General features: G+C 37.5%; 9 protein-coding genes across 11 annotated transcripts; 8 read left to right on the forward strand and 1 right to left on the reverse strand.

Annotated features, from left to right (window-relative positions):
• Positions 1-2,035: 2,035 nt before the first annotated feature.
• On the forward strand, positions 2,036-2,978 carry LOC126799517 (ethylene-responsive transcription factor WIN1). The gene is made up of 2 exons (XM_050526732.1): positions 2,036-2,115; positions 2,465-2,978. The coding sequence occupies exons 1-2, from the start codon at positions 2,036-2,038 to the stop codon at positions 2,976-2,978; spliced, it is 594 nt and encodes a 197-aa protein (XP_050382689.1).
• Positions 2,979-9,564: 6,586 nt separating this feature from the next.
• On the forward strand, positions 9,565-12,292 carry LOC126799395 (uncharacterized). Its single transcript, XM_050526593.1, has 5 exons — positions 9,565-9,770; positions 10,353-10,466; positions 10,831-10,910; positions 11,328-11,452; positions 11,916-12,292. The coding sequence occupies exons 1-5, from the start codon at positions 9,718-9,720 to the stop codon at positions 11,985-11,987; spliced, it is 444 nt and encodes a 147-aa protein (XP_050382550.1). The 5' UTR covers positions 9,565-9,717; the 3' UTR covers positions 11,988-12,292.
• Positions 12,293-12,545: 253 nt separating this feature from the next.
• On the forward strand, positions 12,546-16,097 carry LOC126798684 (uncharacterized). 2 transcript variants are annotated; one of them, XM_050525713.1, is made up of 2 exons: positions 12,546-12,814; positions 15,151-16,097. In XM_050525713.1, exon 2 carries the CDS (start codon positions 15,153-15,155, stop codon positions 15,861-15,863), a length of 711 nt encoding a protein of 236 aa, XP_050381670.1. In that variant the 5' UTR covers positions 12,546-12,814; positions 15,151-15,152; the 3' UTR covers positions 15,864-16,097. The 2 variants fall into 2 exon arrangements, with proteins under 2 accessions (XP_050381670.1, XP_050381671.1); XM_050525714.1 differs by lacking the exon at positions 12,546-12,814 and adding an exon at positions 13,679-13,975.
• A 528-nt stretch (positions 16,098-16,625) lies between these two features.
• On the forward strand, positions 16,626-17,944 carry LOC126799628 (embryo-specific protein ATS3B-like). Its single transcript, XM_050526865.1, has 3 exons — positions 16,626-16,786; positions 17,186-17,293; positions 17,534-17,944. The coding sequence occupies exons 1-3, from the start codon at positions 16,676-16,678 to the stop codon at positions 17,804-17,806; spliced, it is 492 nt and encodes a 163-aa protein (XP_050382822.1). The 5' UTR covers positions 16,626-16,675; the 3' UTR covers positions 17,807-17,944.
• Positions 17,945-19,073: 1,129 nt separating this feature from the next.
• On the forward strand, positions 19,074-20,270 carry LOC126797095 (uncharacterized). Its single transcript, XM_050523774.1, has one exon. It carries the CDS (start codon positions 19,074-19,076, stop codon positions 20,268-20,270), a length of 1,197 nt encoding a protein of 398 aa, XP_050379731.1.
• Positions 20,271-22,042: 1,772 nt separating this feature from the next.
• Positions 22,043-28,793, forward strand: LOC126798785 (DEAD-box ATP-dependent RNA helicase 15-like). Its single transcript, XM_050525840.1, is given in 12 exon segments — positions 22,043-22,142; positions 22,230-22,346; positions 22,875-22,975; positions 23,614-23,786; positions 25,451-25,682; positions 25,790-25,908; positions 26,138-26,194; positions 26,274-26,458; positions 27,860-28,004; positions 28,108-28,191; positions 28,290-28,353; positions 28,534-28,793. Coding segments are annotated over 11 exon segments (1,287 nt in total). The 5' UTR covers positions 22,043-22,142; position 22,230; the 3' UTR covers positions 28,545-28,793.
• A 1,178-nt stretch (positions 28,794-29,971) lies between these two features.
• LOC126800374 (RHOMBOID-like protein 5) lies at positions 29,972-32,279 on the forward strand. Its single transcript, XM_050527742.1, has 5 exons — positions 29,972-30,375; positions 31,144-31,304; positions 31,404-31,582; positions 31,815-32,071; positions 32,201-32,279. The coding sequence occupies exons 1-5, from the start codon at positions 30,089-30,091 to the stop codon at positions 32,277-32,279; spliced, it is 963 nt and encodes a 320-aa protein (XP_050383699.1). The 5' UTR covers positions 29,972-30,088.
• Positions 32,280-47,816: 15,537 nt separating this feature from the next.
• On the forward strand, positions 47,817-51,157 carry LOC126800367 (RHOMBOID-like protein 5). 2 transcript variants are annotated; one of them, XR_007672706.1, is made up of 6 exons: positions 47,817-48,533; positions 49,064-49,227; positions 49,316-49,491; positions 49,807-50,063; positions 50,183-50,297; positions 50,473-51,157. XR_007672706.1 is itself a non-coding variant. In XM_050527736.1 (5 exons), the coding sequence occupies exons 1-5, from the start codon at positions 48,232-48,234 to the stop codon at positions 50,238-50,240; spliced, it is 957 nt and encodes a 318-aa protein (XP_050383693.1). In that variant the 5' UTR covers positions 47,817-48,231; the 3' UTR covers positions 50,241-51,157. The 2 variants fall into 2 exon arrangements, 1 of the variants encoding a protein (XP_050383693.1); XM_050527736.1 differs by having other exon boundaries at positions 50,183-51,157.
• Positions 51,158-54,924: 3,767 nt separating this feature from the next.
• LOC126800369 (DCC family protein At1g52590, chloroplastic) lies at positions 54,925-56,721 on the reverse strand. The gene is made up of 6 exons (XM_050527738.1): positions 56,453-56,721; positions 56,300-56,357; positions 55,874-55,981; positions 55,592-55,684; positions 55,369-55,484; positions 54,925-55,112 (listed from the first exon to the last, which is right to left on the reverse strand). Exons 1-5 carry the CDS (start codon positions 56,643-56,645, stop codon positions 55,403-55,405), a joined length of 534 nt encoding a protein of 177 aa, XP_050383695.1. The 5' UTR covers positions 56,646-56,721; the 3' UTR covers positions 54,925-55,112; positions 55,369-55,402.
• Between the last annotated feature and the right edge of the window lie 11,796 nt (positions 56,722-68,517).

A 68,517-nucleotide genomic window follows, 5' to 3' on the forward strand; every position in this document is an offset into this window, starting at 1 on the left:
GTCCGAATTGAATGAAATTTTTACATGACCACTAAATATATATACCTATGACATCGGCTGGTGTCGATCGATCCCGAGAAGTTTTCTTCATATAGTCACTTCATAATGCAATAGTTTTATTCTAAACCTAATATAAAGGTTATGATATATTAGTAGACACTTAGGTGATCGACAACTCCTATTTGAAATATGGTCGATCGACACCACCAGATATGATCAGTATATATATTTAGGGACCCCGTAAAAATTTCGTCCATTTTGGACATGGTTTGACCGTTTGTACCTACGGTCATAAAAAAATGACGTTTTAACATATTGAAACCCCATTGACCGGGGTTTTGCCAAATGGATTTCCTCAATGCGACCGCATACGATAGGTATAAAAATTAGGTGATTTCAGATATGTAAACGTCTTTCGGCGTTAGCATTTTTGCAATGAGTCATCCCTTAGGGCATATTACTGGTGTTTTCGGTTTATCAGAAATTTCGACGGTCAAACGAGGTGCGAATTGGATGAAATTTTTATAGGGTCACTAAATACATATACCGATTACATCGGCTGGGGTCGATCGATCCCAAGAAATTTCCTTCATATAGTCGCTTCATAATGCAATAGTTTTATTCTAAACCTAATATAAAAGTTATAATACATTAGTACACACTTAGGCGATCGACAACTCCAATTAAAAATATGGTCGATCGACACCAGTAGATGTGATCGGTATATATATTTAGGGACCCCGTAAAAATTTCGTCCGTTTTGGACATTATTTGACCGTCCGTACCTACGGTCAACTATAAAAGAGGCGTTTTAACATATTAAAATCCTCATTGACCAGAGCTTTTACAAATGAGTTTCCTTGGTGCGACTGCACACGATCAGTGAAAAACATTAGGTGATTTGAGATATGCAAACGGCTTTCGGTGTTCGCATTTTGGTAATTGGTTTTTTTATGACATATTAGTGTTATTTTCGGTTTACTGGAAATTTTGACGGTTAAACGAAGTCCGAATTGGATGAAATTTTTATAGGGCCACTAAATATATATACCGATCATATCGGCTAGTGTCGATCGATCCCGAGAAGTTTCCTTCATATAGTTGCTTCATAATGCGATAATTTTATTTTAAACCTAATAAAATATGTATGTATAATATTTTATTATTTGACGGGCTTTTCGGGCCGGGTTGGGTTTTACACCTCTAATCTAAGCCCAGCCCTCTACCCACGGAAGCGGGTTTTGACGAGTTTTTTCGGGGGCTTGATAAAAGCCCATTGTGTTTACAGGTCTCTACGAGCTTTTCAGATCTGCGGGCTAAATGACGAGGCCTAGTTGCAATTGCCCATTTTTGTTGTAGTGTAGATAGCTTTGTACAGAGAGAGACATCTACGATGTAACCAATGATGAGATCTTCATATGGGATCAATTCCTACTAAGAGATTCACCGGAAGATCTCTTAATTGACACAAACGCAAACCTAGCTTTGCTTGCAAAACGCAAACCTAGGAATAAGGGACTGAGAGGCTCTAAAATCACGCCTGTATCAAATAATGATTACATTTACATGCATATCCATGCAGCGCCGAAGTTTTTTTTTTTTATAAAAACAGGAGCTGGATGATAAAGGGAGCTTCTGAATAAAGACATTAGATAGATGAAAGTCATGAAACTTTGTCTTAAACTCTATCTTGATGACATGATAGATGAAACTTGTTGGGTTATAAAAGAATCAACATTACACAATGAGTTTTTTTTTATGTGAATATTGATTACACAATGAGTTGAAACTAGTGAATTTAACTTGCTAGATTCTTCAGAATTGTTGGGTAAACAAAACAAAAATGCAAGAAAAGAAAAAGGAGTTATTAATATGTAGCTGTCCTTGGACCCATCTTCAGTTCAGTGTTGCATTAGAAGCTCACAACTCGCACATTTTATGAGGCACGTACACTCCTCTCTCCTCTACTTAACAAAATTCTATCTTCCTCACTGCCGACTAGCTCACTCAGTTTTCTCTTCCACTCTGACAAAATATGGTAAAACCAAAGAAGTTCAGAGGGGTCAGGCAACGCCACTGGGGTTCCTGGGTTTCTGAGATTCGTCATCCATTACTGTAACTCTCTCTCTCTCTCTCTCTCTCTCTCTCCGTAGCTATCTGTTCTTCTCCTCCTCTACCATTCATAAATTCATGCCGTATTTATATTAGACTCGACAGATATTCCCACTCATTTACTGAGTTTCAAGAGTACTTGTTACAATCCCTACGTATATGATATGCATACATACATACATACATACATACATACATACATACATATATTATTGTTTATATGGTAAAACAGTAGCAATGTCGAACAAGGATTTTGTTTGTGATTAGCTTGATGTTGCGTACGTACTGATTAACTGTATGTGATATTTCATCCTTATGTGTACTGTTCATAACGTACCATCTTGTGTTACAGGAAAAGGAGGGTGTGGCTTGGGACATTTGAGAGTGCAGAAGAGGCAGCACGAGCCTACGACGAGGCTGCGATTCTGATGAGCGGTCGAAATGCCAAAACAAACTTTCCGGTCACTACAAATGAAACAGCAGCTGCTAATACCGATCCTATCAACAACAAGAGCAACTCCGTCAATAGTGCTACTTCTAGTTCACTTTCTGCAATCCTAAGCGCCAAGCTTCGCAAGTGCTGCAAGTCTCCCTCTCCTTCCCTCACTTGCCTTAGGCTCGACACTGAGAATTCCCACATCGGCGTTTGGCAAAAGCGAGCTGGGCCACGTTCAGATTCAAACTGGTTGATGATGGTGGAGCTGGGACAGAAGAGTGGTTCAAAACCGGAGAAGGAGGAGAGTACTAGCGCCCTTGAAGTGACTGATGACCATGAAATGGAAAAATTAGACAAAGGGGATGATAGATTGCACGAGGAGGAAAGGATTGCATTACAGATGATAGAGGAACTTCTCAATAGAAATTAATCCCTTGGTAATTTATTTTTTGATTCCTGATCGATATAGATATGAAGGTAAATGTCTTCTGTCACACATGCTACAAGTCTCCCGTAATCTTTAGACTTTGGTAATTAGTACTATAGGAGTCTTAGTCAAGTATCAACATCACATGCAGGTTGTTCATACCATCGATCAAATTGTATGAGGAATTTCCATGTGATTGGTCTTATTAATGTATTGTCCAAATAAGTTTGGTTGAAGTAAGGATTTGTTTCTTTGTGTGTATAAGGAGGGAGGATCTCTATACGTCTCAATCAAGCACACCCTCCATGTAATGTGTCACTTACTAAACTATTTGGTTAGTTAGAGGAAAAAAAACTAAAAAAATGAAGAAGAAGAAGAAGAAGAAGAAGAAGAAGATGAAGGGGGTTAGTGTCTTATATATGTAGTTCTAAGTTACTTAACTTTTACCGTAGCTAACTAGCTATCTTCATGTTCTTCATCTGATTAACATATTGCTTAGTTACGCATCAATGAAGAAAGGACTGCTCCAACGACATATATATGGAAATGCGATAAGTGATCAAAGGCATATACTAAAACTGCCTCTGGTTCGTGATGAAAGAATGATATTAAAAGATGAATCATTAACTGCAATGCCTCGCATGCGTTATTGATTTAATTTAAGGGATAGTACTGAATGAAAGCAACATCAGATAATTTATGAACTGGGTCAAATTATTGTGATAAAATTCAACAGTTAGTTATAAAATTAGTTCACATATTCATGTCCATATAGTAGTCTCACTCGGAAACAAATTTTTCAGTCCTCCGGACAACCACGTGGCAATGTCCAGTGGTACTTCATTCTAATTACCATTTGACACTTAAGATTGAATTTTAAAAAATCATATTTAAGTTATTTTACCAAAAACTATTTTGAGTTTCTTTCTAAAACCCTGCACTCTACATTCTAATACCTTAAATTCTAAAACCCTAGACCCTAAACCATATACTCTAAAACCCTATACCATAAATCCTAAACTCTAAACCCGAAATTCTAGTTCAAAATTATCAATATCCATGAAAGTCATTTCACAAATAATAAAAATATGTAAAATTATAATTTTTGTGTAATAAATCCATGTGTCAAAATATAACAGGTGAAGAGGACTACTAGACATTCTCACTTGGTTCTCCGGGAGCACTGAAATTTGTTTCCACCTCATGCCACCTCACAAATTAATGTTAAATACCATTTTCTCAATAAATTATAACAATGGTTATTATAAAAGACACTTAACATTTATTTGTGATGTGTGCATAATAAGGATGAGCGACAAATTTACTTCCATCTTACTCCATCATTTGCTTAGTTTTCTTCACATGGAAGCTCTAGCTAGTTTTAGTTAATTAGCTCCTGATTTAACAACTCATATATTTACTATATATTATTTGTTGATCCACTATTCATAAGACTTATGAACAGTTCTGATTACAACGCTTGGCTCAACTTGGCTCGGCTCGGTTCTTGTTCTTTTTTCACTTATTTACTCAATTACCACTGGGTATAAAAAAATTTAATATCTTATTTCTCTCATGTTCTTCTACTTCGATTGCTTTATCTCTCTATATTTCGTTTTCTTTGTTATTCTCTCAAGTTAAACCAAATTTTAAAACTCTAATTTGCTTAAAACTAGGCTCTAAATTTGATGATGCACTATTCAACGACTTATGAACATTGTCGGTTCGGCTCATGTCCTATTTTTTCGCTTATTTACTCGACTGCTATTGGGTATAAATTTTTTTGCCTCATTTTTTCCTCTTCTTCCCCTTCGATTGCTCTCTCTCACTCTGTATCTCGCTTTTTTCGCTATTTTCTCCACTTAAACCAGTTTAAAAAAAACTCTAGTTTGCTTACAATTAGACCCTAAACTAATAGACTACTGTTAAGAAATAGTACAACCGGCAGCTCGGCTTATGTCATGTTTTTCTGCTTATTTACTCGATTGTCACTGGGTATAAAAATGTTTTTTTTGCCTTATTCTCTCTTCTTCTTCTCCTTCTATTGTTTCTCTCTCTCTCTCTCTCTCTTTGTATCTCGTTTTTTTCGCTATTCTTTCCACTTAAGCTAGTTTTAAAAACTCTTAGTTGTTTACAATTAGACTCTAAACTAATAGACTGTAGTCAAGAAATAGTGTAACCCGCGACGGCTCGACTCATCTTAGCTTATTCCCTTTTTTTACTTACTTACTTGACTGCTACTGGGTATTTATTTTTTTCCTCTTTCTCTTATTTTCTTCTAACTTGATTGCGTTTTCTCTCTCTTTTTTTGTAACTCACTTTTTTCGCTATTTTTTCCACTTAAACCAATTCTAAAAATTCTAATTCTCTTACGATCAAATCTTAAACTAATAAACTATTGTAAAAAAAAATAGTGAAATCTACCGCAGCGCATGGGTATCATAACATGGTCTTGAACATTTGACGTCAAAACATATATTCTATTGTCTCCATTAAAATAAGAAATTATTCTTTTGTAGGAGCAAGTTAATTAAGTGAAGCGCGCAATGTCAGATCACAGCCAAAATTGGTAATAATCATTAATGTATCAAATTAAATTAAATCTGTCAAATATGAACCGTTTAAGTTTATGATTGATAAATCACACTTATGAATGTCTTCACGATTCTTAATTTGGTTGGAAATTTGTATAAATGATCTACTCATAAAATATATGTAAATTGAATAGTTAAGATGAAAAGATAAGATAAAAAGGTGGATAATCCGAAAAGTCCTCAATTTAAGAGTCCTCATTAGAAGGGTCTCCTAATTAAGGTTAAGTCGCATTCTTACTTGATTTTAAGAAATTATAAGAATTGCCATATTCTCATACTTTGAATATTATAACTCTGAATATCCTAATTAAACAAAAGGTTTGGCCAAACCAAATGTGATGCTGGGGTGTTTTTATAGCCATGTGAGTTGTGTGCGCACTTAATTTTACTCCCACAAGTACTCATCAAGCAAGTGAAGCCTTCAATCCTGTTGGCACTAGTGGCTCTATGTTATGGAGCTTTCAGCATATTACTGAAATTTACTGGTTTTTGGAGTATCAGAAGCATGTGCTTAGAGACCATTAGGCATTTAGGCTTATACATATCCATCTTTCATAACATCATGGATGTTCAGTTCAATTAGGGCAGGGACAGCCAAACAAATAGTTAGCTGGCTCTTGTTCAATCTTTGGCTATCAGTTCATTTAATTATGCTGAATACTTTGATATATTGTTTTTTTTTTGGCAAGGAGATGTAAGTGATTGTACATATTTTTATTTCAGAGAGATAACAATAGGGTTATATTCACATTTCATCTATGGGAACCCCGGTGACAAGTAAACTTAAAGAGGTACTGTGATATAGGCGTGCTAATAACAAAACAGTGACACGATCCGCCTTAAAATATACCATAATATCGAGACAGATCGTGTGGGGACCATTATCAAATGAGATATATCAAAACTTTCGGCATAGTCTACCCTGAAAGTAGCCAATCCTACATGCATAAAAAGACACTCCCAATATCTCAAATCCAACCTCAACACATGGAGCCTCCGTGCTCCCTATAATTTCACAACCTCCACAAACACAAATCATGAATATAATTTAAAATGCCTGACGAAGAATGCAATGTTCGTTACCTAATCTCATTGGACCCCTGAAGCTCATAGCTTGTTTTATTCTGCAACCGCCCAATCCATTAAGACAACGGGTCAAAACAATCATACAACATTCTATAAACACCGAATTGTGTAAAATTATACTTATAACGATGTCCACTCGGGAAGTAAACACGAAACCATACGACACTCGGCGAGTCACTAGTCATCTACTTTCTAATCTCTATCGGGAGTTTGCTAGTACATCCCCTCTCTTCAGTTCTGCTGGTTCATCCCATTTCTTCCGGTTCCCCGGTTCATCCCTCTCTTCTGGTTCTCCTCACTCAACTCAAAATATCAGACACCAGCCCCAAAACATAACCTCGAGTCTCACTCGTAAACAATATACAGTCACCGTCCCAGACATAACATCAACCAAACACAAAAGCATCAACATATTCATAATTAATTAACTAAACGTTTAAACACACCATTCCCCTAGTACGCTGTGGATACTACTATGATCACTCAACTTGAGTTTACGCTCTGAAACCTAAGTTAGATCATTAAAGAACGATAGATATTTTATCATAAAGGTGGCTCCACCTAAACTTTGTTCGGGCTGCCTACGTAGCATTTTGAAATGGATCAAGCCACTCGTAGTTCAACTATTCATCATAACAACGCAACCTTATAACCATTCTGATTCGTATCACAAACAAAGCATCACAACCGACACACACACAATTAATATCATAACCATCACCCATCAAACACACTACACTACATCCACTATCGATCACGACAATCACATCACAGCCAACAATAAATGAAACCCAAAACCTACGGCAGTAACACATTATTCTTTATAACGATAATCTAAATCCAAAACCTCATACGATTACCAAATTCAACAGCTAAGACATCGATAAGTTCGTATCAACATATATTACATGATGGAGTGACTCACTAACTCATAAATGGTAGCACGCACCACCATAGTGGCTGTGCGTGGGACCCACGTGCCACCACTCTCCAACCTCTCCAAATCAACTCGACTCCAACATGAAAGTTATAAATCACAAGAAAACAAACATTTTTCTTAACGACGTCGAAGCCAGATCGGCCCGGAAGTGACCGGAAAACATTGTTCAATCTCAAAACAGTGCACCGATTGCAAAATCACGATCTAGCTCGATTCGTCGCCCAACTCCAATCATGCCCAGAATGAAGAATCACGTAGATTGGTAGTAATCCAGAGCTCCGAAGTGGCCGGAAAACGCCGACTGCAGCGTTGACCTTCGGCTGAAACCTTGCGACGGTGACTACGCCATTGTACGACGGTCGGCGCAGTGTGAGCCAGGTATGAATCGACGGGAAAATGACGAGACGGTTCGAATGAAACTGGTGGCGCGTCGATCGGTGGCCGGACGACGGAGATCAGCACCGGAGACGAAAACGAGGTCAGGATGAACAATACCCACCCGATTTCAAATTTTTGAATTTCCCATTTTTCTGTCTTTAAACCCACTATTTATATTATTTAAAAAAAAAACCTAAAACACTTCTTGATTCGTACGTTTTCATACGAACTCCGATTTAAGTGTGCCACGTGTCCACGAATTCTTATCGACGAAGTTTTCTAGAAAAACTTAGGTATCAAAAAGTCAACTTTTAGAGTTGTTACATTTAACGACGCTCTATTTACAAAAAGGTTCGGGCGTATCAAAAAGGGTGTGAGAGTGTGAATTACACGACCCCAAAACTAAAAAGTTGTTTTATTATGTAACTAATTCATATATGCATATAACAGTATGGTCCAGTCCAAAGCTCAATCATTTTTTCGAAACGAAAAGGGAAATTATAAGGAGAGATTTTTAGAGAAATTAACTTCAAAGAGGTCAAAATTAATAGTTACCGTCACACTATAAGGAAGGAAAAGATGATTTTTTAGAAGGGAGTAGACGCTTGTTGACCAAAGATTGTGAGAGCATTTGCCACAAAATTAGCGTCACAAAAAACATGAGCAAATAGTGGATCTCCTCAAACTCCTAAGTAATTCTTTTGTTAATTCAAGCATCATGTGTTGGTTACTTCTATCCAAGGTTCTAAAAATCCTCGCCTAGGCCCGATTAGTCTCCGCTTAGGCGCTAGGCGGTCGCACATCGCCCGATTATGTCATAATCCCCAAAGCTAGGAGGGAAATTGAAAGTTGGCCGACTAGTCCACCTAATCGATCGACTAAGTTGCTTAATCAGCACTTAGACGGCTTGAGTTTGAATTTTTTCAGGCATACGCTTGGAAAATCAAAATCACAATGCTTTTTAATTTCTAAAATCTCACAGTACTATTGTTGTGGAATATTATACATTTTGAGTATTTTCACTATATTTGAATATTATAATACTAGTTATATTCATAGTTAAAAATAAAAAACCGTATAGTCCCCGCCTAGTTCTCTAGGTGGAGTAGGCGCTAGTCCCCAACTTTTCGCCCGACTAGCGTCAAGTGTTTTTTAGAACCATGTTTCTATCTGGATCAAATCCTTATATAGTCTTCCCGATTTGCAGCTAAGTACATCTCTGGAGCTCGGTCGATCATAAAAGTTTGGGTCATTTGACACTTTGGAGTCTTATATTAAAAAACCATTACATTAGTTCCTCGTGAATCGTGATTAATCTCCGACTGATTCTTAGTACCATAGTCTATAACATCTTTTACTCCTCTGTTATAGCAACGAAACATTAGTGATTGGTTACTCATTTATTTTATTTTATTTTTCAAAACAAGACTGGTGCGACTGCTATTAGTCCTGATTGAAGAATCCCATATTACTCGATAGACATAAAAAAAATTAGAAAAGATTTTTTAAAATCTAAATAATACCAAAAGTGCCTCAACTTTATTTACTTTGACATAGGGTGATATACCGGAAAAATAACTTTTTTTACCGATCGGCTCTGGGCTGCAGCGTTATCGACGCCCAATGCTGATAAGTCATAAGTCATAACTCTAACAAAAGCCAGCAGAAACGCGCAAGGTATACAAAGACACAGGAATTGAAGACATCTCTATTGGAGTTCCATTCTGCGAGTAGGCATCTAGCTATGATACTCGCAGTTCTATTCGCCAACTCTGAAGGGAACATCCTTGTTGAACGGTATGTGCAGATCCCCCCAACTCCTTTCTTTCTTCACTTCGGTTTCATTTGCCTTAGCTCGATCAGCTCGATGGTTTTTGCTTCTGTTTTCGGCTGCAATTTGCTGATCTTCGTATGACCTTATATGATTTGCCTAAGTTTTCGTAAATTGTTTTTTTAGCTTGGATCTGAAATGAGTTTTGGGTTACTTAGTTTTGCACTTTTGCATGACTTGTAATTTTGTGTGTGTATATGTTGAATTCGAATTGGGTTAGAATTAGTTTTGCCAAGTCTGTTGATAATTTTGGAATGGGTTTCCGAGGGAATCAATACAACCATAAAGGGAAAAACTTTTTCTATGATGCATGATCTTGTCAGAAGTGTAAAGATTAGTGAACAATATACAACTAATGAAGATCAGAGATTGCATATGTGGAAGACCTCATCTTTATGCATCAATGTATAATGTGTATGCAATTGCTATGTAATCTGCTGAAAAGGCAAATGCTAGGGCTATTTGGAGTTGATTGCTTTGGCAATGTTATGCACTTGATTTGCTACTTTTGGAAGCTTTCAGCTCAAGGTTCTTGATCCATATTGCAGATTCAATGGAGTTCCAGCTGAGGAAAGGCTGCATTGGCGATCTTTCTTAGTCAAACTAGGAGCTGAAAATCTTAAAGGTGTGAAGAATGAAGAACTCCTTGTTGCTTGCCACAAGTATGTATACTTGTTTCAGTTCGTGTCATGAGATCTATTTCTATTGTTAGATTGCCACAATTACTTTGTAATGTGCAGCTTCCTATAAAAGTATTTCCAAAACTCAGCTGAATCTGAATTCAGATTATGGTAGAATTGTTGTCTCTAGCTGGAGTCATTTTGGTTGTATTGCACGAGGTCCCCAATAACGTTCTGGAATATAATTAAGCATATTTTCTACAGATTGTAACTTTCTCTATAAATGGTTCCACCATGGCATAAAAATCTTCTGCAAGTTGTAATCTTTCACAGAAAATGTTTTATTTTGCAAGTGAATGTGAGTGGTATCATTTGCATTTCTCATCTGAAATTATCCGAATTTCAGGTCAGTTTACATTGTTTACACTGTGCTTGGGGATGTCAGCATCTATGTTGTGGGCAAGGACGAATATGATGAACTAGCCTGTAAGTATTTGTCAGCCAATTGAGAATGTTAGTTACATATTGAATATGTTCAAGTGAAAATAAAAAATGCATTGCACCCTTGTTTGAGATTAAGTGGTTTGCTAGCAATATTCACTTCCGTCCAATGGTTTTTCATGAGCAGTGTAATTAATTTAGTTGCAACTATCGGCATAAAATTTCCCATCATACTTGAACAGTGAGTGCCTTTTCTTGCCATGTATTAGCCCCTCTCTCTCCCTTCCTTTTCTTTTTCTTTAAACGGAAAGCTGACGCTCACTCAGTTAAGAAATACCAAATGATACTATTCTGCTGTGGTCTCTCTGTATTTGGTCTCACAGTAATTATTACTTTTTATAAGGAGATTCTGTGCCTCATTTCTTTGTTCTGTCATTTTAATTCTGGATGGTTTCTTGCTAGTGTCAGAGGTGATCTTCGTCATAACCTCCGCTGTAAAGGACGTAATCGGGAAACCTCCCACTGAGCGCCTTTTCCTGGACAAGTATGGAAAAATATGCTTGTGTCTGGATGAAATTGTTTGGAAGGTGAGGTGATGAATCAATTTTAAAGTCATTTAAACCATCAACAAAAAGTTCATGGAAATTGAAGTCCCTTTTTGTTTGTTCCTGGCTGACCATTATACTTGAAAGGACTGCCTTTGATGGTTTCTCCCCTACGGTGACTCTTAAAATGTCGTAAATGCCTTTGCTGGAGACATACGATTGTCAAACAAGAGATTTTTAACAGAAGGGAAACTCCCATTCTGGAAGTTCTACTTATTATTTCTTGTATTATCTTCATTTTTCTGGACTTCAGTTACTCCACAACAGTTCTGCCTTGCTGCTTGACATCTTGCAGATGTACAAGTTCCATGCCTTTTTCTTTGGGGCAACTAGTAGACTATTAAGTGTTCCATTTTTTGTTTCTTACATCTTGCTTTGTAGTATCGAGGTATAGTTTTCTTTTTGATGCTTATGTTGTTGACATTTGTTTTCCCATTGTTTTAAGGGATACCTGGAGAACACAGAAAAGGAGAGAATCAAGAGAATGATAAGGCTAAGGCCTCCAACTGAATTTTGATCAGATACTTTTGGCTGTAACCAGCGATTGGAGAATGGAAAAGAATCACATGGTCTGACGGACCAGAATGTATCACAGGAGTGTGTAGTATGTTTTTCAAGCTTTGGGAAGGCTTAGTTTTATCAGTTTAATGGAGAGATTTCGTGATTTTGTGTGAGACAGAAGCAATGTAGTAGTTTCCCGATTTCTATATTTCGAACAATGCCAATCTCATGTATTCTATGCCTGCTACAATGTCTGAAGCAACAGCCTTTTGTGGAGCATTACATATTACATTATTACATAACATTACCATACTTCTCTTATTTCATAAATCAGAATGGCCTTCCTAATTATCGCCTTCTCATAGAAGCGATGACCCTGAGAATGGTAAAGGATCCATGCATCATGTGAATCTCTTCCGTATTTCCTAGGGTTTTAAATAATTTAATGAGTTCACTAAATACTCTTTTACATAAAAAAGTATTTTTTGTAAGTAATACTGTATTAGGCTAAAAATGTAGTATATATTTCGAAATCCACACAAAACCCCAGGACAGTATTTCTGAAGCCAAAGCAGTTCTCCTCCTAGTTTCCTTCTCTTGTTCTTAAATCCTCGTATGAAACCCAGAACATCAACAACAGTTCTGAAACACATGATTCTATAGTCTAGTCTACGATTCTAAATAGTAATCAAATCAAAAGGCTTCGTCTTTGTTTGTCTTCAAATAGATCGCAGACTTGAAAACTCAGATTGCCCTCTTGTCTATTTATCAAACCCGCAGGAAAGAGGAAGCTGTTCGTTGCCGGTTTCTATTTATCAAACCCAATATCATTTTATTCCAAAGGTACTTTCTTTTTTCCCTTTCCCTTTTGTTTGGTTTCGGGTTGTTCTTAGGACTCTGATTATAATTTGTTTCAGCTTCAACACTATGAATCGTAACAGAGTTAGACATGATCACGTTTATACTGGTGTTTGAACTACTGAAGTGCAATCCACAGCACATTTTTGTATTTGTTAATCAGTTCTGAAGTCCCATTTTGTCATTTAGATATACGAGTTTCTTGGTTGTGATTATGCTTCTTATTTGTATAGTTTGTGCTTTGTAGATTTACTCTTTCTGCTCAGTTGTTTTAGATATCATCAATTATTTACACCCTCTTCGGAGTCTTAGGTGTTAGAAATGTATATGATTCTGAGTAAGTTATGACCTTATGATATTTTTGTTGATTCATCTGTATATCAGTAATATCACTTCCTCAAATAAATTCGCATAAAAGAGAATCAGGAGCTAGAGTTGGAAATGTGTAGTCGAACATCATAATTTTCTATATATTAATTTCGAACGTTTCTAATTTTCTATTCAGTCAAGACATCTAGATAGTCTCTTTTAAAAATTCAGAAGGGTTGCTACTGGCTACTTACATCTGTAATAGGTGATTTTATCCTCGTAGTATGTTTGATGAAATTGTCATTTTGTGCTTCATGCAAGAATATATGTGATATCCCTCACCCGAATTTGCAGCTCATTCTTGTTAATGGTCTTGAGTTGGTTTTATTTCATTGAATTCCATAATTTCTTATTTTGTGGTAATTTTCCTTTATATACATATATATATATATTGTGACTTTTACTTTTATTTTAGTTATTCTCTTTTTATTGTTACCTTTATCTCTGGGTATTTGGTTAAAGTGATAAGGGGATGATGGGGTGGTGAAAGTGGGGGAAAGGAGAAGAAGGGAGAAGAGGAGAAAGGGAAAAAAAGAAGAAGAATGAATGAGAAGGAAGAGTTGGGAAAGGAAGTGAGGAGAGGAGAGAGATGGAGAACGGGGAGAACATGAGAAGGAAAGAAAAGAAGAAGAAATAGGAAGCAGAAAGGGGAAAACTTTTATTTTGCGTAGAAGTTTCTTTTGAAGGGAAAGAACATCAGAAACAATAGAAGAGGAGAGAGAAAAATTGGTTTGGAAGTTGAAATCAGGAACTTGGGTTTGTGATCTGTTTCTTTAGGTCAGTGACTTGTATTTCCCGATTTTATATATCTGTTCTTGATTTATATATGTTTGTGATGTTTTTATTATCAATTGTTGATGATTCAGCTGGGTTGAAAACTCTCAATTACGCAAATTACTTGGAAATTAGACATGGGATAGTTCAAAATATATTTTCTAATGTAGTTTTTGCTTTCTTTTCGCTACTGTGAGCGGCTGTTCTATATTGCTATGATTTTTACTTTTACTTGGTTCATTCTTACCTTGGTAGATTGAAATGCTGGGGCATTTCTGTTATGATCCTACTATTTCTTGTTTTAGCGATTTCTATGGAAATTGGAGAAGTTTTTAGTATTAAATTGGTTGTACTGTTATATGCAATTGTTCTAGCCTATACCTTCTCGCTGGCAGAAGTAATTAGACCTATTGCTTTGTCCTTCAATTCCAGGTGACAAAGAGCTGGGTAAGATGTCTATTGTTTAATTGTCAATTACTTAAAGGTGGTTGCAGTCTTGGTATTTGGCAAGACCTTATTTCTGTGTTAACTATTTGTAGAATTTAAACCTAAAATTGATCGTCTTGTTATTTGGTTTGAATTCTACCTTTGGGTACTGTTGATGATTATATAATTTGGGTGCCAACTAGCAATGGATATTATATTAGTATTTCTGGTACACATTCTTATCCCTTGGAAGTCGGAGATTGAACACTTAGAAAAGCTTTTTTGTGCTCTTTTGGAAATTAGATGTCTGTCTTATCATGGTTTACCATTCTGTTCAGTATTCAAATTTGTCTTTTGGTATTCCAGCTTATTACCTTTTGGTAAATATGTGTGATTAGTGAGTGGTTTGCATTTGCGGGATATCGTGTGTTCTTACTTGGAGAAGGAATGGGCTGAGTCAAGTTGGGAGAAAGATTACCGTTGTTAGTTTGTTCTTTTATTTTGTTGAAAACAAATTCTTTGTGGATGGTACTTGTATTCGGAGAACCTTCGTTTGTGTAGTCAGATACTGTGTTGCAATATCATTCTTACTTGTGTAATATGTAGTTCAAATTCAAAAATTGTTATTAACGATTCTTCAGTTCAATTTTTAGAGCTGGGCTGTTGTAATATATTCTTCCGGTTTACTTTTGTCAACATTTGATTATTTCAATCATTGTTTAAGTAGATCCTTGTTTCTCTTCTTTCAATAGGAATGAGCAGATTACAAATGTCTTCAGCCCTTAAACGGAAGCGCTTAGACTTGCAGTCTGAGTCTTTGACGGAGCCTGAGAGCAAACTACTTGATGCCATCCGCAGCAAGACAGATATGGGAATGCCTGTACAAGACTTGAGGCGAGAAACAGGACTCCAGACCAATTTATTTACCAAGGCCATCAAGACACTTCAAACCAAACAACTGATAAAAGAGGTCAAAAACTTTGAAAACAAAACGAGGAAGCATTACATGGCTACAGAGTTTGAGCCCTCGAAGGAGATAACTGGTGGTGCTTGGTATGATAATGGACAGTTTGATAACGAGTTTATAAAGGTTGTAAAAAGAGAGCTGGTGAAGATCATTGATGTCCAGAAGATAGCTACCTTGGAGCAAATTTCACACGCAATTAGTGTGAAAAAGTTTTTAACTGTTAACTTAACCGCACAGGAACTGAAGCAGATTCTTGAGGCATTGGTTTTGGATAATGATGTCCTGAAGGTGGTGAGCACTGGGATGGGGGAGTTTATTGGTATTAAAACTGGGAAAGATTGCTACAAGCGCTGCAAGAGAGGTGCTAGAGGGGAACCTAACCTAGCAGCCATGGCTTCCATTCCATGCGGAGTCTGTCCACGCATTAATCAATGTACCCCAGATGGCATTATTTCCCCTACAACCTGTGAGTACTACAAAAAATGGCTGGACTTCTGAACTGGTGTGCTCTCAAAGCTTTCGAGGTTTTTCTTCTATGGCGTAAGACGTAGTTCAGCAGAAGCCTGGTGCCGGTCGCATTTCGCTTACGAATATATTTAGACCACATAATGTCTTTTTTTTTTGTGAGAACCTCTTTCTCCTTGTTTTGAATTTTAGTCCAGTTGAAATTCCAATGAAAGTTATAATCTTTATGAATCAACCTTCAGTTCAGTGAAGTAAATTTAACAGCAGAGTTAGGAGGAATCAGCAAATGTAGATAAGAAACTGTCACTTTCCTGCGCGACTTCTAGGCTACCCATTTTCTACCTTGCCCTATAATGTTGGAATAGTGCTTTTTAACAGTCTCAAAAAATGATTATGATCAATTGCCACTTTCTATCTAAATTCTTGATCAAAGTTTATGCTTAAAGCTCAAGTCTTAATGTGCCAAGTGCCAAGAAGACCAGCAACTGGAAAAAGGTGGAATGTATGCAGGTACACACGTTACAGATGGTGCGCTCATGCAGATTGTGACAAATAATAATGCCATTTATTTCTTTGGATCTCAGTAAACATTACTCTATCATCTTCCAGTTCTTTCCTACTTTGAATTTTAGTGAACCGAGGCTGCAGTAGCAGTGCTTTTCATAGTTAATGATCATTTGTTGGCAACATGACAAATAGGTAATCCATCTCATAATCAGATACTAAAACAAGTCAATTGTCTAATCTACCCTTGATGCTTGAGAGTTGAGACTCTGTGTGTGTTATATTTGGATTTTCCTCTCAAAATTTAGACGAATTGATAACTAGGAGCAAGGACAACAACAATGGAGGCCGCTGTGACTTTCTTGCTCTTCATCTTCTTCAGCACGATACAAGCAAGATCAATCACTCCACAGCCCCAAGCTGTCGAATCCTTCAAGGTCAACAATACCCAGGTACGGAAATTTCCTTAGTAAGCAATTCTGGGTGGAGAGATTCTACTGTGTCAACTGCGAAGGATTATATCCATGAATACTTGTTGACTATGAAATTTGCTGAAATTCGAAGGAGAAAAAAATTTCCTTCGGAAATAGATAATCTAGGGAATATCAGATCGATTCTTAATTTGGGATACAAATCACAAATCCCCCAGGTTCTATATTTCTTCTGCTGATAAGTGATCAGCTTGTGTTGATGTGGAAGGTTCACTACAACTCTATATATCTTTGTGTTAACAATTCATGTATGGATATGACTGGAGGAAATATTAAAATAGTTCTAATTTCTTAAGGTTAATTGATTTTCCTCTGCAGTATCTAAAGAAACTAATTCATATGATCATTATACATATATAGAATGCAGGAAGCTGTTCTTACACGGTATCCATCAAGACCAGCTGCTCTTCACCCCGATATACTCGAGATCAGATCAGTATTGCATTTGGTGATGCTTATGGCTATCAGGTTTTTCACTGACCTACATATTCGTATTGATTTTGGGAAATGTCAATGTTGTGAGGAAGTAGATTGTATAGTGTTCAGATACATAGATATGGTCGGAACCAATAGTTTAGCCAACAACATAACTTACTAGATATTCGATTTTATTGAACACTAGTGCAACAGTAACACCCACAGAATGAGATTCTTATTGTTTCTGCAGACTAGGCAACTCATGTATCTGTATTTTTCTTGATTAATCAGGTGTATGCACCTAGAATAGACAATCCACAATCGAGGGCATTCGAGAGTTGTTCAACTGACACATTTCAGATTACCGGTCCATGCACATACCAGGTTTGTTATGTGTATCTCTATAGGAGTGGATATGACGGGTGGTTAGTAGACTCAGTGACGATCTATGGTCATTATACAAAAGCAGCTACATTCTCTTACAATGCTTATATTCCCAGTGATATTTGGTTTGGATTTAATTTCTGTCATGGTGTTTCGGCATCATCCACTTCAAGTATGTAGGAAGACATGGAAATCCAGACATCAGAAATCTTGTGTGGCTTCTGGTTTGTAATGGTATTTAGAAAGTATATCAATAAAATGTTCATTGTATTAGGCCTTGATGGAAGTCATTAATAAAGTTTTCTGAATTACAAAGAATTCAAATGACCATGTCTCGTTTATCTTTTTTCTTTGGATGCCTAAATTTACCAGTTCTTTTGGTGTATTATAAGGGCAACTTCAATCGTAAGACTAATTCTAAGACCAAGTCTCAACACTTTGATACGGAACTATCTCGATTATTTTCTACATACACCGAGTTCTCAAGCAGTTATCCAATAAGCCTACTGAAATTATTTCAAAAGATTTGTTAAACGGATAAACTAAGATACGGAAGCATAGATCATTCTTCTGCTCAAAGACATTCTACAACTCCGGCTCGGGTACAATTGCCCTGATAAATGAATGTCAGTAGAAAACGATTAGCTTAATTGCAAATAAAACAGTAAGAGCTAGCTAGCTAACCTCAATTTTAATATACCAGTCACATTATGAACACTGCTGCAAACAAGAATGTAACGTCTACCATCGAATACATTATACATACATATTACAGGCTTTGATCAGTATGCTCGTTGGCATTAGTTAGCCTACAGAAAGATTGTAGAATTCTGGTAATGCATGAAACTGATCGAACTGATGCAAACCACATTGACAAATATATAAAAACCCAATGTCACAAATAGCAAATCAATTGATTCAGCAAAAGAGGAGATTAAAACAGCTCCTTTAATCACTTGGTCAATTCCATCGCGATGATACCAACATCTATTTACACAATTGATGATATCAAAACTCTTTCTTCATGCAGATGGTTGGTTCTGTAAAGCGTCAACGACTCATGGTAAAGAGCTTCATTGCATCTTATATGTAAATTTTATCCCCAACGGACAACGTACAGGGCCAAGCAATTAGCTAAGGGGAGCTGAGGACTGCGTCTTTGAGGAGAAGCTGAAACGGTGCGACAATGCCAGAAGTTGATCGCCTTCAGAGTTCAGAACTTCCCTCTATCTGAAGAATGAAGTAGTTTTCTTTACATCATTGGAGTCCGGATTCCAAGGACTCCAATCCCACAAGATTTCGAAGATCTCAACCCTTTGAAATTACACACGTACATATGCACGCATGTTTCTTCCTAATCCTAACCCTACATATATCGAGTGGGGGGAGCCGGATGTTTGTTAAATTTGTGCTTAAACTCTTCTAGCTTGTTTGAGCGGAATCGGAGATGAAGATGTTCAGTAGACAAAGCCTTTCAAGGAAGTTGATATTGATGCTCCGCAAGTCCCGAGCTTTCTTTACAAGAAAACTATATAAGTCAGAAGGAGGAGGAGGTTGGTTCGTGGAACTCCCAGATGACGTCATTCAACAGATTCTGCAGCAACTGCCGTTGTCAGATTATCTGAATTGCCGTAATGTATGCCCTTGTTGGCGAGCCGCAATTGACAGCAAGCGATGGCTTCCTGCTGCTCATCATGAATTCCCATGGCTTGTGACCAGTTCTATGCTCGGAAGAGACATGCTGGCATCCTACATCGAAACAGATGATGATGAAAACTTGCGTATTGTAAGCAATCGGAAAATTTGCAATCTAAAAGGAATGTATTATTGTGCTGGATCAATTGAGGGATGGCTGATCATAACGCAGAGAAGAACATATGATGAATATCGTTTCTTTTTCTGTAATCCAGTATCAGGTGCTCGAGTGAAGCTCCCATTAATCTGCGACACGTTCTTATTCCCCATGGTAAAAATGGTAGCCTCTTCAGTACCAAAGACAACAAAGTGTTATGTGACTTGCCTTCACTTAAAAGACATAGGTTGTTTGGCCTTCTGTACGCCGAGTGATAGATCGTGGACCTTGATTGAGCCCGGGGAAGCTTTAACATTCCGGGATATAGAAATACTTGATGGGAAATTATATGCGGTAGGGAGAAGAGAATTAGAGTTTGTGATGGTCTTTGACATCCATTTACACACCCATGCTTACTCATCAAAAATATTGGTTACTCTTCAGCCCGATGTTAGCAACATAGTTACAGCCTCTTACTTGGCAAAATGTTGTGAATCAAAGGACCTATTTATGATTTATCATAACGAAGGATCCAAAAAATTATTCCAAGTGCTGAAGCTGGAGTATAATAATGTTACTACTAGTCCTCAGTGGGTAGAGATTGCTGATCTTGGTGATCGGGCATTGTTTATCGACACCCACAACAGCAAATCTATCACTTGTTATGATAAAGCACTCGAAAGGAACTGTATCTACTTTGTTTTGTCGCAAGTAAATCTTGATAGAGATGAATTTACAGCCGGGGTGTTTTCATTGACAGATAAGAGCTTCAAACCTATAACTTTTCCCGGGCATCTTCCCCGTTATAAGTTTATGAATCAGAGTACTTGGTTCACACCAAATCCTTGTTAGCTAGCATATATATAAGAATTATTTCTTCTTTTTAATATTTTGTAAGAGTTATATTCCGATACACAGTAATCAAGTCTCTAATCAGAGGACAAGAGACGAGAGAAAACAAAACAAGGAAGCTATAGAAGAACAAAATTCACTAATTCCGGATGTGGTCTATATATGAGGATATTTGTAATAGTTCGTCTGGTGCTCGGGTTATAGGCAATATGTCCCCTCCGATGCAAACGTTTGATTCAATAAACGGAGTCTAAATGGCTCCAACCCTTTTAAAAAATGGAAAATACATCTTTAATGGATTGATAGTGTACCTTGGCATATAATTAGTATTCATATTATATGATTCCATATCAATTTGTGTTAGTTGTCTTACTTTTTTGGTCTACGTACATAATGACTTGTTCCTTACTTAGCTATACTCATTCATAGTCTCTGTATATTTTATTCCAGTGAATACGATGAATCATTCAAAATATACTTTATTATACAATGAGAGCGGGTCTTTTTTGAGTTGCGTCTCCAATATGTGAGATTGTGAGTTCCTCATATTTTCGCTTAGTCGAGTTTGTTCCCTTCTCATATTCCCATAAAAAAAGATTCTCCATATTAGTTATCATTTATCGCTACTTAAGTATTGATGTGGTCCTTGAGCTTCAATATATGAATTCATTCCACGTGCTAACCTATAAAGCAAAGTGGAGAGGAGAGCTCGCACATTAGAAAATTAACAAAATAAAATACAACTTATTAGAGGTTGTATATATACTAATATTATCATGACTTTTTGTGTAAAACCATTACAAGTGAAAGTGAGTAAATTAGGACAATATCGAATAAACGGATAAACTGCACTTGTTCATGTTTCATGTTTAACAATTAATTTAGATGGGTCATAACTTCTCTCCCGTCAGATTTCAAGATATAATAAGACTATTGGGTATCGCCTAAATATGTAGTTCGAGCAGTGTTCTAAATATCGGATATATCGGCGATATTTAGAAAACGATACGATATCGCCATATCGGTTGACTATATCGGTCAACGGTCAAATATCGGTCAAACTCCGATATATCGGTCAAACTTTGAATTTTTTTATTATTTTCTCAATTTTTGTTTAATTTTTTAATTTTTTATTTTCCTCTTTTTTTTTTTGAAAAACTTATTTTTTTTTTCATTTTTTCATATATATTTTTACTTTATATATATTTTAAATATATATGATGAATTTCAAGTCTAAATAATTATTCTTAAATGCCTATTTTTATTATTAGATGTCGTTCGTGTACTTTAATTGTCATTAAATCAAGTATTTATTTTCTTTAGTTTACTTAGTACCGTTTTTTTAGTTTATTTAATACATATTGAAGTATAATTTTATAAATTTTATTGAAAATAAGCAAATCCGATAAAACCGATATATCTATGATAAAACCGATATCTCTCTCGATATATCGTTTTACCTCTCGACCGATACGATACTAAAAACGATATTTAGACCATTGAGTTCGAGCCTTCAGCAGGCACCCAATTACAAGTTGTCGGGGGTCGGGGGTCTTCCAGCTAGTCAAAGAGCTAAGCTGAAACAAACTCTCCATTAAAGGTTTTGCTTTGGTTAATGACACCACAAAGCAAAACAAACTCTGATGTATCCAAAAGAACAAAGATGTCACCAAAAACAAGACCAAAAAAATTCAAAAATTTTGATTTTCACCCACCGCCTCAGCAGTTAGCTAAAGAGGCTAATTCGGTGGTATCGTTCACAGGGACCCTAGATCCATTCATTCCCTTCTTCCCCCAAATTTTCAAGTTTCATAGTGTGTTTTCGAACCCTAGAGATCCCATCTCTCCCTCTCGCTCAGTTCAAGCTCAAAGGTACCACGTAATTTCCAACCCTTTCTGAAGCTTGGGGGTTCACAATTGTACGACACTGGAACTCTAATTTGTTAACGTTGTTGTTAGGATGGGTGAAATCAGAGACAACGATGGGTACGAGGAAGAGCTCGTCGACTACGAGGAGGAAGACCAAAACGCCCCCAACTCCCTCTCCGCCAAACCCAACGGCGAGTCCGCCAAAAAGTTAGTTTCTTCTGGCTTATTGACTATGAAGTTGTTTTTAACGTTATAGGAATTTGTAACCTAGTGTCTCTTTAAAACTTAGAACCCAACAACGTTGTTGAGTACTTGAGTTCGTCTGCATGGTGCTTTTATGATGCTTTGTAAAGAGAGGGGCCGCAGAGATTAGTTTGAAAACAGTTATGATGTAATGTCATTGAGTATCATCAGCAAAATGAACTCATGTTTGAAGTTTAATGATGACTAATCAAGTCTTGGCGGAGTTAAGGAACTTCTGTTCTTACTTTACTCTTTTCTTTTGTGTGTGAATCCTAGGAATGAGTTAAGGTACTACGCAACCATGCTTTTTATGGTCACCTGTATCTTTGTTGCTTGTGCCTGATAATTGCCTAGAGGGAAAAATGTACTTGTATTTGGGGCCCCAAGAACATAAATTTAGGTATTTAAATGTTGTGATGCCATGTATTTTCTTTTCTCTGTTAATTGGGACCATATATCTTATTTTCTAATATGCTGTATGAATTGCTATAGGGGTTATGTCGGCATCCATAGTTCGGGATTCAGAGACTTCCTGTTGAAACCAGAGCTGCTTCGGGCAATTGTGGATTCTGGATTCGAGCATCCATCTGAAGGCAAAGTTTCAGTCACTCTTTCACTATATATTTGTTGTTAAACTTTAATTAGGTGTCAAGAACCCGTAGACTTATTTATCTGTTCTGAAAGAACGTGCTGCACTTATTGTGTTTTATGCACTCATTATAGGAATTCTGTGCTAGGCAAGTCCAGTTTCCTCGAAATTTGTATTATATGCAGAGGCGTGCTTCATTTTGTGAATTCAGCTAGCTCAGTTCAATATAGTCATCTTATCAAATTTTTGGACATGCTCTATCTTTTTAAAAATGTGGAATGTGTTATTTGATTTCCTTAAATGATGTGCTCTTTGTACACTAGGATTTATAGTACTTATAGTATGGATTTCATGTGTTCTCATTTACCAATTGATTTCTATTGGAGCAATGTATTTGATGGTGATAATTAGGCGGGACTTGGAATATGAAAAAGTTGTGATTTCCATTGTGATAAAGTCTATTCTTTCTATCTTGTTTTCTTTCTTCTGAATCTGCTGTTTACATTTCTCCAGGTAATAATTAATTCAATATTCATCATTTCGGCAAGAAAACTGGTTTGGTACACCTTTCCCTAAAAAGGATCTGGAAGACATTTATACTTACCGCGGTTTCGTCCGGTTCGATTTTCTTTGCTTCATCAGTTCAACATGAGTGCATCCCTCAAGCTATTTTAGGAATGGATGTTCTTTGCCAAGCGAAATCTGGGATGGGCAAAACTGCAGTTTTTGTTCTGTCAACTCTTCAGCAAATAGATCCAGTTCCTGGTCAAGTCGCCGCTCTTATTCTTTGCCACACGAGAGAATTGGCATATCAGGTATGTCTTATGTTTTCATTATTGATGTGACCAAAACGATCGCACAATTTAAACCCTCGTTGTAGTAATCAGTCATAGTATAAATGTATAATGGAAGTGGGATCGTTAAACGCTAGGGATTTGAGGGACACTTTGATCTCACGTCAAACCTACAAAACAAAATCAATGATGTAAACGTTATGTGTACAAGATGAAATAAACAATAAACAAAGTAACAATGGGGAGATTTGTGTGTAACGTAGCAATAAAGAAAAATAAATAAATTTCTGATGATAGATGGAATGGATGAGCTAGGAACTACACCAATTCACCACCGCTTATACTCCACGCTTGTTCAACCCTAGAAAACACCTAACAGTTTTGTGACTGACAACAAACAAGAACAACCATGAAACACATTGAAATTGTTCTTATTACTTCTCTGAAATTATTTAACGTCGTGAAACACACTTTTTGTTAAAAACATTCTCTAACATGTTTACTAGCTTTGAAACGCAGTAGTCTAGTAACTCAAGCAGAAATCATTAAGATCTATGAAAGTTTGTTCGTTGATTAAAGTCTCTATCCAAATCAATAAGCATCCCTTGATTTACCTCCGCGAGTGAAGTAGTCACTACTCACTACTTGATGAGAGAAAGAAATGCAATGATTAGGTGAAGTACCTCCTAACCTATAGCTGCAAATACATGCTGAAAATCTAAGTTGTACACCAAAGGCTCAAAACATGTAAGAGTTATCAATAGCACAAATCAAGACACACAATCACATAAAAAATTAAGAATTAACTAAGAAAACATGAACTTGAGTCTTGCATAAACGGGGCTACAAGGGCAGCCCCTAACTAAGAGAGTTAGTTACACATAGTCTTGGAAAACATAGCAATTGTGATATGCATAATCAAATACAAAAGACTAAAGACTGAGAAGAAACTATGTGAAGATGGTGAATGATGATTCTTGGCAGCTTCCTCTCTCCTTGCTTCATAATCTTGACCAAGAGAATAGCCAGAAAAAAGTTTGGCCAAAAGAGAAGCTGCCCCTTGATAGGTTTACCCAATCTTATATATTAGCCTTCCTCCTTTTCTTCTGATGTAATTAGGGTTAAGAAACCCTAACAATTCGTCCATGGGCTTTCTGGAGTGGTCCGGCCCTTAAAATAGAGCTTTGATCCACAATGTGTAACACGCAGACCGACCTCCGCTTACTAAATCGATCATAACTTCCTCCAGGGAATTGATATTGCTGCGATTCCAACGGCTCTGGAAAGTAGATTTATAGGGTTTTTCATCGATATATTACTCATATTTTCCTCCATATAGATTGCCCGCTATGGTCCGTCGAAGTTGACTGTTCTGCAAAGGCAGAATCCTGATTTCGGGTTTTATTGCTCCTTTTGCTTCTTTAAACACATATTCCTCTTATTTTGCTCCAATGTACTTAAAAACAGTAAACTAAGTTAAAATGGACATTATTAAGAGAATAACTAAACTAAATGAGAGATGTAAATTATGATAGTGCATTATGCAGGCATCGTGTGTGTCTGAGAATGTGCTTGTCATGGGCGTGTGGATGTGTCATATCTATTAGATATATAGTTGGGAATTTTTCTGCTTGTATGATCCTATTCAGTTACAATTCTCTAACCAGAACTAGTCTTTGTTACAGATTTGTCATGAATTTCAGAGGTTCAGTACTTACTTGCCCGACTTAAAAGCTGCAGTATTCTATGGAGGTGTAAATATGAAGGTTCACAGAGATTTGCTGAAGAATGAATGACCTCATATTGTTGTGGGGACACCTGGGAGAGTATTGGCTCTGGCAAGAGACAAAGACCTTGGATTAAAGAATGTGAGGCATTTTATTCTTGACGAATGCGACAAGATGCTGGAATCACTTGGTAAGTTTTATATTTGACTTAGTTAATGGGGATTTCCGACGCAATTTCATAGGAAATTTTCTTTGGGTGTTATGTTTCATATATTTTTTGTGTTCTGTCTTTTACAGATATGAGAAGAGATTTGCAGGAGATCTTCAAGTTGACTCCTCATGACAAGTAAGTGATGATGTTTTCAGCAACGCTAAGCAAGGAAATCCGCCCTGTCTGCAAGAAATTTATGCAAGATGTAGGATTTTCTTATAACTTGACATGAGTCTGGGAACCATCAGTTCCTTCGTATGCAGCATTAAAATTTATAAGATTCTGTATATTATGTAAATATATATTGCATGGGACATATTTCGTCAGTGATGGGAGTTGTGTGGTACTGTGGTTAATGGTTTCTTTGCTCACTTCTAGACTGTTACCGGCATCTGTGATTCTGATTCATTTCATGTTTATGTTTGTTTTTTCAGCCCATGGAAATTTATGTAGATGATGAAGCCAAGTTGACTCTACATGGTCTCGTACAGGTACAATCGACCTCTGATTGATGAGCCTTTAGTTTGTTACTTGTTTATTGATTGCTTACTCCCTTCTCTCTGTCTCTAGCATTACATCAAATTAAGTGAATCTGAGAAGAACCGGAAGCTGACTGACCTTCTTGATGCATTGGATTTCAATCAAGTTGTTATTTTTGTAAAGAGTGTTAACAGAGCAGCTGAGTTGAACAAGTTACTTGCGGACTGTAATTTCCTCTCTATCTGCATTCATTCTGGAATGACCCAGGAAGAAAGGTATACTCTCTATTATTTTTTATGATGATCTAGTGAGTAAAGTGTCAATGTATATATTACTGTAGTATGCATTTTATAAGCTAAGGTACTGTCTGTTTGCGCAACTGGTGTGATGGTTTTGATTGTATTTGCCCATTCTGAGATTCTCTGATCAAATATTTCGAGCATTGTCCATCAATTATGTTTTAGTTTGTTACTACAGATAGTACCTCTCAGGTATAAGATACTTATTACTTTTGCTGTATGTTCATTGATCTTGTAGTTTTGATTTTTGCAACTGTAGCATTAATAGCATATAGTTCTAAAGGAAAAAAAAATTGTGATCCTGTTTCAGTCTAGTTCAAAAGGAAACATATGTGTTCCTGTTTTACCACTTGTGCCTGCAATTAGCAATAATAATTCTGGCAATCAATCTTTTTCAATTCCGAAATCGGTAACCAATTAGGCCTCTATCTCCCGGTAAGAGTTTTTAAGAGTCTCTTAGAAGCAATGCTTATCTCCAAAAATATTTTAGGAGTGATGTAGCTTTCAAGGATTTTCTGTATAGCTGTAATGGAAATGCGATGAGTGTCTTTTTCCCAACTTTTCACCCCTACATGTGATCTTTTTGCTCACTTTTGATGTGGGCTATATATCTGCTCTTCCAAATGGAAAAATTGTGATGGTATTGTATATTCCAGGTTCAGCTATTATGTTTTAGATATGCATAAATTTTGGTTGAGTGAGCTACCACTCCGCAAGTGGGAGGAATTTAGGTATGGCCCCTCCCAAGGGATGTTGCTTACTAAGCTGGGGTTTGAACCAGGGCCCTGTTATTAGCAGGATAAGTGTACTGGTTCAGCTATTTAAACTGCCAAATAATCCCAGGAGAAATGGTTATATTGCATGGACATGAAAATTGATTTCATCCCCAGTTTTTTTGCTGAAGTTAAAACTGTTGTCATACGGTTGTCAGGTTGTGTGCCATCTTATGTGTTAGTAATCCAGTACATGTTAGAATAATTAGTAATTGAGTATCCTGGTTCTACCTTGTTGCGAGCTGCAGGTGAAATTGTAGCTAAGAGGCTAGAACCCTAGATATTTATTTGTCGAAATTGATTTGCCGAATTTCTTTTTATGTTATTTCTTTTCTATACTCAAAATCATATTCTTCACTTGGGATTTCCATTTCTTTTGTGTGTATTGTTACTGCATTAAAAGATCCTTTGTTTTCCTATTTTGTCTTCTATGGCGCACTATAATTTGTATTATCTTCAATGTTTTTATTTGCCATATAGTTTATTCTGTGTTTTGCTGTGCTCACTTATTGTGTATAGAACAATTTATATGATCTTCGTTTCTACATTTACATGCAAGGAGTGGAATATATCTTCTTCTGATTTTGGATAATTTTTTTTGTAGGTTGAAAAGGTACAAGAATTTCAAGGATGGCCTTTCAAGAATTCTTGTGGCAACAGATTTAGTAGGCAGGGGAATTGACATTGAGCGTGTTAACATTGTTATCAACTATGACATGCCAGATTCTGCTGATACCTACCTTCACAGGGTATTTGTTTTGCTCTTTAGTACTTGGAACTTTAACTTTCTTGTCGGTATGTCATTTTTCTTTAGCTGATTACACTCATGTTTCTCCTTTATTTCCCTCACAGGTTGGTAGAGCAGGTAGGTTCGGTACTAAAGGGTTGGCAATAACATTTGTCGCATCTGCAGCGGACTCTGATGTACTTAATCAGGTAATTTTATATATTTCAGTATAGGCATATAATGTCTTGTGTTTCTTTAAATACCATACTGTCCTCTAATCCTATGTTTTACTATTTGATTGTTTCAGGTCCAGTCAAGGTTTGAAGTGGACATAAAGGAGCTCCCAGAGCAAATTGATACTTCGACTTACAGTAAGATGCCCTTTCCTCAAAATTTAAATATTTGGAGTACACATCATCACATGTTCCTATTTTTCCTTTTTTGGGAATACTGAAGTTTCATTTGGGTACATAGTACACGGGTGTGATCAGGGGTGTAGAATTGCACTTTATCAGGTATTTATGTGTCTTCCTTTTGGTATGTTTTCGCAGTGCAAGTATGATCTCTACTTTTGAAGGATGGGGGACTCTGGATCTTGTGGCTGCTAGTTTTGGGTTGTAGCAATTATTGGAATGTGGAGTATTTTCCCTTCCATCTGCTTTAGATTATTAGCAGGAGAAATTGTATGCTGCCCTCTAGCTAGATTGCGTATTGTTATTTTTTTTTAATTGAGAATGATTGCTTATGATGGTAATGCCAGCTTAACTCTAATTTTTCAAATTTTGGTGGTTAATGTCATCCCTTAATCAGATTAAGCTTCAAATTTAGCAGTTTTGTTATTGCTCTTCTTTCATGCGTCATACATTTTGCACGTTTCATGCATGCAATTCTGGAAGACTCGAACCCATCTCTACTACTGGGTTCGAAACTGATGCCTAGGTGGCTAGGTGCTTGAATCTCTGCTTCCATTTTGGGCGAGCTCTGGAGCTTTTTCCTCATTTATTTTTTCGAAATCACTGCTTATATAAATTAGGCATCTCCCAATTCTCTACTTCAATATATCAGATTCTCATGTTTTCTTCACAGATGTACCTGAAGGATGTTGAAATGAATTTTCCCATTGATAAACGTACTAAAAGGTTAGGTTGGTTCGTATATAAACATAGAAACATACAATTTGTCCAGACCATGTAGACAATTGACTGAATTAGGTTCTTTTGATTCTTGCATTATCAGCCGTCTTCAAAAAATTAAAAATAATTTCATTATCTGACGGAGTAGCAACTGTCAGGTTGAACTGCGCTCGAGTTTCATTAAATGGTCGATATGATGCTTGGGTTTCATTATGCACATCCAGAGCTGAACTTACAGTGCTAAAGCGTACAACGCCAACTTTGAGAGCAGCCGATTCTATAGTATATATTTGCACAGAATCTGTTATCCTATGGAATCGTTGGTCAAGTAACAGTTCTCTTCAAATACGTTAAATTGTTACCAAATGATTAGACAGGCTCAACATCCTGAAGTACAAAAGAATTTGGGTGTGTAAAATCTAACACAACTTGATATGTGGCTGGCAAAATCTTTCTTTTTTAAGATTTCTTCTCTAGCCTTTATACGGAAAATTGTCTACTTTCCGTATACTGCCAGATTATCATACCACTAGATGAAATAAAAATTGTCTACCTTTTTATTACTGATTCTCAGCCTGTAATTTTAATCTTATGTTGAACGACTTACTGATATGTACTCTGAATTTTGAAGATACCAAGTACGTATTGCCGGTATTGGACATGATATAAGTTGTAATTTCATTTTAACAAGTTTGAACTAGGTGAAAGGCCAAGTAGGTAATAATAGCCGCAATATTCACGTAGAGAACTATTTGGCGAGAATTGTACATACCTAAATTAACTGTCAACCCAACGAGAATCGTTCCTTGCCACCCAAAACCTATATCTTCCCCTTCTCCTTTCCCCTCTGCAACTAGGTGCACATTTTGCAGCTACCACCATCGCCGAAACAGCTTTGGTGCAGTGTGTACCTGTTCCTCCGCCCGCGGACGTCCGACATAATACCGATCGATTTTAACATCGATCGAAAATTATGTATTATCCACCAGGTCCGCCTCCAATGTATTATGCATCACCACCACCCCCGCCACCGCAGTTTTACGCCCCACCGCCATTGCCACCTCCCCAAAGGCGATACTCTCCGTGGCTCGTGCCTCTCATATGCTTGGTTAATCTCGGCATGTTTATTTACGAAATGTATAAGAACGATTGCCCTCGTAGACATTCATCAAAGGATCCGTGTATTTTAGGCGATGTCTTTAAGAGGTTCTCATTCGAACCTTTTAAAGACATTCCTTGGCTTGGTCCTACCGCGGAAACGTACGTAAGAATTTTTCATCTCTCTGATCTTGCTCAACCTGATCTTTGTGTTTTTTTTTTGTTATTAATTGTTTTTCTATTTTCTTTTGCTTATTAGGGTTTCATATATTATAATTTTCCTGGCATTTTCACCCAGATGACATTATCGAGATGATTTTTGTTCATAGAACATGTAATGACTACAAGTAGTTGTTTTGGAGGAAGATATGGAGGTTTAGAATTGATGACTAACATAAAACATTTCGTTTAAAATCAATAGGTTAAATTACGACCATAACTTAATCGTTGAATGCTCAATCTATTCACAAGTAGTGATCATGAAAATAATCATGGAGACCATCTCTAAATGAAATAAGAGGTCTGATATCATTAAAGTAATGAACAGTTTAAGGTTTGCAGTTATTGATGGAAGGAGGGAAAAATGCAGGCTTTGAGAAATCTAGCGAATCTACATTGTCCCAATTACTTCATCCACAGCCGAATCCGAATATGAAATCACATCATTTTCTTAATTTTTTTGAGAAGCATCAATTTTCTTAAATGAACTAACTATAAAACGCAAATTTGTTAGAAGTTGTTCCTTAGAGGTCTAGGTTTAGGAAACTGGCGTTGGTTATAGTTGGTCGATTTAGTAGAAATGCATGATTGGTTATCAGAACTTATATGTACGGGATTACATGCATGATCGTGCTGGCATGGAACATCCAACTTTATAGTTAGCCAGTCAGGCATGCATCCGAAACCTTGATCTGATGCTATTTTGCGCAGTATTAGGAATGTAGGAGGCCTCGATCGGTACAAAGTGGTGCACGGTGAATCATGGCGGCTTTTCTCTTGCATGTGGCTTCATGCTGGAGTCATTCATTTGTTTCTTAACATGATCAGCCTTGATTTGGTTGGACTCCGACTTGAGCGCGACTTTGGATATCGTAAGAGCTAGAGAGTAATTCAGTATGCGTATCCGTGGCAGTTAATAATTCAATGGTAAATGATTCTTCTTCTTACGTACTGTTTCATTCTGGCTGCAGATAGGTTCGGGTTAGTGTATTTGCTTGGTGGGTTGGGCGGAAGTTTAGCGTCTTCTCTTCGTCTTGTTCATCAAGACCAGGAAAAGTCAGTGTCAGCTGGAGCATCTGGGGCAATTTTCGGATTGTTGGGAGCCTCCATTTCTGAGCTGATCACAAACTGGACAATCTATGATGATAAGGTATATAGAAAAACGTCTCCTAGCTGAACAACTCTTCTATTGTGTTTTCTGAAATGGTATTGCAACTGTATGTCCTTAACATCGTCACCATACTTCAATTCCTGCAAGAACACATTTCGACGTAAATTCTTAAATCAAAAGTAGTTACCTTTAAATTGGAACGTGGAGGTTTATAGGCAGAGGTTTCTATATATTTCCCACGGAGGTCTAACATTTGACTTGTCACATCCAGTTCCCGACGATCATGCTACTCCTTCTGAATGTTGGCGTGAATGTGGGCCTTGGATTTGCACTGAAAATGGACAATTCAGCTCATATAGGTGGTTGCCTAGCAGGGTTCTTCCTCGGTTTTGTTTTTTTCATCAAGCCTCAGTTTGGATATATAAGCAGCAAGTTTATTCCATCATACCATGATGTCAAACGTTCACCAAGGCACAACTTCTGTCAATATTTTCTAGCGATTGTAGGCCTTCTGGTTTCAATTGCTTTGTAAGTTGCTATCTTGTTTTCTGATTTTGCCATTTCTTGAAGAGCATATTACACAGTTGAACCTAAAGAGGGTTAGCTTAACTAACTCGCATTGTCTGACGAATCTGTCTCTCCTGTCTTAATTTGCAGATTTGGAGCCGGCTTCGGTAAGCTCTTTGATATTAAGGAAATTAAGCAGCAATTACCGGATGCCGTCAAAAAATATTGAGCTTGTATATATATGTTTTGAGTAAAGATACGAACTAAACCTTAGCTCTTGAAGGCTCTCAACAGTTCTGTTATGCAAGTATAACACCACAAAGTCACAAACGTATATATACTTGCATTTACCCGCAACATATATATGAAGCAGTACTTGCACTTGAAGGTTCATGAGAATGATGTAAAACATATGACAGAAAGATGATTTGGGGAGTAAAAAGAAACATGGGAGGTCACTTTTGTGGATGGTTGCTAGAATTTGTATTTATTAAAAACGTATTAGCTGTTTCTTATGGTTTCAGAATTTTCCCCTCTTCTTTCTCGTTTAATAAGCTGTGCTTGTATTGACAGAGCCTATATGATAATGATGATATCTTCATTAGATAAGTACGTACCACGTACCAAAAAAGAAAATATAGGAGCACTACATTCAAAGCAATATAGGAGCACTACATTCAAAGCAATGAACAAAAAAGGCAAAAACAAAAACCTAGAGCGGCGGCCTCTTCTCCCTCCAAATCTTCGTCCGGCTGTGCCCGGTTGCTTGGCTGGCTTTTGGGCTATGCCAACGGCTCTTGGCTTGCTGCTGGACGAGGAACAATTTCACTTATTAAGGTATCCTCAGATTTGGAAAGCTAACTTTTAGCCTTTTCACTCGACTTGATATAATTTGGTCTTGATTTCATCGCAAAAAGTTGGTGGTGGTTTGGGAGGGGCGACTTGGATCCATGGTACGTTATTCAAACCAGGCAGGCATAGTTTTGCTATTGGTGGTTATCATCAACGACGGTGTCGTGCCGGAGGTTCTACTGTAGAACGAGAATCTAAAAACAAATAAGAATGCAGACACATGTACAAATAAAATGTGATTTATTGATAATCAAGCGCGACGTTACAATCTTTGTGAACTCCTCTGATTCTATCTCCGTATATAACTTGGCTCAAGGGTGACATGCACTTGATCTTGAGAATTTGAGTTTTGGATTTGGATTTGATGAAGAATGAGCGATTTGGTAGCTTGATGATTCTTCGTGGACTTGAGTTTGGATTTGAATTTGATGAAGAACGAGCAATTTGGTAGCTTGATGATTCTTCGTGGACTTGAGTTTGGATTTGAATTTGATGAAGAACGAGCTATTTGGTAGCTTGAGATTCTTCGTGGACTTGAGTTTAGATTTGAATTTGATGAAGAACGAGCAATTTGGTGGCTTGATGATTCTTAATGGACTTGGGAGAATTCGGGATTTCTCGAGATTGATCTTACTTGAATGATTTTCTCTCTTCTTCTCAAGTCTCATCCTCTTCATGTTGGAAGGGGTATTTATAGTGTCAAGGATTTTATTTTATAGAATATTTAATGACACTAAAATAATAATATTTTTAATTACATAATTAAATCAATATATATTTTCTGATTAACTGAAAATTAGTTATTCTCATAACTAAATTAAGCAAAAAATAATTAATTTAATCATAACTGTTAAGAAACTTATTAATTTAATCAAATGTCTGATTACCATTTCGAATCGTCAATGACATTCAATTTCCGATTTAAGTCAGAATCACGTAGCTTCGATTACGATCATCCATTTGTGTGTTGACACGAGTTTTATTTGGATCCGCACTTTTGTTGACTTTTGGGCCACGTGTGCAATTTTTTCGGGTTCTTGGTCGATTTAATCACTTAATGAAGATGATTTACTTCATTAAATTTCAGGTGTCTACAAATGCCCCGACTTCAAGTCGTACTGCAGACATGTCGTCATCACGTGCCGAAAGCGCAGCTTGAAGTATGCACTTTGATTTAGAGAATTTGTGGAACTAGCTTCCGAGGCTCTGCAAATTTTGTACTAGAATGCGTCTCCAGACTTTTTGCTTCCATCTCCATTATTGATGTGAATGTGCTTTGGAATCTTGGCAATTATGTTCCCTCTCTATTTTTTTTTTTGCACAAGTTGAACAGTAACACAAAGAGCATGGGTATAAAGTTATTGCAATTATTTCCACTCATATGGGTTGGTGTCTTGTGACTATGATAATCGGTCAAAACAAAAAAAAACCCAGAATTAAAAAATTGATGTCTTCACGTGCTTGGGAAACTTGGCAATGCTTTTTTGTAGGGCTGGATTGGTTGGTATACCAGTCTTAATTTTCTAATACCATATACCAACCAATATATATTTGGTATGAAAAATCCACAATTTATACCAACCAATAACGTTGGTATACCAATTAAGTGGTACGGTTGGTAATGGGCTTGTACCAACATATTTAAGGCCCAAAAATTTAAAGGCCCAATCTAAATAAATAATAACAAATAAGTGAAATAGCAATAAAATTTCAAAGTCTTATATAACTTCAACCAAATTACCAAATACAAAGTCATAAATAGAAAACCAAAGTTCAAATAGTCAAACTGTTAAAGTACTTATGAATTCTTAAAACAATTGAAAAATAAATGATAGGTTTAAATGCGATATATGTTGACATGTTGTAAGCAGTGATGGTGCTACTGATAGGTCTAAAGATTTGTGTTTGGGAATTCGATTGAATCGATTCATTTATAATTAAATAAAAAAATTGAAGACGAGAAAAAGAGTGTACTTGAGAAAGAAACTCAGATAGATTAAATTAAGGTTAGTAGATTTATACGGTTTGGATTTATTTTTCAATAATCTATGGTTGAAATTTAAAGATATATATATATATATTTTTAATTAAATAATTTAATATAATATAAGTTGGTATGTACGATATACCATGGTATATGGAAAATCTATACCACCTACCTACCATATTTTTAATGTTAATACGGTATACTGTACCATATACCGTGTACCAAGTATTTAATATACCAACATATTTAATACAATTAATATACGAATTCGTTGAAATGATTTTATATACCATTACCACCCCTATTTTTTTGTAATTAAAACTATTGATTGAACACCGAAAGCATGGAACACCGAAAGCATCTCTTGTATAATTATATGAGCTGTTTTAAGCATCTTTTGTATTGTCCTTTGGGTAAAGAGCCACCGTGTCTTCCATTTCCTAATTTCTTATAATTCAAACTTCTTTTCTCTTTGTCATCATTTCTCTTTGACGAAGAAAGCAAAGGTTGTGGGGCATCTAGTTAAGTCCAAGGATGGACCAGGTCTTCTTTATATCCATTAGCTTGTCCACTTCCTCTATCACATATGTCTCATCTTGATTATCAAACACAGCTTGGAGAAGCATTTCATAAATGCAGAGATTCAGCGGTAACCCATCTGCTCAGTGGGACGTATCATATATGTCATCTGATGACCTGGAAGCCAGAGCTGTAACAGAACTACGAAGAACCTGCATGGACTCATTATTTCTACCTGTTTCAAATGGCCTGTCCTACGCTCCATGGATAATCTGTCGTAGCCGCTGCGCAGTGCTATTAGACTTGTCCAGTGGCACAAAGGGATGCAAAAGCAGACCAGCCTAGAGAATTCTAAGGGTTCTTTTCCGCCATTCCTCGTGTTCTTGCGGGTCAGTAAAATCAGATGACTTGAGCTAATGTAACAGCTCCAGTGGAACCACAACCGACTCAATTCGCTTTCCAACCTGTCCAGCTGAATGTTGAAGCAGAGCTCTCCTAACTGTGGAGTCCATAGCTTCAGATATCCCAATTTGTATCCTCATCAGCTCCCCCAACCGTCATAGCCCGGCGATTTGAGGCCCAATGCCTTCTTCATCTTACTCGCTGTGACGGAGGTGAGCGATCTCTGCAGCACCGGTGAGCCATTCGGCGAGCCGATGGCGCCGTTGCTGTGCTGCTGCTGCATCGGCGACTCAGAGGAGAAGAACGTGAGGGCTTTCCTAGTGGAGGTGCGGTAGGCGGCGACAAAGATCTCGTAGGCCGTGAGGCGGAGCTCCGAATCGGTGAGCTGAGAGTTGATGGGGAGTTTGAAGGAGGTGCGGTCGTGACAATTCAATGATTGAATCATTGAATGATTAAGTGTTGTTGTGCTTTAATACAATCTGTTTTTTTAGGGTGACTTTGACTTTTGATTTTTTTACTAGTCTGACTTTGACCTTTGATTTTTTTACTGGTCTGACTTTGACTTTCTACTGGTCTGACATTGACCTTTGAATTTTTTTACTAGTATGACTTTGACCTTTTTTTTTGTAGGATTTTGACAAGAATCTGAGAGTCGCGGTCAATCTAGCCATTCGACTATATTCGAAACGCGTTGATTTCTGGCGGATTTGAAGAACGTAAACGACCTAATCACTTGACTGCTTTCATTTGATAGACTTGGCATCACTCAATAAAAGCGTTTTAGGCTTTACGCATCACATTCACCATGACGGATTTCAAGAGTTTGAAGAACGTAAACGACCTAATCGCTTGATTGTTTTCATTTCATAGACTTGACAGCACTCAATAAAAGCGTTTTAGGCTTTACGCGTCACATTCAGCATGGTGGCTTTCAAGAGTTTGAATAACGTAAACGACCTAATCGCTTGACTGTTGTCAATTCATAGACTTGACAACACTCAATAAAAGCATTTTAGGCTTTACGCATCACATTCAGCATGACGGCTTTCAAGAATTTGAAGAACGTAAACGACCTAATCGCTTGACTGCTTTCATTTCATAGACTTGACAGCACTCAATAAAAGCGTTTTAGGCTTTTACGCATCACATTCAGCATGGCGGCTTTCAGGAGTTTCACGAACGAGACAGTCACTATCCTCGACGATGTTAAAGATGAGCAAAATGATGGCACCACCTTAACCGTATATCTCTATCTTACCGGGCCATTCGCTTTTAAAGCTCGATTCTATGGCAGCTGAACTCCCGTCTTGCAGTGGACTTACGTAGTGAATCGCCATGTAGCCAGTTTCCAAATGCCGAGGTCAGGAAATGAGGTGCTAAGTTCAAAGCCCAAGAAATTTGACAAAATACTTTTGATGAGCGTCAGTATATGCTTGAGTCCCTTGAGAACTTGAAGAAACAACAACATAAGTTAGAGCATACGTTGGACTCGCTAGATGCCGACATTTTTCTTCACGATGCAAGACTTGTTGATCTAGAACAGAAGAAGTGCCAAATCCGAGAGATTCCGGAACTGACTGCAACACAGATTGAAGTGGTAAAGAAGTTGCGAGCCAGTTTTGAAGAACGTCGAAGTAGCTTCAAGGGTTTGACCTGGATGTGATAGCTGACTTGAATGATCAGGATTTGCTCCTTTTTTTTTCAATCAAACCCTTATATTTTTTTTTATGTGACTGAACTTAAGGTTGTTATTCTCAAGTGCCTACGTATCATTTTAAAGAAGGAATCAAGTCATCACGTAGTTCAAGAGTTTTTTTTGGTGCCTTGTGCAGTTTAAGCTCATGGAGCATTTTTTGTTTTTTTGTTTTTTTTTTGTTTTTTTTGTTTGTCTTGTGCAGTTTAGGCTCGTACAGACTTGGAGCATAGTTTGACGTTTTCAAGCATGATACTTCTTCAAGAATTTGCCGTTAATGGGACCGATCCTCAAACCGTCTTCCGCCACAATTTTGTAAGCTCCATTGGTGTATACTTCTCTGACAACGTAAGGACCATTCCATTTTGACTTGAATTTAGGGCCAGTCTTTTGCGTCATAATGATGGGTCTTCAAACAACAAGAACTAAATCATCAACTTGAAATGACTATGGTCGAACACCTTTGTTGAAGGTGTGTGACATCCGAGCTTGGTAGCATTCTAGGTGCTGTTGTGCATCAAGCCTCTTCTCGTTCAAATCTTCTAACTCTTGAAGGCGTAACTTGACATTTTCCTCATTTGTATGACCTTCTTACAAAGCGATTCTCAATGATGAGATTTCTTTCTCTAATGGTAACACGGCTTCGACACCATAGATAAGAGAATAAGGTGTAGCATTTATGGTCGTCTGATACTTCGTTCTATAAGCCCAGAGAGATTCACCCAATTTCTCGTGCCAATCCCTCTGCTTCTTTAGAATGTTACAAAGCGTTTTATTGAATGCTTCTGCCAAATCATTTGCCAGAGCGTTGTACATCGAAGAGAAGTGAAGCTTGAAGTGGAATCTCTTGCTCAACTTTTCTATTGCGGTATTTGAGAAATACTTGGCGTTGTCTGTGATGATGCACCGTATAATGCTTCCCGTAATGAAGTCCACAACATTCTCTTTCTTTATTTCTTTGAGCGGTATCACCTCTGCTCACTTTGAGAAAGAATCTGTGGCCGCCAGAATGTACATATGACCAGCCGATGTTTTATGAGTAATGGGTCCGATTGCATCCATTCCCCAGACATCGAATGAGTGCGAAGCAATTGTCGGATGCAACGGTTCAAGTGGCTGATGAATGAAGTTGGCATGAAATTGACAAGCTTGGCATTTTTGTGCATATTTCATACAATCCTTGACCATGGCGGGCCAATAATACCCTAGTCGTCTTACCTGAAAATGTAACTTTGCTCCTGACTGATGTGCTCCACACACTCCAGAATGAACCTTTTACATGGCTTTGACCGCTTCATCTTTTCTCAAGCATCGAAGGAGTATTCTGTTAAATGACCTCCGATATAAAATTTCTTTGTAGTAGAAGAAGCGCGGTGCTCGCCGCTTGATGCTACATATTTGATTCGAATCTTCGGGAAGCTTGTTGTGCTCAAGATGGTCGATAAAAGGATGCCTCAAATCTTTAACATACTGGAGTGAAGGCTTTGTTGTCATGACCCACCTTTGGCAAATTGGGATGTCCAAAATTTCATCTCCAGACAATGCCAAAGTCGCCCCCAAGTTTGCAAATGCGTCTGCCATTTGATTTTCTTTACGTGACACATGTACGAGTGTAACATTATCAAATCCCTTCAAGAGTTGTGTGGCGAGTTGGAAATAAGGTACCAAATCTTCCTTCTTGACCTCGTAATTAGTGAGCAGTTGATCAATCACCAACTTCGAGTCTCCATACACTTCGAGACTTTGGATTTCAATTTTCTAATGTTGTTTGCAATCCCATGATCAACGCTTGGTACTCTGCGACATTGTTGGAGCACAGTTCCCCAAGAGTGAAAGAATAAGGCAATACTGTTTTTGTGGAGAGACAAAGATAACACCAGCCCCTGCTCCGTCTCCCCTAGATGAACCATCGAAAAACATCTTCCAAGTAGGGAGGACCTCTGTAAGGAAGACTTCCTCGTCCAGGAATTAATCTGAGATTTCCCAATCCGCTGGAATAGGGTGGTCTGCCAGGAAGTCGGCCAACGCCTGTCATTTCACTGCTTTAGCGGGCACATATACAATGTCGTATTGGTTCAATAGTAACGCCCACTTAGCCATGCGCCCGGTTAGAACTGGTTTAGATAATATGAACTTAACTGGATCGGCTCGCGCCACCAACTGCATTGTGTAAGCTTGCATGTAATGCCTTAATTTTTGAATAGCAAAGACGAGTGCAAGACACATCTTCTCTATCGACGGATAATTTAGGTCAGGTCCGGTGAGGGTCCGACTTAAGTAGTACAAGACTTTCTCCTTTTTGGCTTCATTTTCTTGGGCAAGAAGGACCCCATGTGATCTCTCTTGAGCCGCGATGTAAAAGATAAGAGGTTTCTCGGCGATAGGTGCACCCAACACCGGAGGATTCGCCAGGTATTTCTTTATACTCTCAAAGGCATTGCGACAAGCTTCATCCCATAAAAATGGAACATATTTTTTCATGAGTCGACTGAATGGTTGGCAACGGCCCGCCAGGTTCGATATGAACCATCTGATAAAGGTAAGTCGTCCTTGGAGGCTTTTCAACACGCGCAAATTTCTTGGCTCTGGCATTTCCTGGATGGCTTTAATTTTGGGTTGGTCTACTACCTCGATGTCTCGGTGCTTCACAATGAATCGAATAAATTTTCCAGAACTGATACCGAAGGCACACTTCAAAGGATTCATTTTTAACTGGTATTCGCGTAACCTGTCGAACACTCTTCGTAAATCTTGCAAGTGATCACTTATTTTCTTTGTTTTGACAACCAAATCATCAACATAGCATTCTACATACTTGTGCAGCATGTCACCGAACATTTTCTGCATAGTGCGTTGGTACGTTGCACCGACATTTTATAACCCGAATGACATGACCTTATAGCAATAAATTTCTTTGGGAGTTCGAATTGCAGTGAGTTCCTCATCCTCTAAGGCCATCCTTATCTGGTTGTAACCTGATAATCCGTCCATGAATGACAAAACTTCATGTCCGGTTGTCGCATCCACCATGAGCTCTATGATTAGTAGGGGAAATCATCTTTTGCACATGCCTCATTTAAGTCATGAAAATCTACACAAACGCGGATTTGTCCAGTATTCTTCTTGACAGGAACAATGTTTGCGATTCACTTGGGATACTGAACCTCTCTAATGAAGTCTGCGGCAATTAACTTATCAAATTTTGCTTCAATTTGAGGAATAAGTTATGTTCGAAAGCGTCTTTGTGTTTGCTTGGTTGGCCGAGCCACCAGTTTGACAGCAAGTCGATGAGTTGCTACCTTTGGATCCAGGCCAGGCATTTCTTTGTACGTCCAAGCAAAGACATCTTTGTACTCGAGCAACAGATCAAGATATTCTTTTTCTTCTTCGGAACTTAAAGACGCACTCACAAAAATAAGTCTTGGGTCTTTCTATGTTCCCAAGTTAATCTCCTTAAGCTCGTCCATAGGGGCTTGCCCCCCCCCCCCCCCCCCCCCGTGTCTTCAAGTTTTGGAGGAGCTACGTCTACTTTAATTTCAAAATCTTCATGATCCTCTTCATCTACGGCATCTGCTTTAGCCACCGTGACATGATAACAGGTTTGAACAATGTCATCCTAAACACCATTATCGAGGTTGCCATCTCCTTTTTGGCCAGTGAATATGATGGTATGTTGCTTCACTTTGAGTTGATCAGTGGAATTCACTTCCAACACACAATGCCTCTTCATGCGTGACGGGATAAGTCTTCAGATTTCTTTACTCTTTGCTCGACTACAAGTCATTTTCCTCTTGCATATTTGTTGTTCCTTAGGTGCTTGGTTCCTTTCCAATGCAGGCTTTCGTGGAATAAGGTTTGACTCTTTCTTATCTTTGTCTGAACTTGACATCCTTTTGAATACAAAAGGCCGAGTGGTTGTACCACCGATACGATTGAAGACTGAACCTCTACTCGCTGTTATGTTCACATGGTCAAAAACTGACATCCTTGTGATTGATCCTTCAATATGTTCAGATGTTGCTCTTCGAGAATCTAGATGAATGCGATCGAACGACGAAATGCGAGGGGTTGACTGAACCTCTTGACTCTTTTCTTCAACTACCACGACACTGATATGTTGCACATTGGCTCGCTCTGCCTTTCTTCTTCCTGAAATTTTGATTGGCTTGCTCGAAGTGAAATCGAGACCAGTTTTAGAAGAATCAATGGTTGCCCTTTGCTCTCTTAACTTCTTTTGTGGTTCATCAAGCTCATGCTCCATCTTTACTACAGCTTGGTCGTCCTTTTAGCTTGATGAACTACAGTCGTATCCAGCCTTTTCTAAGAGCTTGTATGCGTTAGGATCGAACCCTTCACTTGTTCTTTTCTTGGGGAGCAATCCATGTTCTGTCTTACCTTGAATTGGTTTGACGTTTTAGTGGCTGCTTTATAGGATTTCGGTTGCTCACATTTATTAGTGGCAACATTGACTTCTCCTTCAAAAATTTCACATCATCATCTTCTAATTTTCGTGGGCACTCTTGTGACTTTGTCCGCACAAATGGAGACTCCCACTCCCTTCGTCTAGACTTCGGAACATAGGGAAGGACCAGAACGACATGGCTGACTTTTCTTTCCGCAGATGATGTTGCTGCTTCATATGAGACTTTTTGCAACACTTCACCATGAAGCTCAACGTCTTTTGATTTGACATCATTCTCCCTAACTTTAACGGCTTTTCCTGTGGAGGGTACTCCGACTGGAATGAATTCTTTCATTGACTCCTCATCTGTGTAGAATTTAGAATCCGCAAAGTATGATTCAGCTTCTGTGAATAGTTTGGTATCTCCTACCACAGTTTTCACACCTCCGCGATAGAACTTGAAGCATTGGTGTAAAGTGGATGGCACGATGCCATTTTCATGTACCCATGGTCGTCCCAACAACAAGTTGTATGAGGTCTTCGCATCGATGACATGAAACAACGTGTTTGATTTTAGCTCTCCGATGTCCATGTCTAGTCTGATCATTCCTATCGCTCTTTGTCCTCCTTGGTTGAAACCTTGGATCATGAGACGACTCCTTGATAACTCATCAATGTTGATGCTGAGTTGAGACATGGTTGACTTAGGCATGATATTTACTGCTGACCCTCCGTCTATGAGCATGCGAATCAACTTCCGCTCTCGTATGTACCCTGTTACAAAAAGAGGCCGATTATGTGGCTTAGAGCCCAATTGGAGGTCATCATATGTGAAGTGAATGGTATCACAATATGCATCACACGCGCCACATTTCTTCATGCTTGTGGAGTGTTTTCCTACGTCGATAAGCAACTCCACAAGTGCACATCTCGTTGATTTTGACAATTGCATCAAGTCAGAGAGGCTAAGTTGGAAAGGTAGACTCTCTAATTGTTTCAACACCTCATTTTTCTTTAACACTTGACTTGCACATATTTCTCTTGCTTTAGGCTTTTCATCTTCTTTTGAGCTAACTTCACAACTTGTGGCCATTGAAGTGACATTCGGTTGTGTTGTAGGCAATTGCTCTATTGACAAGTTCCGGCGAAGAGGCTTCCACAAATATGGAACGACTTTCGTTTCAAAACGTCCTCGTCCATTCTCATCCCGTCGTGGAGGTGATTTCTTATGACTTGGTCGGGCAACCGGTGAGTATGACATCATACCTTTGCGAGTTCTTCTCCGGGTGACCAATATCCATCCTTCATCATTGGCATTAGGGGCAACTTGGAGGATAGGCGTGGAAGCAGGACATTCTTTAACCTTTTTGGTCTTCTTATGTTTGCGCTCCTCCTTTGTGAAATAGGACGGCGCTTTTATTGGGTGAAAATGGAGTGGAACTGGCTCGAACGACCCGAATGTTACAGTAGTGCAATTGACTTCAGCAACGTCGTCAACGTCCACCTCAATCCTCCCTTGCTTGGCGAGATTCATTATCAAATCCTTGAGAACAAAGCACTTCTCTACAGGGTGACTAACAAGGCGATGATATTTGCAATACTTCAGATTGTTGACTCGATGCATTTCTTCTGGACGCTTGCACTCCGGAAGATCTATTATCTTGTTTCCGAGTGGATCCTTTAACATGCCCGCCACATCAGAGTCTGGGAACGGGTACATCTTTCGCTCTGTCTCCTTCAATGTGCGTTTACTCCTATCATAGGTTCGAGGAGGTTTGACCTTATTGAACTCATTCTTATCCCGCGTAAAGATCTTAACTGGTGCAGTATTGATGCCCATTCACAACCTTGTCAAATCTGCTTCTGAAGACTTTGTCTTTTCGTTGGTCAACCATGGACTCATTCTTTCCCTTATGATTTGCCAAGCTTAGCTCCATGTAGTGGGCTGAAGTAGCCAACTCTTCGAAAGAACGAGGCTTGATTCCTTGCAAGATGTATAGCAAATCAAAGTGCATGCCTTGGATGCACATTTCAATGGCTAACACCTTTGATAGTCGGTCCTTGCAATCAAGGCTAAGTAAGCGCCATCTATTGATGTAGTCAACCACGGGTTCATCCTTTCATTGCTTTGTGTTAGTTAGCTCCATCATGCTCACCGTCCGCCTTATACTATATAATCGATTGAGGAACTCGCGCTCCATATGGTCCCAACTGTCAACATACTCCGGCTCTAAGTCTGTATACCACTCAAAGGCATTTCTCTTCAACGAACGAACAAACTGCTTGACAAGGTGATCGCCTTCTGTCCCGACGTTACTATAAGTCTCCACAAAGTGGGCGACATGTTGCTTTGGGTTTCCTTTACCTTCAAATTGTTAGAATGTTGGTGGCTGATACCCCAGAGGCATCCTTAAGCTGTCGATCCTATTAGTGTAAGATTTGGAGTAAGTGAGGGAGTCACGAGAAAGACCTCCATATTGACCTCGAATTGATTTGGTGATGATGTCTTGCAATTTCTGGAGTGATAAGAAACCAAGCGAGTCGCCATCGTTCTTGGACGTTTCTCTCTTTTCATTTACTTTGCTCTTGCCAGGCGACCCTTTGGTGGAGTTCTCAGCATCGTGATCTTCCAACTTGCTATAAAGTTCAGCAATTTGCACGTCCTTTTCTACAACCGTTCGGGTGAGCTTTTCAACCATCTCTAACAGATTGGAGAGTTACTCCTCGATTGTGGATGCCCCCGTCACCAAGACCTGCACATTGTCAGAAAAGGATTCATGCGGCATAGAATGAAAGTTATCGCCATGTTCTTTGGGACTTCCATGGTATGATGCCGTGCTTGATTCATCATCAGAGAAAACGTCTTACAGGATAGAGAAATCACCATGAACGGGTAGAAGAGATTACTCATTTGGCTCATTCTCCTTTGACACTTGATTCTTCCCACTTTAAAAGGCATGCTCTATTGATCCCAAGCTCTCCAAGGTGATGATTGGTTGATGAGGCTTACTAGCAAGTGCCATAAATGTCGTGGGTTGAGCTCTAGCCACGCTTCGGGTGACAAGGGCAATCAATTCACTCTTTGATTTGGAGAATGCTTGTTTGGATTTCTTGATCGGCTCGGCTTCTCCGCTTAACCTTGCGGTTGTGGACTTGGATTTCATCGATGGAACATCTTGGTTTTTCTTGGAAGCCATTGCACAAATGAATTTGAAGGTTTCTTCGGAGAAGGAGATGAGAGGCCAAAAATGTCCCACTGGGCGTGCCAATTTGTAGAACGAGAATCTGAAAACAAATGAGAATTCAGACACGTGTACAAATAAAATGTGATTTATTGATAATCAAGCGCGAGGTTACAATCTTTGTGAACTCCTCTGATTCTATCTCCGTATATAACTTGGCTCAAGGGTGACATGCACTTGATCTTGAGAATTTGAGTTTTGGATTTGGATTTGATGAAGAACGAGCGATTTGGTAGCTTGATGATTCTTCTTGGACTTGAATTTGGATTTGAATTTGATGAAGAATGAACGATTTAGTAACTTGATGATTCTTCGTGGACTTGAGTTTGGATTTGAATTTGATGAAGAACGAGCGATTTGGTGGCTTGATGATTTTTCGTGGACTTGGGAGACTTCGGGATTTCTCGAGAGTGATCTTGCTCGAATGATTTTCTCTCTTTTTTTAAGTCTCATTCTCTTCATGTTGGAAGGGGTATTTATAGTGTTAAGGCTTCTATTTTATAGAATATTTAACACTAAAATAATAATATTTCTTTAATTACATAATTAAATAAATATGTATTTTCTGATAACTTAAAATTAGTTATTCTCAGAACCGTTAAAGAATTTATTAATTTTAAGTTAATCAGAAAATAATTGATTTAATCATAACCGTTAAAGAATTTATTAATTTAATCAAATGTCTGATTACCATTTCGAATCGTCAATGACTTTCAATTTCCGATTTAAGTCGGAATCACGTAGCTTCGATTACGATCATCCATTTGTGTGCTAAAACGAGTTTTATTCGGATCCGCATTTTTGTTGACTTTTGGGCTACGTGTGCAATTTTGTCGGGTTCTTGGTCGATTTAATCACTTAATGAAGATGATTTACTTAAATTTCATGTGTCTACACTTACAACGTCGATCCAACCCTTGCTTCCAAGGAAAGCAGGGGCTTCTGTCTCGAAGCAACGTACTTTATCAGATTTTAGTCTTGATCGGAACGGTGTGGTCACATTGGCGGATCTGCACTGGCGTGTATGGTAGCCTGGCGGTGAAGATGACTAGAGCTTGGGCTGGGTTGGTTGTGTTTCAAGTTGGTTGACCTTTCTAGGGTTTTGGTTGAGGTCTATTATGGGTCATTGCCCATATCTATATCTTTAGTTACTATTGAGCCCATTGTTTTGCTTGCTATGCTTAGTTCAATACAGATATCGTTCTTTAAAGAATAGATCTATACTATGTACTAAGTTTGAGTTTCACTCAAAACCTCTTGTTTATTGTATAATAATAACAGATGAGTATGTAATGACTATTCAGATATTTTTTTATTCATAAAAATCCCATGGATTCCATTAAAAAAACATTTTATTCTCGTGGAAGAAAAAAGAATAAAGGTATTCAATATTGAACCATGGCATGATATATTTGTTTTGAATAAACGTGTAAACTTGAATAACCCGCGGTGGCGTGGAGGTAGCACCAGTGAGTTTTGGCCGTAAAGCTGTAATGTAGAAATGGAGGAAACCTCATATTGAGATATAGTGAGATTGAATGTCGGTGCCCTAGATATAGTTTCAGGAATGGCGCAATATGAATATCAAGGTAACCTCATGTTCCCCTTGATCTCTCAGCGGTGAACCTCTACATCGATCTTGTCTTGGTATACAAGACAGAAATGATACTAATGAGTATTTGGCTAGATTTAAGAGTGTATATGCAAATGGAATTCTCTTTATCAATGTTTGTAAATGTGATTTGGGACCAAGTATGTGCCAAAACATCATTTTGTCTTCTACAAGATAAAACCATCTGATTCAAAGATGATACGAGTCGCCTCAAATTGATGTTAGAAGACAAAATGATGTCTCAAAATGTTAATCATGCCACAGCATGTCAGCGTCGCCTAGCTAGGGCGTTAGCTAAAAGATAAGTGCGTCTGTGGTGTCGCCAAAAAATTATAATGATCAACAAGAGTCCTTTCCTATGTATATCCTCACCCTACAAACCATTCAACAGCTAATCGATCTACAACCAGAACTGAAGATAGCTCGATATATATTCTCCAAGTTAGGGCAATACTTAATTTACTGAAAAACTGAAGATCGATGAAAAGCTAGGGCTTGGCGTTTTATGGATGATCCGCTACATAGGAATAAAGTAACTCCATTCGTGTATGCATGGCATCCGATTTAAGTTTTGTTTGTTAATTGGTTATTGTCTTATAGACATCAACCAGGCTTAATACATACGTACTAGCTAGTACGAGAATTGTCGGGTGTGCCTTTACAGTGCGATGATCTTGATCGACCTCCGCTTGAAGCTATGAAATTGAATTTGCCAGTGAGCGGAACACAGATAGAACCGTAGAACCCAACACATCGATGTGAGATAAGCATGTTAACAACACAGTGGACTACGTACGTAGAGAAACCGGTTTCTGGTGAACAAACCTGCAGAAACGGCCAGCAGATACAAATATACTAAGATGAACAAATCAACTGCTCCAGCTATGTGTGTGGTTTGAGAATCAATCTGAAAGTTGTTGCAGAAGCTAATGATGCGCAGTTTCGTAGGAAAAAACTGAAATACAAAGTATAAACCATTCCATGTACGTAACAAGAATCTATAATTAGACGTCGTTAATTTACACCCTGCATCTGCAATTTGTTGGAAGATCCCAGATTTCACAATCTTACATAATTTCTGTCAAGAAATGATAAACTATAATTAAGTATATTTAGAGCAATTTAGGGTGGCACACGTACGTCCTACTGTATATGATACAAATGATCCAAACTTGTGGTGCCAAAAATAAACAGAAACCTCTTCTAATTAGTCGCTAGCGACTTTAATAATCTTCTTTTGTGCAAGTAATCATCATAATTTTATCCCATGGTTGTTCATTTTCAAGGATCATCAAGTTATATCCTCACATCTATTATCAGGATACCTAACCAAACCACCCCAACCCAGAAAAGTTTATTTGTTCAGTTCCTTGCGCACCAAGGTCACCTCTCTCCCTCCTTACAACCTGGTGCACATTGGCATCCTGTGGGTGCAGTGTGTACCTCTAGCTTCCGCAATCCCCTAGGCTGAAATGGGGAAGGGACTCCCATCCTCCGACGTCGAAAAGGGGCCACCGGAAAGGGGACAAGAGAAGAGACATCATCAGAGAAGCCGACTACCTCCGCCAGAAGTTTGCCCCCCTCCCCAAAAGCCATGGGTTTCATGGTTCGTACCAGTCATATTTCTGGTCAATGTCATCATGTTCATCCTCACCATGTATTTCAACAATTGCCCATCTCAAGAGGCTCATCCTAAATGCGTTTTGCCATTCTTGGGGAAGTTCTCTTTCCAACCCCTTAAAGAAAACCCCCTCCTTGGTGCTTCCACGGTCACGTAAGAATTCTTCAATTCCGATCCTTTTCTTTCACTGTAACGCAACTTTTATGTCAAATATGATTTCAATTAGAAGTTTTTAGGATATATTCAAACGTCATTGTATAATTTTCAAGGTTATTAAACCTATTCAAACACATGACCAGCTCTAATCCTACCATTGATTTAGTGCATTAGTCGACTAAAAAGAGGTTAATTAACCTGAAAGACTCACAAATGGAGGTAACCATCAGAGAGCGAAGTACAACCATCTTCTTGGAATTCATTCAAACATTGATACTCTGTACATTGACACACTTATCAGGCATGTTATCCTGTAGAATTCTACATATGGATCATAGACAACCGTTACAGCCCTATAGTGCAGGCCACATCACCTTTCAACCACAAGTCACACACAGGCAACACCACAACCCATTCTACAGAACTGCAAATTTCATTTCTGTTCATTGATTTCAAACTTTTGTACCATACCTCAGTGTTAGAGTGAAAACATCCAAACCTAATCCAATTGTTACATACTTTTGCAGTCTGACAAATCTAGGTGCCCTTGAACTGAGTTTGGTGGTGGAAAACGGAGAAGGATGGCGCCTCTTGTCTTGCATGTGGCTTCATGCTGGACTTGTTCATCTGCTTGTCAACATGATAAGCCTTCTCTTCATAGGAATCCGGCTTGAGCAGGAATTCGGTTTCAGTAAGAACTTATCTTCATAAATTATCTGTCAACACAGTTTAGCATAACCATTGCACACTAACTGTTATCAACTACCTGCATTTGGCAGTCAGAATAGGACTCCTCTACTTATTAGCTGGAATAGGTGGATCACTATCATCTGCAATTCATCAAAGCCATCTTAAAACCCCACAAATATCAGTTGGCGCATCTGGGGCACTTTTTGGATTGTTGGGAGCCATGCTTTCTGAACTATTTACAAACTGGACAATCTATACAAGAAAGGTATCCTTCGATTTTCCTCTTTCCCTTGATTTCAGCGACGTACTCTCAATTTCTAATCCAAAGAACCTCTATTTAGGACTGATCCACTGTTACCATTTTATGCGTTGATGTTGTGCTGAAGTTCGAAACTATGCTATTTCAGGCATACCAATCAGTAAACCCTCCCCAAATTACTTGAACCCAAACCACAAAACAACTTAGTCTCCACATGATCACAATACCGGCATAGAAAATATTAGTGAATGATCAATATTTAGCTGTAATCATAGAACATATCCATCATGAATGCATCTCAAATCTAACTTTCCTATTCAGTGCGTAGCGCTCCTGATACTGGTAGCCGTCATTTCCTTGAATTTGGCGGTAGGGTTTATACCTAAAGTGGACAATTCAGCTCATGTAGGAGGATTCCTCACCGGATTTTTCTTTGGCTTTGTTATTCTCATTCGCCCTCAATTTGGATATGTAAACCGCAAGTACATTCCAACTTCCTATAAGGGCCAACTTAAATCTAGGCACAAGTGGTATCAATATGTTTTAGGAATCACAGCTGCTATTATCTTAGTTCTTGGGTAAGTATCTTTTTTCTTTCTTTATTTCTACTCCAACATTTATTGAAGAATACGAACTGAAAAGTAACTTCCCTAGCTCAATTCTGATAGATTTTCTTTCTTTTCATTAACTTTTGCAGATTTGCATATGGTTTTGGCAAGCTATATGGTGTTCCACCAATTAAAAACCTGCCTTGATTTCAAGAAATTGAGACAATCTTGAGAGCTCAACTGCTAGTTCCTCAAGAATTGCAGGTATAGCATCACAAACTATAACCATACCCCCAAAAGAGAAAAATAAACACCCTAAACTGCACTTCCTTGTATCAGGAATGTCAAACAAATGCATGAAACATACCCACACACTCATGCGCACATGTTTAAGTATATTTATTGCTGATCAATGAAATGTATACTTGTCAATACTCAGATGTAAGTGTATGCATATGATTTGCATACATCTGGAAAACCGGAGAACTAGAAGCTACTACAAATTCGAGTTTGCTTTGGCATGATATACGGGAGTTCATATGGCTCCATCAGATATAGAAAATAGCAACACTTGAAACATCACTTGCACGAAATTTTATATGACTCAAACATTATTTCAATATCACTTGTTCAAATTATATTATTTTGTCTCTGTCACTAGTGTATGGACTTATGATTTCTGCAAATAGTACATATGTGTGTGGTATCATACATTTATACCACATGCATATACATAAACATTTATATACTCTCAGTTAGTCAGTTACTAATGAATGAAGAATGTGTAATACCCCGAATTTTCGAGTTTAAATTCGTATAATTTTTTGTAAATTATTAAGTTTGGTAATTCGAGTAAAATCGCATTTTACGCCTTTTCGTCGATGTATTTACAAATGAAACTGATCTCGGAAATTAAGGTTGAAAAACGTTACGTTTTCAGTGGCTCAAGAGTCGACTTTTATTCCGTTGCTCATCTCTAAAAACTTCCTTCATCAAAGTTGTAAAGCTCGTCGTTACGAGTTCGTAGACACACGGCACGCCTTAATCGGATATCGTGTTTTAAAGTTGTTGGCAACGGAAGTTTAGTTTCCTATTTTAGAAAGGTATAAAAGGAATTTTTGGGAAACCTTAACTTTCCCAAAACAGAAACCGCCCCCCCCCCCAGCAGGTTCTCTCTCCTCTCCTCTCCCCCGACCCTCCTTCGCCGATCTCCCACTTCCGGCCACCGTGACCTTCACTGCCAGACTCACAAGAACCGCACGACCAGCTGCTCCAGCTTGTGCAGGTGGCACAACACCCATCGTCGCCGAGAAGCCATACTGACAATTGGAAGTTTCTGCAGTTCCATCGCCGATGAGTTCCCAACCTCTTACCCTCTTGATTTCGACATTTTAGGTTGGTTTATCGCTGATTTACAATTCGAATCGAAGGTTTAATCGACGGAGACGAAGCTTGGAGCTGCCGAAGCTTTCCGGCGACTTTCCGACCACTTTCGGGCAATCTGGGTTGCAACACAGGTACGAGCATGTTTTCCTTCTTGTGATCTACGTTTTCGTTGTTGTAAGTTTTACGATTTGGTGAAGGTGATCGTGGGAGGAAGTGGGGTGGCGGAGAGGCGAGGTTATGCCGTAGGTTGTTGCAGGTGGAAGGACGGGTGAATTGGTGACCGGAAACGAGGCCACACGCGGCTGCATGTGGTGGGGCGTGAACAGTGTTTTCGAGCGGCCATCAAGGCGGCGCGTAAATAGTATTTTCATGTGAACAGTGTTTTGCATGACCAGTGTTTTTTTAACTGTAATTATTATTCGTTTCTAAGCACGTTGTCATGCCACTAGGTAACTGACGAAACGATTGAGAGAATATCTCTTGGTATCGTAAAATAGAACGCATGAAATAAAATAAGTAAATCTCACTATGAGAAGTCTACCATTAGCTATGACTCATGATTATGATTTCTTTAAAACAATAAACTGTGACATCTGTATAATATATTGAGTTGTGTATGTGTACAAAATAGTAAATACGATACATATATATGGTTTGCTATAATTATATAATGTTACGTTTTTATTTAAATTATGAAATTTTATTGCTTTCGATTAATTGTGGCGGATGAGACCCAAAAGAAAATAATGTACTTTCTGGTATAATGGATTATTGAAGTGACATTATATATATTGTTGTGCAAAAGTCGCTTGGTTGTAGTACATAAACATGCGTGATTTGTTATATTGTACGTGGTTTTAACATTGAGTCTTCAGACGTGGTTAAAACGTTTTCTGGTCTTCAGACGTTGGCATTAAATCGGAACCAAGCCTTGGCCGGGTGTTGGTTACGATCAGTTAGAGCTCTAGTCTGTCTGTCGTTGTACTACATGAGGGGTAACAGATGGGTTGCCTTGATCTCATAAGTACACATGTTTTAAAATGATTTTGGGTGACCAGATGAACCGCCCAGTGTTTCATGAGTACACATATTTTAAATAATTTTGGGTAACCAGATGGGCTATTCGATGTCTCATGAGTACACATGTATTAAAATGTCTCATGATGTAATGTTCACTGATATTGTTCACCCGAAAATCCAGATTTTTCCTCTCGAGCGGCCGATTTTGGGCCGCCGGATCTCCGTCGTCCGGCCACCATAAACTGGCGCACCGGTCCCGTTTGAAGGGTTGATGCGTCCCCTGTCGATTTGTGGCAGCACCACCCACCATCTCGCCGCCGTTTGGGAGCGGTAAAGCCCGAAAGTTCGCCCGAAAGTGCGCACTTTCGCCGAACTTCATCTCGCCAGATCTCCCTCCTCCGACCACAATCAGTGAGATTCTTGTCTCATTTTCCATACTACAAACTCTTCAAAAGATTTAACCCAAATCGTTTTGTGCTAGGAGAATCGAAGAAAAGGAATCATAGGGTTTAAATTGGGGCTTTTCGGTTTTTTGTTAAATTGAAGTGTTTATGCTCGGATTTGAACTTTGTGGTGAAATAGAAAGTTGTTAGGAATGTCATTTAGATTGTGGTGGTGAAAATTGGTGGTCATTGGTAGTGGTCAGAAAACGGTGGCGGTGCATGAACAATAATTTGTATCGTTTTCTGAACAATATTAGGTGACTGATGAAACGAGTGAAAGAATCGCTCTCGGTGTCGTGGAAGTTGCACGCAGAAAATAAGGTAAGTAAACCTCACAATGACCATCATGATCGAAGTAGTGTTATAATTATTGAATTTAGTTTGAGTTGTTAACATAGTTGTTGCATCACTAGCTTATAAAAATTATTCTAAAAATATGTGTTACTTTAAATTACGTGAACTTGATCATGGGTAAGTGAAACGCTATTTTAATAAATGATTTTATAAAGGTTTTAATGATTATGGACTATGGTGAATATGAGTAAATCTCACTATGACAAGTCTACCTTTGACGGTGACTTATATGTTTGAATTATTAAAACGAGTGAACTGTGACACTTATATGATATAGTTGGCTGTGTATGTGTACAAAAATGGTAAATACGATACATATATATGAGTTGTTATATGATATAATGTTTCGGTTTTATTTCAAATGTGAGATTATAATGTTGTGATTATATTCATATTGTTGTGCAAGAGTCGCTTGGTTGTAGTACAATAACATGTGTGAATTGTTATTGTACGTGATTTTAACATTGAGTCTTGTTAAAATGTTTTCTGGTCTTCGGACGTTGTTGGCAATAATCAGATCCAAGCCTTGGCCCGTGTCGGTTACGATTCAGTTAGAGCTCTAGTCTGTCTGCCGGTGTATGGGTTGCTTAGGTCTCATGAGTACCCATATTTTTGAGTGATATTGGGTAACAGATGGGCTGCCCAGTGTCTATCGTTGTACTGCATGAGGGTTAACAGATGGGTACCTAGGTCTCATGAGTTTCCATGTATTAAATGATTTTGGGTAACCAGATGGGTTGCCCAGTGCATGTCGGAGTACTGCATGAGGGGTAACAGATGGGTTGCCTGAGACTCATGAGTACCCATGTTTTTAAATGATATTGGGTAACAGATGGGTGACCCAGTGTCACATGAGTACGTTTGTCTTTAAATGTCATCTGTAATATTTCCTTAGTATGCGATGTATGTTATACTATTGGTTTACTCATACGGGCTGAAAAGCTTACCGGGTTTGTGTTTACAATCCAGGTGCATCAATGCGATGGTGTAGGAGATAGTTCTGCATGTGGAGATTAGTAGATTCAGAGGGCTTACTCTGAAGATTTCTTTCTTTTGTTTGTGGTGAACATTGAGTGAATTTTATATTTCCATTAGTTATAATGCTGAGGTATAAACTGTGTATGTATTATTCAAGTCGACTGAGTCGTGTTGTGGACTCAGTTTCGATACATTGTTATAAGATGATTTCAATATATTTAAGATTGTTTTAGAGTTTTCATGACTTCGAATTCGAATTTTTATCATTCGAAATTTCGGGGCTGTGACATTAATACTTGAGTGTATAAACTGGTAATGTATTATTCAAGTCAACTGAGTCGTACTGTGAACTCAATTTCGATACACTGTTGCTGTAAGATGATTTCATTATATTTGAAATTATTTTAGAGTTTCATGACTTCGAATTCAAATAATTTTTTTTTTATCATTCGAAATTTCAGAGTTGTGACAGAATGGTTCGTTATTTCTCTCTTCAACACCTTCTAAAACGTTATTGTATCTTTGGGCTGTTGAACGCTCACACTAATCTTATGATACCTTAGAAAAAAAATCGTAAATTTTCATGCTAACAGCATTTGAGGGTTTTAATTCTTTGTTTTCTTTTATCCTTTAAAAGCATAATGCGAGCTCTACCCTAAACTTAAGATGGTAAACAGGGCAGCTACAAGGACACATGTAGATATGGTATGAGCCCAATAGACATTAAATATTTGAAACATACTTGCGGTTGCGCATGGAAAATCAGGGTCAACAATGTGATTTTAACATGGAAGGAAAGACTTAGCAAAGACCAGCAGGAGTCTTCTAGGATAAGGCGTAGATGAAGGCAATTGCTATTTTCTAAGAGAAGATAGCAATGTAGACGAGTTTTGTATTTCTGCATTTGAGAATAGCAATATGAGTTCCTAATTCAAAAAAAAAAACTGTACTTCAAGAAGATTAGCTTAGTAAAGCTGTTCTTTAAATAAAATAAAAAAAGCTTAGTAAACCTGAGATTTATATCAATCAACTTGAGAAACTTCATTAGATAACTAAAAGAATTTTGTTCTATCTCAATGTAAGCCACATGTAAGTTACAAGATTTTGTTCAGAGTAATCAGATATTTTAGACATCCACTTGCCTATATACATACCTTTAGCACAGATCGGAGGATCTAGTAATAATTTCTATATCTCACACGACTCTGAGCGACCAAATATTGTGTATCGATTGTTTGCAACATTGTCATATACAAAATCCCGTATGAAGCTGCAACATCCCGACAATATAGCTTCTTCCATCAGTTCTGAATCTTAGGAAAAATATACACGCCATATATATAAGATCCACAAACATAACAAAGAAGAATGACTTACAGAGGTACAAACTGTACGAAGAATGCGAGCTGGGGGAAGGGTAAGTCTATATGTTCCATTATCTTCACAACTGCTTCCGACTTGATGAATGATCTGGAATCCATCATATTCAGAAAGGCCATGATATATATTAAAACTGTTATCGTCAAATTGGAAAGTGTTATACAAACAAAATTTAAGAAAAAATCATTTTCTTCATGGCCTTCCCATAAGGGGGAAAAACTTAATTATTTATTGTGCTGCTGGAGTTAAAGCTCATTCAAAACTAATCGGTGCATATACCTATCCTTTTCAACCAGCACAACACTAGATATATCATCAGGAGCTCTCCCCGATCTTTGTAGCAGTTTCCTCCCCGCTTCACTCTGGAGAGCTTCAAACCTCATTCTCCTGTTAGTAGCCACTAGTCAGTATCCAAACATAAAAGTGATGACACAAACAATAACAATCAACCACATACGCCGCTGAATAATTCACACTACCAAAAACTACAGATAACCGTCATTACTATATGTCTATAATCCCCAAAACATTCAATGTTGATTTTTAAGACCTCTGAAAGCAAAGAAAGAATATTTAACAGTTGGAAAGTAGTTGCATCAATCAATATTATTACTCCAGAAACTCCCAAATTGTATGAGAAACCCCAACACAAATGCGCTTCAAACTCCATCAGAAATATTAGGCAATAGAGAAGATGAAGCCAACCTATTGCGATCATTATCACGCACGAACTTGACACCTCCATTACACAAGTTGCAAACACCTGTAAACATGTTCGATCAGTCCCATAACACAAAATATCATGAAGAAATGGGTTACTATTAACACCAAGCGTAAGATAAAGTGATCGGCGTTTACCGTCAAATAACATGATGGGTCTTGTGTCGTGTTCAAAGAAGGTTGAAGTTGCTTCAACCCAGTCCACAGAATCTCCTCGATTTGGGGATAGAGTGGCGAAAGTAGTGATGAGCTTTCGTCTAACGTGAGGTGGCTGGGATAAGCTGAGTGGTGGCCTTGCTCGTAAGCACCCGCCGGGAAGAAGAAGCGCCATTGGAACTAGTTTTGGTTTTGGCTTCCCCGCCCGTCAGTGGCTGTTTTATATGGAACTGCAATTTGGGAGAATTCCAGTCGAGTTACGTGGTTCATAGCTCGGCTACCACGTGGGAGTTAATATACCATGAATATTGAATACTGAATTTGTATATGTTTTTTATCTTGTTTTATGTCTTCATTGTCTTGTTTCTAGGGTAATTTGTTGTAATACTTCTTATTTATACAAGGGTATTTTTGGTGAAACATTTGTGTAAAATGTAAGAGGGACGGAGGAAAATTCTATAATACCGCGTTGCATTCGATGCATCGTAAATAGTGATTATGAATAGTAGTGAACAATATTCGTACACAATAAAAGTAAACAATGATAAAAGTGTAAAAATTATATAGTAAAAATTTATTAATACTATATTATAAATCTTTATTTGTTTTCATAGGAACTAGTCTTTAACATGTCAATTATTTCATATAATCGACTTCTTTGTCTTAAACGGTTATTTTTTTGCGGAATCACTGCTATCCTAGAAAACAAAAAAACTGAGTTCTAATAAAGCATAATAAACACATATGAAAAAAAATGCTCATATGCAATGATAGAAAAATCTAAGTAAAATTAAATTTTTTTTTTTAGTAAAATACAAACTTACTTGAAAAATGTTCTCCACACCAGATTTATACAGCAGAATGATATTTGTGTATAGTACACTCACACTCAAACTATCTATCTTTTTTTTTTCTCAGAACGCTTAGAAGAACGACACTCTTGAAACTTATGATATAGTCTTATGATGTCTTCTCCCTCTCAACCTCCTCTTTTCCCAAAGAAGTTCATCCTCCTTATATAGAGCTAGGCATCAAACCAAACTTGCTTTCGAAAATGGACGACAAATAATCTTCTCTTTTTTAAAAGATGGTTGTCTTTATGCGTCGGCAAACTATTTCACAAAAGCAGAAATAGACGTTTTTATTGTTTGGATGTGTCGGCAGCTCACGTTCAATGTTTGGATGCATCGGCAGCTCACGTTCCTTGTTTGGATGTGTCGGCAGCTCACTTTTCCATCATGTTTATGACATTGTAATATTCTTCATCTGCACAGTCATAATCTGCCAAAGAATCTTAGCCTTCATGGTCACTTTCTTGCTCTATGTCTTCTTTTTCATCCAGATCTGAGTCATAGGGAAAATGATAAGAAATCTTGTATCCTTTTTCTTTATCTACCTTTTTTAGACATGCAGTTGTTTCAGGAGTTCCATCTATTTCATTTTTCATGATGGCAGAAAAGAAATCACAGGCATCTGGTGGAGGATGATTGTAGCATGTGACTATAATTTTTTCTCCACTAGCTAAAAAACTGGACTCATAATTCCTTCGAACCATGTTTTTGATGCACATTATGGCCATGGCTTTCATCCACGGAATGCTATTGTTAGGATTACCATTTTCCCTGAACCTTTTGAACTATTGATCGAACCCTGAATAATTGTCACATAGTGATATAGAGAAATGTAACATCTGCGTCCATCCACTATTTTCAATTTCGGATGGGTAGAAATGAATTTCAGTCTCAAGATGCATCCATCTGGATGAATGTTCTTTACTGCTTGCGTTATGATTTCTGAAAAACCCTCTAGGTCCTCGTTTGACTTAGGCCAAAGATTGTGCACAAATCCATTCTCAATGAGCCATAACTTCTGCTTCTGAGAGTGTTCGGCTTGAATATTTACAAGATATCTCCCATAATATAGGCCAAAAACTATTGCAAAGGTTGAAGGAAGCATTTTACCGGCTCTGATTTTATAGTGAAATTCCCACCAAACTAATTCCTTTAGGGTTGAAATAGGAACTCGCACGCTTTCAGGACATTCCACATACTTGATCATTGCACCTCCTTCTTTGAATTTTTTTTCCTTTTCTTTTTCTTTAGCATGGACTCCATACAATTCCTCTGTCAAGGCATTGAGACTTTTCAACAGATGTTCTTCGTCTTCCTCATAGAAAGCTTGTAGGACATTATCCATAACAATCTTATGCTTGAAAGCCAATAGCTTCTCTGTTTTGAATATTGGTTCTTTGAATATTTCCAAATGATAGCCATGAACATTTTTCTTACCAGTGACTTCAATTATTTTCCCCTAAAAGGGGCTATTCTGCTTTTTGGCAAAGCAGCAGCCTTCAACGGACTTGATAAGCCTTTATCGTCTTCCGTTTGAGACGGGCTAGCCGGTCTTTTATCCTGAGACCGATCAGTTAAGGTTGTATCCTTTAGACACAACAAATATTATTTTTCGAGATTTTCTTCTTCATCAGATCCTCCAGTACTTTTCTTGGACTCTTGATCCCAACCCCCTGGTTGAATCCTATCTCAGTTTTAGCCGGAGCCGACGCATCTGCTTCATAAGACACAATGAATTGGTAACCTGGTCCATCATGTAGAGGTCCAACAGTCTTGTCTCCTTTTTTGTATCTGTTCCAAAGACTAGGTGGTTCTGATTTCCTGCTCCTAGGATTTCGCCTTTCATCTTCATCCCCATCTTCTCCCCTGAATGTTGTCATTTCTCTAGTAAGAGCGTCTGGAAAAAAGTTCTTGTTACATGTAATCATTTCCACATCATATTCATATTGGGATAAAAACATTTGCCACCTTAATACTCTTCCTCTATCTGCTGCATCAGTTAATTTGTAGTTTTTAAAAATTTTAACTCTTTTATTTCAGTTTTAACTACAAATTTGTTTCCTAAGAATGCTTCAGCGCCTTTGATGCTCTTGATCAGAGCCAACATCTCTTTCAGTGGAATAGTTTAATTCCTCCGCATTAAACTTTCCTGATATGAATTTGCAAATCTTTTCTTGATTGGTATCCGGGGTCATGGCCAGAACCACTTCTGCCCAGTAATAATAATTTGCATGTGTCTGCAAAATGATTAAGGCTCTTTCTTCTGGTAATTGTAATGGGGGTAGACTTTGGATTAGCTCCTTGATCTTTTTGACAGTATTACTATCATCTTCTTTGAAACAACATTTTTTCTTGGAACTAGTTTTTGGTGAGAGTAAAGCAGTAAGACCACTTACTTGAGGTATAAAGTCTCTGGAAAAATTGACAACTCCTAAAAATCTTTGCAATGATTTTGCATCAGGGATTTGATCTGGAACTGATCTTCTTAACAATGTGTTCTTGGAGACGAATCTCTCCATCTTTAATATGAATACCCAGAAAGTCAATCTCTCCTTTGACCAGATGTATCTTCTTTTGTCCCAAAACGATTTCTTTCTGGACAATAAGCTTACAGACCTACTCCAGGTGCTTCAGATGTTCATTCATAGTTCTTGAGAAGACTAATATATCATCTATATAAACTATGCAAAAATCTCAATAGGGCTTAAAAATGTTGTCCATCTTCCTTTGGAAAATAGAGGGAGTTTGCTTGAGACCAAACGACATAACTAGCCATTCGTAATGTCCTTGCGGTGTTCCAAAAGCCGTCAAGGTTATGGAATCTGGATGCATTTTTACTTGTCAAAATCCTGATTTAGCATCAAACTTGGAGAAATTTTTTGTTCCCTTGAGACGATTTATAAGGACCCTCACTTGAGTTATCTTATAACCATGTTTAACGGTCTTTTTGCTAACATCTCTGTAATCAATGACCATCCGAGCTTTTTCTCTAACCAGTTCCGCATGGTTTCTTACTAGGAAAGCTGGAGCATGATGCAGACTGTTTGAAAGTCTGATTAACCTTTTCTTCAGTAGTTATTGAATCTGACTTTCTGATCTCTTTCCTATCTTCTTCCCTATAATGAGAGATGACTTTGACATGGCAGATGGCGCTGGCATAATGCATTTTAAGCTGGCAATATACTGGATCTTAGTCACAGTATAGTTGAAGATCTTCACTAATTACTGGTTTTAACAAATTCTCTATTTCCGCAATAGTTGGCATCTTTTTTTGCTCAACTCTATTAGCATACACCTTGAGGTTATGCTCTCTTATATATTCCTCTTCTCCATCTAAGCTTTTCTAGTTCTAGTGAATCTGAATCTGATCCATTTTCAAGAAAGTTGAACGCTTTTCCTGGCTCAAAGTCTTCTGAGTCCATGTTTGACACTATCTCGTTCTCATTTTTTAAATGATCCTTTAGCAACAAAATGGGTTCCAAAATGGGCTTATGATCACCACTCTTCGCTGACGACTTCTGATATTGATCGTAAATCATTTTTCGGCGACACTTACTGCTTCTGCAAGGCGAGATTCCCAGAAGAACATACGGTTCTTCTCAAACCCAATCATTTGTGGATTTTGAACCACAGTTTACTGGAGAAGGAAATCATTTTCGTTCAACACATCAGCTCCCTGGCTTTCACATTGCCAGATAGTCTTGCATGTAAAGTTTCCTCCACCTAGGAAAATGTTAACATTTCGCGCCATAGTGTTCATGATGATCTCATGTTCTCCCATAGTGACTCCCCGTAACTACTCTTAGAGCTTTTTTCCTAATATTCATCTGTGATGACATATCTCTTGGCAAGTGTATATCCTGAGCCACTATCGACGAATGCATGCAAGTGGTATTTCTTGTATTTGGGAAACTTTAGTCCTATGGTAATGTAGTTGCTAATTCTGCTAGTCTGAACTTGCTTGACATGTTCTTCCTTTTTTTCTTCGGTTAGCAACTCCATGAAATGATTAATCCTTTCAATGATAGGTTCTCTGGTGAGATGATGGTTTTTGCTAGAATGATATTCTATTCATTTGCTGGTATTAACATATTCTGTTAATTCTTTCTTCTGACTTAATGAAGTTACTAGCTTTACCCTTTTCAGGTCTTCTTCGAGCTTTGCCTTTTTTAATTCTTCCTTTTATTCTACTGAATCATAAAACTCTGCGTATTCTTGTTCTATAAGAATATGAGCATCTTTTCCTCCTGTTTTTCTCTTCAATTCTGCTACAAAGCTTTCCTGATGAGAAGTTTCTCCTGTGCTTTCACAATACATTGGAATCAATTCATTTATTGCGAACTTACAGAAATCACAAGTGAATTTTCCTGGATTGGGATAGAAACCACTGATAATATCAGGGGTATCTTATTTCCAATTGAGAAACTCCAACACAAAGATAGGACGATATCTTTCACTGCTATCTTCTTCTTCTGTACTTTCTGAAGAGACTTCTTCAAACTCATCTTCTAACGGGTACTCAAGAGAATAGATAGAATCATTCTCTTCATCAGAATATACTATTTCGAATCCTTTCAAGTTTGCATACTCAATCGCTTCTTCATATTCTTCAATTAGAGCTCTTGATGATCTTTTATCCCTTTTTGGACACTCATTCACATAATGTCCTTCTGCTTTGCACAACCAACATCGGCATTTTTTAACATCTCTTGTAGAACCAGGATTGGTTTTCTTCTTCTTGAAAAATCTTTTTATGGAATCAAACTTTCCCTTTCCATCTTCAGATCTTCTTTTGAAGCATTTCCGTAAATTATACTTCTTTTTTGAGGAAATATTTTTCTTTCCACCTTTGTTGTTAGAGAACTTCTTTTTGTATTTTCTTTCAGTGTGACATCCCCACTGCGTATGAGTCTCCAAAATCTTGGGACACATGTTTTCAACTCCTCTGAGTTGTTTCTTCGCAGTTTTGGATTTCATGTTCTTTACGCATTGTCTTCTCAAGAGATCCCTGACTCTCTCTACAATCTCTCATACTGTAAAAAAATGTTAAGGGATTTTCTTCTATAGACTGTGTTACTGCATCATTCCAGGGTTCTGGTAGTTTCATGTACTAAGTTCTTACCAGATTTTCATTATCTATGTCTCCAATGGTGCAGTAGTAATTCTAGAACTCATTGGTGTATTTCTCAAGTATCTCATGTTGCAGATACTTAATTTTTGAATATTAGCCTTTGCCATTTCCTTTGCCTGCTCACTATGTCCCGTTATATCTCCGCAAAATTGTGCATATATTGGACATGCAAAATCTAGCGGATTGTTGGTTTGAGCCAACTTGGTCGCCCAATCAGGCCACTGGGTGCTCCTCTTGAAAGATTGATACCACTTCTGGACAATTTCGGTCATTGTCGACTTGTAATAGGTATGAGCTTCAAAGTATTCATATTTTGATAATACTAAGGCTTGGGTCAATCTCAAACTAGCCACCCAATTGTCTATGACTTTTCTTTTGTCTCCAACCTGGTCTAGATCAAGATATACTTCTCTTTTGAGAACTCGTTTCTCCAGGTTTTCCTGTAGGAGCTAATCATTTAGGAAGTTTAATTGTATTTTCTCTAATGATCTTAGTATGGTACTTCGTGATATTTTGAATTACTGTACTTCCTTGAAGGGGATTTGCAGTATTCATATTTTCTGTATCCATGTTAGATGATTCACCATATTCTGGTTTAGCCTCTTGATATGGAAGAATCTTCCTTCTTGGTTTTCTTCTTATATTAACCTGTGAGATTTTTTGCATGATTTCTCCTAACTCTTTTGTTGACTCACACTTTTCTGCCTTTGCATATAGATTTTTGAGTTTTTCAACCTTAAGCATCCTCATTGGTGTCTTTGTATCTTCTTCCTCGAATGATTCTTCAAGGCATGTAGATTACTTTGTTCCCGAAGTGTTTCCTTCTTCATAACTGGCAAACGAATGTCTATGGAATTGCAGGCTTATCTTTCCTCCCTTGTCTTCATAGATTGATGCTTTGGTATTCTCAATTTGCTTGACTAGAGGAGTCAGATTCCATTCTCGTGGAAATGTCACCTCATTCGATTTTGTAATATGTTTCTGCTCGGTATGATTTCTTGGATTGGTGAGGATGGATGTAGTGATTCCAGGACTGTTAAGGAATTTAGTGTTTGGGGCAACATTCGAGCTCATGAGCTTATAATAGATTCGGTAATCTATGACAAGCTCCATCATTCCTCTTTTCATAGAAATCTCATCTGTCTTGATTCTCAACCTGAGACAGTGCGGTGGATCTCTAAGGTGCGTAGTGAAGTTTGGGAAAACATTGAAGTAGGCAACTTGATTACATAGAGAGGCTTCTACCGTTCCTAACAAGCTTTTCTTGAAGTCTGTTATCCTGTCATCTTGCATGAGACATAAGACAGAGCAGTTGATTCCATCTCTGGTTAGAAGTTTTATTCCAACTTGAACTGATCCAATGTGCATGTATGAATAACTCATTCGAATTGCTTCACTTCTTTTTGAGTTATCAGTCTTAAGTCAGTTTCTTCACCTGTTGCCGGAATGGTTAGTTCAAGAATCTTGAACCTATGAGAATCAAAAAAATATCGTCTCTTATAAATTTCGTTGAGTCTGAATTTAAGAACTATGGACTCCCGTACACTTGGTTCTATCTCATTGTACTCAAATTCTTGAGCATTGATGAGTTGTACATGAATTGTGCTCCTTTTGCTGAATACTCTGCTCAACATTTTCATGTTCCTTCTCTCAGTGAAACAAGAGGATTTCCAGGTTAGAAGCTTAGATTCACTAATCTTAAGCTTGCTTTCTTCTCTTGGGTAGGAAGGTAAGATCACCTTGCTAGCTACATTTTAAGCTAGTTGTTCTTCATCGATTTTCTCTGTTCCAGCTTCAGCTTTCATCTTTTGTATGCTTTTTTGCAAATGGGAGAGTTTAAGATTCATCTCTCTGAATTGTTCTTCCAGCTCCATACCTATTTTTTAAAGATATGTAATATTATAATTTTGCTGATGAATTATTGCTTTCAGGTTTTCAGCAAGGGCTTCTGAAGTAGGAAGATATAAGTTTTTTGCTTCTTTGTCTCTTTCCTTGACTTTTACCTCAACCCTTTGGTTCATCATATTCGGACGATAAGAGCTTCTAAATGCTCTTTCAGAATTTCTTGGGTTTTTCTTAGTTCAACTGCTTGCTCTTGGATGTTATTAGCAAGGATTTATGTCCGAACTAACTTCTTTTATATGTCTAGCAGATATTGTTTTTCTTTGAGGTAGTCAAGCTTTACTTCAAGCCTTCCAATCCTTATGATTACTTCTTCAAGTTGATTGATCTTGAGATGAAGTCTCTTAAGTTGTACAAGCAGCTTTTCTGCAGCCTTGCTGTTGGATAAATGCTTTAGGAATTCTATCAAACTTGGCCGGGTTGGGTCAAGTTCTTCAACTCCTATCTCTCGTTAAAGATGAGAGAATTCGTCGTAGAGTGTATTCAGTAGTCTACATGCGTACTCTATCGAGTATTGATCTTCTTGGATATGTCTTGAATGAAAACACTTTTACCACCTACCAAAATCTTTTGTAATACAAAAGTCCTAATAATTTTTTGGTTTGGATTCTCTCTTGTTAGTTGAGAGAAACCAACTTTGTGGCATAAGGCTTTTAGCCTACTTGCTTTTGAGCTAAGCATGCTCTGAAACCAGTTAGGCGGATCCAATGGTGTAAATATCGCTTATCGGTATCGTATCGGTCGAGGGGTAAAATGATATATCGGGGATATATCGATATATATCGGTTTTATCGAATTTGCTTATTTTCAATAATATTTATAAAATTATACTTCAATATGTACCAAATAAACTAAAAAAATGGTACTAAGTAAATTAAAGAAAATAAATACTTGATTTTGTGACAATTAAAGTACACGAACGACATCTAATAATAAAAATAAGTATTTAAGAATGATTATTTAGACTTGAAATTCATCATATATATTTAAAATATATATAAATTAAAAATATATATGAACAATTGAAAAAAAAAATCAAAGTTTGACCGTTGACCATCATTTCTGCGTTGATCGATAAATTTTGACTGATATGCCCTTATCATATCGGATTCGAAATATCAGCGATATATCGGCCGATATATCCGATATTTCGAACACTGGGCGGATCTAACCGATCCTTAGAAAATTAAGAGGTTTTTGATTTTCTTCGAAGAATTCTCGAAGAGCTTTAATATTTTCTTCCGTTTCGTAGATTCTACGTTGAACTCGATATATAATATCCCAATAATTTTTTGTATTTCTGAGAAGGTTATTCCTATATTTTATTAACTTTTTATATTGTTCTTTTTCTTCTTGAAGTTCTTTATGAGAAATTTTAGCAACACTAATAATTCAGGTCTAAAGGCTATTGCAATTGCTCTAATGATAAAAAATAACTGTTTACCTTCGAATGTAGGATGAATTTATATATTTGTAGTATGTAAATAAACAAACTCATAAATCAAGACTCACCATGCTCCGTCAATTTTTTTACCTAAATAGTACCTAAGGTAAAAACATATGTGAATACTACCTGCTGCATATGATACAACGCTGCACAGTAGCCGAATCCGAGGGACACACGTCTATTTGTGAGAGTAAGATAATAGAAGGGCATATTCATCACTTTCTAATTTAGTTTAGTAGTACATTGAGGTTCTTTCTGGCTTTATAATAACATAGTTAGACTTTTCATCTTTTTCTCATATGATCGCAGAAGCTAAAAATTTAAGATGGAAAACAAAATTTTATATTTTAAAAACATTCAACATTGCCATCACGTCCCGAATTTTTGGATAAATAAAATTTCAAATTCGAAGATATGACTATTTGAATCAAAATCAAATAATATATTTACACAGTACAAGAATTTCAGAACTCCTACCTCTAACTCAACTTCTCTAACATCTTCTGTTGTGAACCTGAAAACACCACCTGCACATGTAACCATACACCATGGATTGTTGCACCGGGTTGTAAACAACAAAGCCGGTAAGCTTATAAAGCTTGTATGAGTAAACCTGACTCAAGAAACTCATCCTTATAATTCTTCAATATAAGCAACCTCACTTAATTCCACAAAACGCATTCACACAAAAAGCATGTTAAAAATTAATGATTCATGCATAAAAACATAATTCAGGAATTCACAAGTGAAAGTAAATAAGATAAGTGTAATCCATACATATCATTTAGTTTAGAAGATCACATACATAAAAAAGAAAGCATAGAAGAAGAATTTAACAACTCAAGCCAAAATTCAAAACTCAAATGCAACACACAACCATTGGTTCTAGTCTCTCATAAAACACTAGAAACAACAACAACAACAACAAAATGAAAAAAATATCTATTCAACTCACAAAATTATATTCCTAAGATTACAGCGATCCTATCACCGCCCATATGAATAGATTGACAATGAAGACTAGAGCTCTAGCTAATCATCCCCACACCCGCCCAAGGTATGGTTTCAACACTTGTCTAACGCCACTAAGGCAAAACAACATAAATTCAATTTTTTGCCACTTTGGCCGCAAAATAACAAAAACTCACAATGAAACAAAACTTATACCAAAAAGTACATTTTATTCTCTTCTGAACCTAATACCACAACAATAATCCAATTTACCAGACGGTACGTTTTCTTCCCTTTCGGTCTCATCCTCCACCTATAAACCACAATCAACATCAAATAATCCAATTTACCGAAATGTACATTGTTTCCTTCTGGTTTCTTCCGTCACAATAACAATTAACCACAAATAACATGTCTATATTCCACATATATTTAATGAGACAATATCATCATATAATATAGCAATGTATATATGCATATCACAATTACCATTAAATATACATATATAAATCATTACATTATGTCAATAATCAAAAAGTAATATTAACAGCGTGAGATTTGCTCACCTCTTATTCCCACTGTGTCTTCAACACAAATACATAAATCACTAGTCACCGCAACCACACCAAACAAAATATCACGCACCTAAAACATACCATAATCAAAATCAATTCATGTACAATAACAATGATTACGGTTCTACTTCTTTCGCATAAGCCCAAAACTTCAACTTTGACCACTCATGTACCACTTATTCCGAGACTACTTAAAGTCTCTAAACCACCCAAGATATCATTATGTCGAATCATATAGTATTCAACATCGAATCCACATGGATTAAGCACCTAAGTCCCTAAATTTCCAACTTAGTAACAATCGGAAATAAAATGATTTTAACTGTACTATGAACCCAAAACATAACCTAAAGTCTTCCTTCGAGACCCTCCACAGTCAAACGGCACTTCGACAAATCACTTATAACAACTTACACCCATTAAGGTTCTAATTCATATAAATTAAGAACCAAATAATGAACTCAATTGAAAATATAAGATAGAACAATAACGATCGGAAATAAAATGATTTTAGCTGTACTATGAACCCAAAACATAACCTAAAGTCTTCCTTCGAGACCCTCCACAGTCAAACGACACTTCGACAAATCACTTATAACAACTTACACCCATTAAGGTTCTAATTCATATAAATTAAGAACCAAATAATGAACTCAATTGAAAATATAAGATAGAACAATAACGAGTAATAGCAGTGGAATATGTAGAAGAATTTTACTTTTCTATTGAATAAACGATATTACAATGATTACACCTTAATCACTAATAATGTTATTCTCAAAAGTAAAAATACTTCTTAATTGATAGTCACAATCAAGTATGAAACAACCTCACTAAGATCGTTGCTTCAAGTGTTGATACAACCTCACTAAGATCATTGTAGTCACACGGATGATCAACCTCACTAAGAACGTTGATGTTGCCACTAAGGTTTTCAATAGAGTCACCAAGATCTCCTAGCACTAAGCTCTCCTTTTTGTGAATTTTCTTCTCTTTGGTTTCACCTTCTTTCTCCTCTATTTTTCTCTTGTCAGTGTATATCCTTGAGGCTTGAAAACCTACTGCATGTATACATCCTATATATACCAGCCGACTATGATCCTCTAAACCCTAGCACAAATAGGTATTAAGCCCAAATTCCTTTCTAATACAACTTTAGATAGAAAAGGAAAAAATTCATATAAATATGG

Source organism: Argentina anserina, chromosome 6 (genome assembly GCF_933775445.1).
Source record: "Argentina anserina chromosome 6, drPotAnse1.1, whole genome shotgun sequence".
In the NCBI taxonomy this organism is placed as follows: Eukaryota; Viridiplantae; Streptophyta; class Magnoliopsida; order Rosales; family Rosaceae; genus Argentina; species Argentina anserina.

What these genes read in the sequence shown, in the direction of transcription:
- LOC126799517 (XM_050526732.1), top strand. Translation starts at nt 2,036, where the DNA reads ATGGTAAAACCAAAGAAGTTCAGAGGGGTCAGGCAACGCCACTGGGGT. An exon ending in GAGATTCGTCATCCATTACT is followed by an intron (nt 2,116 to 2,464) that starts GTAACTCTCTCT and finishes CTTGTGTTACAG; the next exon opens with GAAAAGGAGGGTGTGGCTTG.
- LOC126799395 (XM_050526593.1), top strand. Translation starts at nt 9,718, where the DNA reads ATGATACTCGCAGTTCTATTCGCCAACTCTGAAGGGAACATCCTTGTT. An exon ending in GGGAACATCCTTGTTGAACG is followed by an intron (nt 9,771 to 10,352) that starts GTATGTGCAGAT and finishes TCCATATTGCAG; the next exon opens with ATTCAATGGAGTTCCAGCTG. An exon ending in CTCCTTGTTGCTTGCCACAA is followed by an intron (nt 10,467 to 10,830) that starts GTATGTATACTT and finishes TCCGAATTTCAG; the next exon opens with GTCAGTTTACATTGTTTACA.
- LOC126798684 (XM_050525713.1), top strand. Translation starts at nt 15,153, where the DNA reads ATGAGCAGATTACAAATGTCTTCAGCCCTTAAACGGAAGCGCTTAGAC.
- LOC126799628 (XM_050526865.1), top strand. Translation starts at nt 16,676, where the DNA reads ATGGAGGCCGCTGTGACTTTCTTGCTCTTCATCTTCTTCAGCACGATA. An exon ending in TCAAGGTCAACAATACCCAG is followed by an intron (nt 16,787 to 17,185) that starts GTACGGAAATTT and finishes ATACATATATAG; the next exon opens with AATGCAGGAAGCTGTTCTTA. An exon ending in GTGATGCTTATGGCTATCAG is followed by an intron (nt 17,294 to 17,533) that starts GTTTTTCACTGA and finishes TTGATTAATCAG; the next exon opens with GTGTATGCACCTAGAATAGA.
- LOC126797095 (XM_050523774.1), top strand. Translation starts at nt 19,074, where the DNA reads ATGAAGATGTTCAGTAGACAAAGCCTTTCAAGGAAGTTGATATTGATG.
- LOC126800374 (XM_050527742.1), top strand. Translation starts at nt 30,089, where the DNA reads ATGTATTATCCACCAGGTCCGCCTCCAATGTATTATGCATCACCACCA. An exon ending in CTTGGTCCTACCGCGGAAAC is followed by an intron (nt 30,376 to 31,143) that starts GTACGTAAGAAT and finishes TATTTTGCGCAG; the next exon opens with TATTAGGAATGTAGGAGGCC. An exon ending in GGACAATCTATGATGATAAG is followed by an intron (nt 31,583 to 31,814) that starts GTATATAGAAAA and finishes TGTCACATCCAG; the next exon opens with TTCCCGACGATCATGCTACT.
- LOC126800367 (XM_050527736.1), top strand. Translation starts at nt 48,232, where the DNA reads ATGGGGAAGGGACTCCCATCCTCCGACGTCGAAAAGGGGCCACCGGAA. An exon ending in CTTGGTGCTTCCACGGTCAC is followed by an intron (nt 48,534 to 49,063) that starts GTAAGAATTCTT and finishes ATACTTTTGCAG; the next exon opens with TCTGACAAATCTAGGTGCCC. An exon ending in GGACAATCTATACAAGAAAG is followed by an intron (nt 49,492 to 49,806) that starts GTATCCTTCGAT and finishes TTTCCTATTCAG; the next exon opens with TGCGTAGCGCTCCTGATACT.
- LOC126800369 (XM_050527738.1), bottom strand. Translation starts at nt 56,645, where the DNA reads ATGGCGCTTCTTCTTCCCGGCGGGTGCTTACGAGCAAGGCCACCACTC. An exon ending in GTGCTGGTTGAAAAGGATAG is followed by an intron (nt 55,685 to 55,873) that starts GTATATGCACCG and finishes GATGGATTCCAG; the next exon opens with ATCATTCATCAAGTCGGAAG. An exon ending in TTCGTACAGTTTGTACCTCT is followed by an intron (nt 55,485 to 55,591) that starts GTAAGTCATTCT and finishes GGGATGTTGCAG; the next exon opens with CTTCATACGGGATTTTGTAT.